This window comes from Talpa europaea (genome assembly GCF_964194135.1).
Source record: "Talpa europaea genome assembly, chromosome: 12".
NCBI lineage: Eukaryota > Metazoa > Chordata > Mammalia > Eulipotyphla > Talpidae > Talpa > Talpa europaea.
In genome coordinates this window covers 41,916,967-41,987,351 of record NC_140079.1, presented here as the reverse complement: position 1 = coordinate 41,987,351, position 70,385 = coordinate 41,916,967, and the positions used below count along the sequence as shown (strand labels likewise).

Here is a 70,385-nt window from a genome sequence, read left to right as displayed (position 1 = left end):
AAGCACCCTAGGATCCCGCAACCTGCAAACCCGAGCCCTCCCCGCCTTCGCAGTGTGTCTTAACCGCCCTTTTCAATGCGCAGCCCCTCCCCAGCCTGCTCGCCCCTGTGGGCGGAGCCCACGTTTGTCTCTACCTGCGCTGTCCAGTATGGTTAGCACATGTGAGAGGTGGCCGGTTGAAATTAAGACGACCAATTTCAAAATTTTACTTAAAAAGGAGCTCGTCGTAATCATTTCTGTTGGTTACATTGAAATCATATATTGGATTAAGACATTACAGAAGTCTCTTTTTAATTTTATAAGTTTATATTTATCTTTTTTAATATGCCTGTTGGGATATTTAAAGTCACAGATAGGGCTGGAGTTTGTGGCTTGCTTTTGCCTCCCACACACTAATCCTAATGGAGGAATCTGGTCTGGAGCCATGTCGTGCTTTTACTTCCTTGACTGTCATCAGGTTGGGGAGGTTGGGGGCCACCTCGTTCACATATGCACAGACACATGCACATACTCAAGGTTTCAGGCTAAAGGAATGGGAGCACCTGGCACACTCCCTCACCTTTATCCTGCTTTCCTCACCTTTCTCTCCTTTCTCCTGCTTCTAGACCATGGCCCTGAGTCTTCATCAACAGTTGAGCCCCTCGGAATCCAGAGGCCTGGCATCAGGAACATGGTGAGAAGTCCTCAGGGGATAAAGGGTGGGGTCAGGGTGAGTCAGTGCATAGTTAGCACTTAGTCATCCATGTTCAGTTCTGGAAACTTCTGAACCTACAGCTTTTGGGGAAAGTAAAAGTCTCAAAAGAGTCCTCAGAGACTATCTTTTTCACTGAGTCTATCAGGGGCAAAACAGATGAAACCATAAAGGTGTCTTATAACTCTGCTTCCAAAGGAACAGATGTTTCCATTTGCATTTGTGGGGTTCATAGTATCTTGAGACCCTCTGTATTCTGAGAGGTCCTCATTCTCTTTCCTCACTGAGGTTGAGTACTCAGTCAGAAGCCACCAGTTTAAATCCTCAAATTGTGAGGTGCTGAGGAAGTGGGGTTGAAGCCCTAAATTCTAGCCAAACGTTTCCACTTTGCCAGTTCTGCCAATTTCCACCTTTGATGTGGTCTAAATAGGCGTATCTTCCATATCACTTCATCCAGCTAGATGATGTATACAGTATCCAAATAGATGTTACTTTGAGAGATTCCATGCACATTCTTATAGACTTGAAACATTCTGGAATTTTCCTTTAAAGGCTGCTTTTTTGAGTCCCACATTAATTCAACAGGCACCAGAGCATTTTGTGAACCTACTATATATGCTGTATGCCAGGTGGGGCATCCAGATAATTTTCAACACCCCTCTCATCCTCATCAAAAGGCAGGATCCAGCATTGAGGAAAATTTCTCCTTGTTTTTGAGGGGTTTTGCAAGCTTGAGGACCCCCTGGTTAACCTCATCTGGTTTCTAGTAACCGGGCTATCAGCAGAAATCAAGTCCACCCTCGGAATGAAGACTGGCCTCTTTGTTCAAACTCTTCATGACTCTGTACCTGACTGTACCTGTCTATAAAGGCAGCAAGGTGTTGCTTGTGCCCTAAGTATCCCCAGTACAGTGGCTGAATTATTCAAAGTGACAAGTAGATACATTGGGTATCTGCTGAGCCTAAAATAAAACAAACTCTTTAAAGCAGTTTCCAAGGGGAAATTCCAGAAAGGTCTTTCCCGATGAGTGGGGGAGTTTCCAGAGTTAGTGAACACTAGGAAATTTGGGGAGATTGGCGTGCCTTGAGAGGGTATAGAAGTTTCAATTCCTTTCCCTGTACCTTGCCCGATGCTTCTCTTTCATCTGGCTGTTGGTTCATATCCTTTAGTAGCTGCTGTAATAAATTAATGATCTAGTGAGTGAAAAAAGGAGGGAGAGAGGAAATAAAGATTAGTGCAGGGGGCCTCTTTGGAGCTCAGATTTGGGGGGTCCCATAGTCATTTGGATATCGAATATCTGAGGTGTTTGGTTGTTTATATCTCACAAGCCCCTTTTGTATTATCCACACTCAAATAAGATAGAATCTCGATTTTTCCCAGAACCTGGCTCAGCTTGTTTTTTCATGTATAACAGAGCTGATTCAGAGCCCTGTGAGGGAGGGCAAAGCTGAGACCAGACAAGCCAGAACTGGTTAGCAACTTTTTGCTGTGCCAGGAGCCCTACAGTGAGGGTTCCCAAGTCCAGCCTCTCTTATATTTTCATTATTTTTTAAGCCATGGGATTTTTTTTTACTATAATTTACATATGGTAAAATTCACCTTTTTGTTGGTGTACAGTTCTGAATACATACAGTTGTAAACACCACCACCATCAAACTGTAGAACATTTCCAGTGAAATTCTGAAATGCCCAGTGAGTGTCCAGGTCAAAGAATCAGTCATAAGGAAACATGTTGGAGTATTTTTGGCTTTGCATGCAGCTCATGGGGCCGGGGGTGCGAGGGGGTATTTAAACAATGAAAACTTCCTAAACTATGACCCAGGCTTACTCAAGGATGAGGGAGTACCCATCCCTAACACAGGGACATACCTTGCCCGTTGTTCTTGACCCACCCATATGAAAACCTTTGCGGGGAAGGGTACCTCATTTATAAGTCTAAATTAAATTCATACTACAAAATTCTAGTATACGAGTATGAGGAGGTCCACAAGCTCTGTGCTTTTCCAGGTATGATGACTCTGCACTATTTACACAACTATTTAAGAAGTGAATTATCTGCCATTGTGATTAGTTCAGGACCTCTTCAGTGTTCTGTGCCCGTGGGTGCCCAGCCCAGATCAGTCCTCTTAGGTTGGCCTCTGTGTGTCCTACTCCAGAGTCTGAAGTAGGCTACTCTTCAGAGAATGCAGTGGTGTCAGAGAATGCAGTGAGAGCTGTGATCCCCTATCTGGACAGCTGAAGGCCATGGTCCCAGCCTGCACAAGGGACAATCACCAGAAGCTTTTTGCTGTGGTGCTACCAGGAAGGAGATGGCTCAGCAGCCGAATACTCAGTTAGTCACCTGCTGGACAGTACTTCCTCTGTGCCGGGACTGTCCTGAGCATTTTTTTTTTTTTTTTAGAAAGAATACCCATCAGTGCTTTCTTTTTCTTTTTTTCTTTTTAAGATTTATTTATTTATGCATACATACAGGGTACAGATCAGAGGTGTGGGGGGTGAGAGGACTCACCAGAGACAAAATGGGGAACAGAACGGGCAGACTGAAATACACTGCTGACGGGAGCAGTGGGTGAGTCAGGAGAGGTCTGCTGCGCCATGTGGGTAGCTCCCTGGCCAGGGATCGAACTCGTGCTGCAGTGGCTGCACATTGCTTCATAGGTTGAGTTTTAACCCTTTGCGCCACCAGGGAGGCCCCTGTCCTGAGCATTTTACAAACATTGACTCGTGTGAACTTCAAAGCTCTGTGCGGTGGAGATAACTGCTATACCCATTGTGCAGGTGAGGAAGTTGAGGTTATCTACGGCTCAGTAACCATCCAAGGTCCAGATAGGAAGTGCTGGAACTGGAAATGAAACCTGGCTATCTTGCTCCAATGCCAGCATTTCAGCAGCCTGACCCCCCAATCACTTCCTCCAGGAACCTCCCCTTCAGCAGCCTTTACTACTTCTGAACGTCCTTCCACATCAGCTCTGTCCTTGACCACAGGCACCCGACTCAGAGCCAAACGCCATCATGTCATCATCCACAAATAAGGAAATAGGGGCCCTGAAGCCCTGAGAGGTTTATGACACACCCATGCCCCCAAAATTATAGAAGTAGTAAGGAAGAGAAAAAGAATCGAGTGCATTTCAAATTTAGGGATATTGTCCCAGTCACTAGCAACCCAGCACAGACAGGACAGGATGCATGCCTGCCCTGGTGATGATCCTAACCGGCTGGGAGGTAAGTGATACTTAACTTGAAAACCAAGGAGGGACTGGGAAGCCAGCTCCAGGAAAGTGAGCTTTTCCTAGGGCCGCACCTCGCTTTACTAGGGACCTGTTGAGGACAGGGACAATCCCGGGGCTCCCGACCGCATTCTCCCCACAGCCGCGAGAACTGTAACTCAAGGAGGGCAGAGAGGAGCTGGACATCCTGCCAGAGCCAGTGCTCTGTCATATGGGTACCCGCAGGTTTATCGTCTCCAGGGGGAGAGGCGGTGCCTCCTCCGGAGGCGGGGCGGTCCTTCCCGTAGCTGCGCGTCGTGCCCGGTAGACCCACGCCGGCGGCGGGACGCGCGGCAGGGGTCATCGACTGGAGGGAAGGTCCCGATTGGCTCCCCCTTGAGGGGGCGGGGCCTCCGTTTCCGGGTGCGCGCGCCGCGGTAAGGCGTTGCCGAGGGTGGAGCGGGAAGGGGCGTGGCTGCGCGCGGACGGCCGTTGGCTGCACGGCCCGACCCCGGATGTCGCGCGTCGTAGGCTGGGCAGCGGCGATTGGCCGACGCGGTGCTGGGGGCGGGGCGGAAGGTTCTGGAGGGGGCTGGCGGGCTCTGGAAGCTTCCGCCGGACGGGTATATAGAGTCCGGGACCGGGCGGCGGCGGAGCCGGGGTACGGCGACAACTAGGCGGCGGGCCGCAAGTGGGGGCCATGGGCAAGGACTATTATCAGACGCTGGGCCTGGCCCGCGGCGCGTCGGATGAGGAGATCAAGCGCGCCTACCGCCGCCAGGCGCTGCGCTATCACCCGGACAAGAACAAGGAGCCCGGCGCCGAGGAGAAGTTCAAGGAGATCGCCGAGGCCTACGACGTGCTTAGCGACCCGCGCAAGCGCGAGATCTTCGACCGCTACGGGGAGGAAGGTGTGTGCGCGCGCGCGCGGCCGGGGTCGCGCCCCCGCCGTTTGACAGGCAGGGAAACCGAGGCTCGGCTGTCCCACTGCTGCATTTCCGGGGACGCCCCGGGCCTGGTGGGCCAGCATCCCCCACCCTCTTTCGACGCGGTCCTCCGCCCTCGGATTGGAGGCGGCTGGGTGGGAGGAGGAGCCTTGGCCGCGCCGCTGCCCGGGAAGCTTCTGGCTTGTCTGGAGCTGTCTCTCCCTGAGCGCCTCCACTCACGTTCCCGAGCGGCCCGCGGTTGCGAGTACGGACGCTGAGGGAGATGGAGGAATAACTCGGCTGATGGCGCCGCGTCCCCAGGTCCCCCGGGCGGAGGTGGGAGGCTATGCCACCCAGCGGTATGGGGTGGGGCTTCTGACTCTGAGCGCGGGGCCGGACCTGCGGGCATTGAGTCTACAATGAGAATGCCAATTAGCACCGACCTCCCTCCTGGGTCCCTGTGAGTGTGGAGTGAGGTAATCCCTGTAAAGTGCTTACCTAGCCCCGTGCCAGGCACGTAGATGGCAGCTTGCACCGACTTGGGCCGTCCAGGTGCAGGGAGTGGCACTGCCTCTGCCCATCCTCCTCGAGGTTTGCCCTGTTCAGGGAAAGAGAAAGGAGCTTTCTTGTTGTCCAGATGACGGGTGATGACTCAGACTGCCTTCTGGGCTTGGTCTTAAGAAATGAAGTGACTTTTATATAAGGATGGTGGCAGTTAGTGCCAGGGTGTGAGAATTTGAACATCTCTGTTTGTTTCGCCTCTTCCCCACACATCACTAACTCTAAAATATTTCAGAGTAAGCATGTTGTGAAAGCTGGACCAGTGTGGTACCTTTTTCACCCATCCGGTGGTAAATTTTTTGTAAGTCCTGTGACATTGTGAGTGTTTCTGTCACGTATAAGGACCTGGGTCTTAGAGATGACCATCTGAGAACTTGAGCCTCTCACCCTTCATGCCACACTGAAATGCGTGGAGGGGAATGTCTGTCTCCTAGAAAGAGAAGCCAGCTGCCTCATTTCCGGTTTTACCTTTCAGGCCTGAAGGGCAGTGGCCCTAGTGGTGGGAGCAGCGGTGGTGCTAATGGTACCTCTTTCAGCTACACATTCCATGGAGATCCTCATGCCATGTTCGCTGAGTTCTTCGGTGGTCGAAATCCCTTTGACACCTTTTTTGGACAGCGGAACGGAGAGGAAGGCATGGACATTGATGACCCGTTCTCTGGCTTCCCCATGGGTATGGGTGGCTTCACCAACATGAACTTTGGCCGCTCCCGCCCTACCCAAGAGCCCACCCGAAAGAAGCAAGACCCCCCTGTCACCCACGACCTTAGGGTCTCGCTTGAAGAGATCTATAGCGGCTGTACCAAGAAGATGAAAATCTCCCATAAGCGGCTGAACCCTGATGGAAAGAGCATTCGCAATGAAGACAAAATCTTAACCATCGAAGTGAAGCGGGGGTGGAAAGAAGGGACCAAAATCACATTCCCCAAGGAAGGAGACCAGACCTCCAACAACATTCCCGCGGATATCGTCTTTGTTTTAAAGGACAAACCACACAATATTTTTAAGAGAGATGGCTCAGACGTCATTTACCCAGCAAGGATCAGCCTTCGGGAGGTAAGACACTAGGTGGAGTGGTGATGGCTGTGGAGGGAGGTGGCTACTATTTGAATCTGTTTAGTATTTGAGTGCTTATTTTGACAGATATTTCAAAGTGCTTACTGTATGCGAGGCTGAGGGGATGCAACTGGAACAAGACTTAGACTTTTTCTGGAGCTCCTTTTGCTAGTGATCTAGTAGCAGGGTCATAGCTGCTCTTACCCTACACTAAAATCCTCTGGGCAGGAGTTGGGTGCCCTGCGCTAACTTCAACATAATACTATCCTTTTTTTTAAAGGCTTTGTGTGGCTGTACAGTGAATGTCCCCACTCTGGACGGCAGGACCATACCCGTCGTATTCAAAGATGTCATCAGGCCTGGCATGCGGCGAAAAGTACCTGGAGAAGGCCTCCCCCTCCCCAAAACACCTGAGAAACGCGGGGACCTCGTTATTGAATTCGAAGTAATTTTTCCTGAAAGGATTCCCCAGACATCAAGAACCTTACTTGAGCAGGTTCTTCCAATATAGCCACCTATGTTCCTCAAGGACTGACCAGGGACCTTTCCAGAGCGCAAGGATTTCTGGACCGTTCCACCAGTTGTGGACCTGTGAGATGGCGGGAGGGCCCAGGGAGGGCTTTCGTACTGCTGAATGTTTTCCAGAGAATATATTACAATCTTTCAAAGTCGTTCACTAGACTTAAGTGGTTTTTCGAGCGACAGGGCGGCAGGTGGTGGGGACAGCAAGATAACGAATTCCAGTTTGCCCACTGGCTCCTGATCCATCTTGAGATGGGCCCACACCCTCTCCATCCAGGCCCTGCCCAGAGGCAAGAGGCAACCCTGCAGCTGGACTTGAGACCCTTTTGCGGTCCCTTTGCTTATCATTGTTACGTGTTGTTGACCTGCCAGACCCTTTCCCTGACCCCATACATTCCTGAGTTGCTGTTGTATGAGCAGTTAATGTTCCATTCTGTATTTGTCTCCCACATCTTGCTCTTCTCCTAAAGAATCCTATCTTGTCTTTCGCCATCTCAAATTGAAAACCTAGACTATTTTTGCAGAACTGCCTGGCCAGCACCCACAAGCAATACCTCTCATTCCAGCAGGACCAAGGGAGCCAGCCTCAAATGAGTGAGTGATTTTCATGGCCTCCTCTCCCTCAAGGGCCAAAGGCCCTGGCCAGAGTAGGGAGCCCAGTCTATTACTGCCTCTGAGGCCAAAGGCCAAATGCGCACTCATTTATGAGTCGTATTTTTTCCTTCTGTAAGGCAATCTTTTAGCACACCTGGACCTTACCAGTAGCCTAGGTCTTTTTTTGTTTGTTTCATGGGCTCTGGACTCTTTCAAGGGGATCTAATCCTTTTGAATTTTGCACAGCCCTTGATATAATCCCTTTTGATAAAAGGGTCTTTGCTTCTGATTACAGGAGCACTGTGGGAACGTCTAAATATGTTTTTATAATTCCTGGTAAAATTGGTGTGCACTCAAAACCCAGCCACAGCAGCTGCTGCTCTGTGTATAGGGCCATGATGAAATTCAGAAGGGTCCTTGGGAGTGGGGATAGATAGATGGAACAAGTGTCTGTTCCCAGCAGTCCAGTCTGGTGCTCAGACTCATTGTAAGTTGCCACTGCCAACACAAGACCAAAGTGTGTGACATGTCAATGTGCAGCGTGATAGCATTAAAGACTGATGCTAAACCTCAGGGGAGCGGTCCTGCGACTCTGTTTGAGGGCTCTGCTGATTGGGGCTAGGGTGGGGAATGGGCATTCCTCCAATGGTTGGAGGAGGGAGTGGGAAGGGCGGGCAAGAAGTTGGAGTCCTCTGCAAGGAAGACACAAGTGCCGTAGCATATGGATCCTACATTCTGGATCCAAGCATCCAAAGAGCTGAGGCGATGAGAGCTTATGTTTTTGTGAAGTTTGGGGCCAAAGTTAAGCAGTTGCCTTGCCTGTTTTCCAGAGCCTGGTAGGTGTGTCTGTCCTCATAATCCCTCTCCACTGCTTTCTTGCTGGAACAGGCTGGGTGTCAGGCAAGCCCTTGCCAAACCAGACAGCCTAGGAGAATTCCAGCCCAGGACTGCCCCACCCTGGAGAAGACCCATTTTCTGCCCTTGCTTTATTTGCAGGCATCTGAAGCTGGTTTTACTTTTTAACTTTTTTAAGAAACTTTTTATTATAAGGTAAGTAATTATATAGATTATATAAATTTGAGGCGATGTATTGCTACTTTTGCTACAAAATGTTTTAAAGTAAAAAAGAACAGCTCATTTAAAGCAACAGAGGAATGGCTTTCCCTTCCCACTGAAACAATTAAACTACTAAAAGCAATCTCTGAGCAGCACTGACTAACTGGCTGCACTCATGGAAATGTTTTGTATGTAAGAGTGGTCCAGTGAATCAAGAAACACCATCTGTCAGGAGGTGACCCCTGAAATATCAAGCCCCAAAGGAACCTTATCACAAGACCTACTTACAGAACTACTTTAGGCACCAAGAGGACATTTAGTGCAGCAAAGTGCAGCTTTGACTCCAGTCTCAGTTGGAGTCATGGTTGCTATTGCCCTGCCTCCTGAATCACATCACTGCGTACTAAGCAGGTCCGGGTCCTTGTGAACTTCATATCAAAGTGCCACTGGCACTAAAGTACACAAAGCCTCAACTTCTGGAAACCTCCAGAAACAACCTACTGAGGGTAGAGCATTGTTCAATGTGAGTCTTCAGGGAAAATGTTGATGGTAAAAAAAGCAAAGACTCAACCATCTAGAAGGACTGCCCCTCAGATAGGAATTTTTTTTTTTTTTTTTGGACCATGCTGGACACTATGTGTGACAGTGGTTTTTGGTGCAGCCACAGACCTCTCCTTACTCAATTCCTTGGCTTCTGTATTGAATTTATAAAGTGAATTTATCTTCCTGTTCCCATGCCTTTCTGAACGCGTTTGAGAGCTCCATTCATGTTAGTACATGTGGACCTGCCTGCTTCTTTGACATCCCACATCCCCATAGTGTGGCATTTTTACCTGATTCAAACAAACCCAAAATGTATACTTAGCCACTATTGAACAGTTGAGCCCCTCCCTTTCTGGGCCCACAGTTCCCTTTCCCAAATGGTAGTTTAGACAAGCCATAGCACTGGCCGATGCTCCCCTTTTCTCAAAAACGTTTTTGTGCATCCTCTGAGAGTTTGCTTATATAAGCATAATTTTCAGTTCTTGGCTGTGGAATCACAGTACCAAACTGGAAATGGCATATAGTGTGAAAGTCCTCCCTCCCACCCTGCTGTTTGAGTCCACCCCCAGTGAATGTTCTCAGATTCACCAGTGCATTTCTGGAGGTGCTGCACAAGTATTGCACAAATGATTATTTCTTTTTTTAAAACAAATAGATTATATTGTATGCTCTTTCTTACCCCTTGCATAATACAGCATGGAAATTAAGTGCTTCCTTGTTCCCCTTATTTAACACATTTATTCTGCCAGTCCTGCTTGGGTGGCTGTGAAAATCCAGGTCAGTGTTTGTGCCTCTCTCTCTCCTTAGTCATTGTTCCTGTTTCCAGGTTTGAGTCCCAGCTCGACCACTTGTTAGCTGTGAGACTTTGGAAAAGTGACTTAACCTTTCTGTGTTCCAGTTTCTTTGACTGTAAGATAGGCATAACAGTAATACCTCTTCAAGGGTTATAAGAATTTCCAGATATAGACCTGGCATAGAAATATAAGCACTATGTGTGTCAGCTATAATTACGCCCTAACATGAAGGTTTCTTAGTCTACAGCTGGTAACTCCAAAGAGGTGAGGTGAATTTGGGATCTTTTAAGTCATTGCTCTCAGCTAAACTCCAGGAACCAATCCCCAGGCATGCCCCTAAGACCCTCAACTCTAGGCCTGGCCCTCACCCAGCCTTAAGGCAACAGTCCCTAAAGCAAGCTCACTACCCTGCTGTCGTGATCTGCACTCAACAGAGGCAACCTCCTTTGAAAAATGGGGGAAATGAAGGTACAGACTTCATAGAGGTGCTGTGAAAATGGCATGATAATGCATTGAGGAACACAGCATGAAGAATATGACTTTTGACCCAGCTCAGCCTCCCAGCTACACCATGGTGCCCAAAGGCAGCTCCCAGCAGCAATCTGAGGAGGACCTGCTCTTACAGACTCCCAGCCTCAAGTCCTCTGCACTCTTCGGGGTGGCCATTGCCATCTGGTTAGATTGGCAAATGTGGCATATGGCCCTTATTCAGTCTGCTGTTATATATAGTGTGATGACCCAGCACGTAGTTAGTAGCCTTTGTTCTTAAGCACAACGTAGCAGGGAAGAGGAAGTATGCCATTTCTAGAGAAGTGACGAGAAGACTTTCAGAAGCTGATAAGAGATGTTTGGAAAGGAAAAGATTAAAGGAATTTGTGGAAGAACAAAGTTGCTGATTATGAGGACACAGCATTTTCCATCTTCTGTAATACTCTATTCCTAGATGCTTCCTCCTTTACATTGAAGAACTTCAGTCACTATGAATTTTGTCTATAATTGCTTCATCAGTCCTCATTGTCCTCCTATGTACTGGCTCTGAGACAACCATTTCAGCTTCACCCCTGGCTTTGCATATATGGGTGCCCTTTAGTATATGGAAAAGTTGCAGAGTGAAAGATAGTCTGGGGCTTGAGAATTTAAAAATCTATAAAATATATAGGTTCTCCCTGGTGGCGCAGGCGATTGAGCACAGCGCTGTGAAGCTGTCCACAGTCTCTGCAGCACAGGTTTGATCCCAGCCGGCCGGCGAGAATCCCACATGGCGCAGCAGATCTCTCCTGTCTCGCCTGCTGCTCCCCTTAGCAGTGTATTTCCTCAGTCTGCCTGTTCTGGTCCCCGCTCTGTCTCTGGTGAATCCTCTAACCCTCCCGTGCATCTGGCCTGTTCCCCGGTTCTTGTATAAATAAATAAATCTTAAAAAAAAAAAAGATCTAGGCCTTCAAGTACAGACACTCATGGTCCCTCCCACAAAACTGACACTGTTTTTCACAGTCTGCTGATTCCAGGCTTGCCTCAGTTGGTTTGAAGTCTAAGTTCTTCTACCTTTCAAACATCTTAACTTCTGTCATGGGAGAGGAGAGAAAACTTTGAGGAAACTCCAGAAGCAACTTGGTTTCCTGAGGTCAACAACTATGCCCTAGTAATCTTCGTATAACCAGTGCCCAGGGCAGCATAATGCCCAAAACTGACCCTCCACATGTTTGTCAAATGAGTAATCAAATGACACAGCAATTCAGATAAGAGGACCTACCACATTTGTTCAATGATCACTCATGTTAGGGCACATGCAGAGGAAAGACAAGCCAGTCCTGGGATCTGCTGTGCTGCCCCCCGAGAAGGGGCCATATTCCCCACTTTCTCCAGCTCCCACTTGGAAAAAGTATATTCATTACCTCTGACTTCAGGAGAGTGCCTCTCTCCTGGGGATCTGTTTCATGTATTACTCACTGGGCACATTTTCTGAGGGCCAGCTCAACAGTAGGCCCATGGGATCCAGTGAGTGGCAGATAACAATGGGTAAGGAGCCCAATGAAGTCTTCCAGGAACCCCAGATCTACCTAAAAGGGAGATTTTCATTTCCTGTGGCTACTATCACAAAGAACTACAACCTGGGTGACCTAAAACAACAGGAATTTATTCTCTTCCAGTTCAGTAGGCCAGATGTCAAAAACTAGGGTGTTAACAGGGCTGACTCCTGGTGTTTCTGAGGGACAATCCATCCTTTGCATCAGCATTCTTTGGCACCCCTTACCCCGGGGCTGCATCACTCTAGTCTCTGCCTCCATCTTCACGTGGCCCTAGCCTCTGTGTATCTCTTTTTTGCCTCATATAAGAGCATTTGTCATTGGATTCATGGCCTACCCTAACGCAGGGTAATGTCTACTCAGGGATCCTTAACTACATCCACAAAGACTCTTATTCCAAATAAGATCACATCTACAGGTTCAGGGATGTAAGTTTATCTTTTGGGGGAAATAACATCCAACCTATCATACTGGGCAAGGCACTTCCCATGACCAGAGAGCTTGGAGGAAGGAGGCCTGGTGGGCCCATTCACCCAGGCCTGGGACAGGAGTTTGTCACAGAGCAGGGATGGGGCCATGGGAGGAGACTCCATGGACCAGACTTCCAGGCAGACAAGGCATGTGGACAGAGCCAGGCTGACCTGAGGACAGTGAGTGCCCATCTGTCCTCCCACCATCCACCCAGAGAGGAGAGAGTAGGAAGGGGCGTGGCCAGGGATGAGATAGGTCAGGTCAGGGTCCTGCTGAGGCAGGTCTGAGTGCCTGTGGCAGGGGAGAAACCAGCTGAAAGAGTCTGAGTCAGGAAGGACTCAGTGTGATTTGCTTTTGCCTAGAAGGTGGTTTGTCTCAACAGAGCCCAATGCTCCTTAGGGAGATTATGCTGGACACCAACATACTGATGCCAAGCCTGACTCCTGATAAAATACTTCAGGGAATGGTGTTTTGAGTCCACAACATATCAAGGTGAAGCTGTCAGCAGAGAAAGGACCTGACCTGACTCAGGCACTCATAGATGCCCTTTGGCCAACTGTGGAAGAAACAGACTTGGAGAGCTGGGAAATCAGGACGATGATGGGTCCGAACCAGGTGGGAGCCAGAGGAGGTGGTGGGAAGTGATTGGAGATGTATTTTTTTTTTCATTTTTTTTTTTTAAGATTTATTTATACAAGCACTGGGTACAGTCAGAAGCGCAGGAGGGTGAGAGTATTCACCAGAGCCAGAGCGGGGAGCAGAACAGGCAGAAGGACCGAAGTACACTGCTGAGGGGAGCCGCGGGCAGCAGGAGAGGTCTGCGCACCATGTGGGACACTCGCCCGGCGGCCAGGGATCAAACCGGCACTGCAGAGGCTGCGGGCAGCTTCGCAACCCAGCGCTCAACGGCTGAGCCACCGGGGAAGCCCTGGAGATGTATTTTGAAAGGACTGTAGATAGGATGTGCTGACAGAGCAGAAGTGGGATGTAAGAGAAGCCAGGAGACATGGCGACTCTAAATTTGGGTCTGAGCAATTGAAGGATGGCGCTTCATCATCCCTCTATTCCTGGTGGGTTCAAGTGGAAATGTTGCAAGCATCCTCATAAAGCAAGTTAGAGAAGGACCTCTGGAGCTACATGTCAACTTTTATTATCATTACTCTTGTCATTTCTTTCTCTTTGCTGCTGCTCATTCAGAAAACAGCACTGAAGTCAGGTTTTTCATGACTTGCTGAAATTCAACAGCCAAAGGCAGATGCCTGTGTTGGGGCTGAAACCTAGGGCCACAGGACATAGCCCCATCACAGCCACCAACTCTGCTTCCCCACTAGGCCCATCCTGCTGAGTTTAGTCCTACCAGACTAATAAGGGGAACTCATCCTACAGGCCACAGATTCAAGCAATCAAACACAGGAATCAGTATGGCAAAGACAGTGTCCCTCATTGGTGTCCTCCAATTCTCCAGGCCATGCCCCAAGTTGAGGAAAGTACAACCCATGAGCCTCAGTCTCTTTCTCTGTAGAATGGGCACAGTGCCACTACCATCCTCAGGATGAATCAGTGGAATTAGTCATCAAAAGCAAGCAACACAGGGCCTGGCACACAACAAAAGATTTAATAAAGGTTCTATCTTTTTAATCACTTGATTTTTTAAGGTTTTGTTTTTAGTTGCTGTAACTTTGGCTTTAAGCATCATATGATTTAGGGGTTTAGATAGGTTCACACCTCTTTAAATGTATGTTACTATACCACACCCACCAGCAAAGTACCAGTAATCCTTCACCATAGTCCTTTAGGCCCCCTCTCTCCTTTATTGCCTTTCTCCCCCTCTGGTAGCTTCAATTCTGCAGTCAAGTTTTCTAGGGTTTGTTTTAGTTTTATTTTTGCCTGTTTCTTTGTATTCCACATGTGTGGAATACATATGAGTGAAATCATATGATACTTGTCTTTCTCCCTGACTTACCTCAGTTAGTGTAATTCCCTCCAACTCTACCCATGCTGTCAAATGGCAAAAAAAATTTTTTTTTTTTACATTTTCAAAGGACAGGTTTATTAGGAAAAGGAGAAAGAAAAAAAGAGAGGCACCCATATAGTCACAGGTAGGCAGGAGAGCTGCACAAATGGCAAAATTTTATCCTTTTCAAATAGCTGAGTAATATTCCTCTGTGTGTGTGTGTGTGTGTGTGTGTGTACCACATCTTTATCCACTCATCAGTCATTGGGCACTTAGGTTGTCTCCATGCAATGAACATAGGGGTGCTATAGCCCTTCAAATTAGTGTTTTCATATTCTTTTTTTTTAAAGATTTATTTATCTATTTATACAAGCACTGTGTACAGTCAGAAGCGCGGGAGGGTGAGAGAATTCACCAGAGACAGAGCGGGGAACAGAATAGGCAGACCGACGAAGCACACTGCTGAGGGGAGCAGCAGGTGGCAGGAGAGGTCTGCGCGCCATGTGGGTCCCTCACCTGGTGGCCGGGGATAGTACTGGCGCCGCAGAGGCCGCGGGCAGCTTCACAACCCAGCGCTCAACCGCTGCGCCACCTGGAAGGCCCTGTTTTCATATTCTTTGGACAGATACTTAAAAGGGAAATATGGTAGATCTGGTTTTTTAATATTTTCAGAAAACTCCATACCATTTTCCATAGGGGCTGGACCAGCCTACATTCCCACCAACAGTATATGAGGATTCTAAAGGTTCCATCACTGGAGACTATATTTGCAATGAATGTTTTGGCTGCAGCACTCAGTACCAAAGCACAGGGCTCATTCTCCCCTTTTTCTTCACCCCTCACAGGGTCCTCAGGAGAGCTAAATTATTTAATAAATACAAAGTTCTTATAAAAGCAGCTGGCACATGGGATGCTCTATCTGAACATTTGCTATCATGACTTAAACTCATGAGGGATCAATATCCCAGTGAGATCCAGTAGATTTAAATTTTTTAGTGACCACGTTAAAACAATGGTGAAATTACTTTTATTAATTTTATTTAGCCCAATACATCCAAACTATTATCATCTTGACGTGTAATCAGTATAAAAACTAATGAATGAGATGTGTTCCTCTTTTCTTTCTACTACATCTTAGAAACCCCCTGTGTCATGAGATACCATCTCACACCAGTGAGAATGGCACATATTAAAAAAACTAGCAACAACAAATGTTGGCGAGGGTGTGGAGAAAAAGGAACTCTTCTGCACTGTTGGTGGGAGTGCAAACTGGTCCAACCACTATGGAGAGCTGTGTGGAGATTTCTGGACCTACTTAAACATAGAGCTTCCATATGATCCAGCAATTCCACTCCTAAGTATTTACCCAAAGGACACAGAAACATCAATTCCAAAGAGCACCTGCACCCCTATGTTTATAGCAGCACTGTTTACAATAGCTAAGCTTTGGAAACAACCCAAATGCCCAAAAATAGATGACTGGATCAAGAAGATGTGGTACATATATACCATGGAATATTACTCAGCATTCAAAAAAGATAAACACATGCAATTTGCAGCAACATGGATGGCGCTGGAAGGGATCATGCTCAGCGAAATAAGCCAAAAAGAAAAAGAAAAATACCGGGTGGTCTCACTCATAGCAGGAATCTAGAAAACTTAAATAAGGGACCAGGAAAATGAATATAAGAAAGTGAAAATCAAAATCAACAAAAAACTATGAACCAGAGACACTTTTTGGAGGGTGGGGGGCGGGAGGGGAAGGATTGGGGTCAGAATGGGGCGTTTGCAATTGTATGGGGGAATATAAAAATAAAATTTATTATTTAAAAAAAAAAAAAGAAAAGAAAGAAACCCCCTGTGTATTTTACACCTAATGTACATCTTGATTTGTTTTCTGGATTTATACTGAAATGTGGCTAACATTTCAAGTACTCAATAACTACATGTAAAGAGCAGAATATTCACGTTACACAAATTAAACTGGACAGTTGCAGTTCTAGACTCTGGGGAACTCATGCAAATGAACATGAGAAAGATAGCAACCTCAAGTGCAAACAGGGCAAAAGTCTGAACAGGCAATTTATGGAAGAGAGCCAAAGAGATCAAGCAAATGAGATGTTCAAAATAATTAGAAATCTTGGGGCCTCCCCGGTGGCGCAGCGGTTGAGCGCTGGGTTGCAAAGCTGCCCGCGGCCTCTGCAGCACCGGTTCGATCCCCGGCAGCTCCCTGGCCACCGGAGCAGGGTCCCACATGGCGCGCAGACCTCTCCTGCTGCCCGCTGCTCCCCTCAGCAGTGTACTTCGGTCCTTCTGCCTGCTCTGCTCCCCCGCTCTGGCTCTGGTGAATTCTCTCACCCTCCCGCGCTCCTGACTGTACCCAGTGCATGTATAAACAAAACAAACAAACAAATAAATAAATAAAACATGCCTCTATAAAAAATAAATAAATAAATGTTTAAAAAAAATTAGAAATCAGAGAACTATAAACTAAAACAATAGCAATTTGACTTGATAGTCAGAATGGCAAAAATTAGAAAACTGGATAATGCCAATAGCTGGTGGAGATAAAGGAACACAGGACTCTCTTGCACTGCCAGTGAGTGTGACTGGGGTCAGTTAGTCTGGGGGTGGGAGCACATAACTCAGATTTGCCCTGTGACTCAGCATCTCTGTATTCAGGTTTCTCTTCGGGGGAGACTCTCATCAGGTTCCTAAGGGAGCATGTCCTAGTAATGTTTGCTGTGATGTGAGGAGCTGTACAGAGGAGTATAACGTGAAGGATGAATTTTGCAGAGCACCAAACAGAAGTTGGGAGAAAACAGATTCAAGAGATTAGCAATACAGATGGATCTTCCAGGCATAGTGCTATAATTAATTAATTTGCAAGCAAATGGGAAAAAAAGTGGTGTTGAGTGGGAAAAGTAAGAAATCAAATATAATAGAATACCCATGTAAAATGACACATTTGCAAGGAAAGACAAAAAAGTTGCACAGCAAACCCACTGGAGAATGGGTTTATTTTCCTCCAATGTTTACTTTGAAATATTCCAACTTATAGAGAAAATTTGTAAGAGTAGTAACATGGGGGCCTCCCTGGTGGTGAAGGGGTTAAAGTCTTAGCGTTATCACCAGCCACTGCAACATGAGTTCAATCCCTGGCCAGGAGGTAACCCACATGGCACAGACCTCTCCTGTCTGGACTGCTGCTCCCCTCAGCAGTGTATTTCAGTAGATCAGTCTGTCTGCTCTTTGGTAAATCCTCTCACCCCCCTTACCTCTGATCTACACCCCAGTTCTTATATGCATAAGTAAATAAAAATGAATCTCAAAAAAAATAAGAACAGTAACATGAATATCCATATATCACTCTCCTGGATTTGGCAGCAATTATTACTATTTTTCCAGATTTTCTTCCCTCCACACCTCTCTCCTTGTCTATATTAACACTAATGTACGCTATATTATAATACTACATAGAATGTTGCATACATATATATTTTTCTGAATTGAATCTAGCACTAAATAATTCAGGCTGTATCTCCTAAGAACAAGAACATTCCCTTATCTAATCACAGTGCAATCAATGGTCCCACTCAGGAAATTTAACACAAATACAATATTATCTAATATTCACTCAGCATTTATATCTCCCCTATCGTCCCAAGAATATCTTTAATCATGGTTTCATCTTTTTTTGAAAGTTTTATGGAGGATCCAATCAAAGATCATACATTGATTTTAGTTGTTATCTCCTTTTGTTTCCTTAATCTAGAACTGTTCCCCAGTCTTTCATTCATTCATTTAATTGATTGATATTTCCTTGCATGACAAAGATTTGTTTGAAGAGTTCAGGCCAGTTTTTTGTTTTGTTTTGGGGGTGAGGGGGGTAGTTTCAGAAGTTCTCTCAATTGGGATGGGTCTGGTTCTTTCTTCATGATCAGATCCTAGGTAAACTTGGGGCAGGATTGAGCACTTCACAGGTGGTCTTTGTACATCACAGCAGGGGGCACATGAGGACCTGTCTCACCTCATGATGCTCACTTTGATCACTTGGTTAAGGTGGTGACTGCCAACTTTTTCCACTGTAACTTTTCCCAGTTGTAATAAAGAAGTAATCCTTGGGCTAGTCATTTGAGTACCCACTTCCCCTTTGATGAGCCTAACCTGTATCAATTATTCTCTGGTGGTTGTAAGATGGTGACTTCTTTTTATTTTTGAGATTTATTTATTTAGGGGCCTCCCTGGCAGCGCAAGGGATTAAGCACCGCACTATGAAGCAATCCGCAGCCTCTGCAGCAACAGTTCAATCCTGGCCGGCCAGGGAGCAACCTACAGGGTGAAGCAGACCTCTCCTGACTCGCCCACTGCTCCCCTCAGCAGTGTATTTCAGTCAGTCTGCCTGTTCTGTTCCCCACTCTGTCTCTGGTGAATTCTCTCATCCCCCGCATCTCTGGCCTGTACCCCAGCTCTTGTATGCATAAATAAATAAATCTTAAAAAAAAAAAAAAGATTTTTTGGGCCTCCCCTGGTGGCGCAGGCATTTGAGCAATGCGCTGTGAAGCTATCTGCAGCCTCTGCAGCGGTTCAATACCAGCCAGCCGGCGAGGGTCCCACATGGCATGGCAGACCTCTTCTGTCGTGCCCGCTGCTCCCCTCAGCAGTGTATTTCATTAGTCTGCCTATTCTGTTCCCCGCTCTGTCTCTGGTGAATCCTCTCACCCTCCTGCACATCTGGCCTGTACCCCGGTTCTTGTATAAATGAATAAATAAATCTTTAAAAATTTATTTATTTATGCATACAAGAGCTGGGGTACAGGCCGGAGGCATGGGGGTTGAGAGGATTCACCAGAGACAGAGTGGGGAACAGAACAGGCAGACTGACTGAAATACACTGCTGAGGGGAGCAGCAGACAAGACAGGACAGGTCTGCTGCGCCATGTGGGTAGCTCCCTGGCTGGCTAGGGATCAAACTCCTGTGGCAGTGGCTGTTGATAGCTTCAAAAGTACTGTGCTTAACCCCTTGCGCCACTAGGGAGGCCCATGACGGTGACTTCTAACTCAACAGAGGTAGCACTCAAGTCTGAGTTCCACCAGCTAGGCCTCCCAGACTCAGTTCTCAGGCAGGCACATTTTACAGCTGTAAAATCAGGTAGGAGGTGTCTAGCACTGCCCTGTACCATGGGCAACCCCCTGACCACTGCTTGTGTACCCCTTCATCCATCAAGAGGTGGGCTTTGTTGTTTTTTTGTTTTTTTTTTAAGATTTATTTGTATTTAGTTATTTATGGGAACTGGGTTGTAGGCCAGAGGTGTGGTTGGGGGTGGGGAGTTGGGAGGATTCACCAGAGACAGAGACAGAGCTGGGGTACAGGCCAGAGGCATGGGGGTTGAGAAGATTCACCAGAGACAGAGTAGGGAGCAGAACAAGCAGATCCACTGAAATACACTGCTGAGGCGAACAGAGGACAAGACAGGACAGGTATGCTGCGCCATGTGGGTTAGCTCCCTGGTTGGGGATCGAACTCATGCCACAGTGGCTGGTGATAGCTTGATAGTGCTAAGACTTAACCACCTGCACCATAAGAGAGGCCCAAAATGTGGATTTTGACTCAGGACTTGGCTGTACCCAAAATAACCCATCCTGCCCTTTCCAGGTGTACAGAGGGCAGCTCAGGTGCAGGCAGGGCCATGAGTACAGTCACACAGAAGGCAATGAAACAACTGAGGCATCCACCTCTGTAGGGGAGGTGGCAGAGGTCAGCAGAACAGGAAGAGAGGGACATAGCTGTGCCTGTTGCCACAGCAACCAGAGTGTTTGCCAGCTGGGTTAGGCTGATTGGACAGCCCTCTGTAACTAAACCCAGGGCCCACTCTCCCCTTTCACTTAGCCTCTAAGTGAAGGCCTTGGTCATGCTGGGTTGCTAAGCAGCTCATCTGGCAACTGCAAAGACCCAGTGTGGCTCTGGGATGGTTGCAGCAGTTAGAGGCCTCTGAGAACTACAACTCCCAGGACACAGTGAACTCAGGTTCAGCCCCAGCTGCCTTGAATGGCAACAGGGAAATCATACCTGTCTTGGGAACTGAGAATCCTGACTTGCAGGACGTGCCTTTGTTTCTTGGATTACCGGTTCCCGTTTGAGAAATCCCCTTTACAAGACAAACCTGGAGATGGTGAGATTACCTTGGTATTTTCATCCACACATGTTTGCTGAGATCCTGCTGTTTCAGTCTCTGGTAGGGCAGGAGATAGTCAGATGGAGGAAACAGACTCATGAAAGGTCAATTCCCCCAGGGCAGAGGTTTGGGTTATAATCTAGGACATTGCATGTGCTCAATAAATACTGCTCCCATTGCACAAGGCTTTTCACACAGCTTTGCTAGCTCCTACTATAATGCACTATCCTAAAATGTGCTCTTTCTCTGGCCTCCAGGTCTTTGCACTCGCTGTTTCCTCTCCCAGGAACACTTTATTCGTTGATGTGTCTATAGTCATGGTCAGAGCCTGGCACCGAGCAGGATCACGTTAAATATTTGATGAGTGAATGAACGAGTGAATGAATGCCGTTGTCCATTGTGTAAGACCCCGGGAAGCAGGAGCCTCCCTATTCATCTCGGTCCCCGCCCGCAGCCTGGAATGAATTCATCTTTTTATCTTCTCCGCTCCGAAGATGGCCGGGTTGGAGCAGGAGCAGGCAGGGCGTGGTACAGGATTGGGGGCTGCCTTGGGTCCCCTCCCATGTCTCCTATAAGGTCTCTTTTCCGGACGCTGCAACTTTACATCCTCTCCCCAAACCCAGCCTTGGTCACGTGACTCCCACGGCTACCGCTCCCCCCGCCCCGCGGCGACCACCCAGGACACCCCAAACGTACACTCCTCCAGCAACACGTGGTCCTTGGGCCCCCAGCTTCCCATTAGCCTCTCCGGATTGGCTGGGGACTACCGTAGCCCGCCCCCTCCGCGGCCCTGCGATGGTACGGCCCGCCGCGGCCTAGGCGGGGCGAGAGAGTCCACTACGCCCTGGCGCGGGGGAGGAAGGGCGTCGGGAGCCGGCGAGGCGGAGGGATCCCTCTGGAATGTGTCGGTCGCTCCAGCCCGAGACTGACGGAGCGGAGCGGATTGGCCGCGAGAGCCCGGCGGTCGCCTCTGATTGGCAGGCGGCGGGCGCCGGCCCCGCCCCTGCCGCGGCTGCGGGGAGGCCCTGGCCGGAGTTTGCGGGGGGCCGAGCCGGCGCGCGGGGTGGCGGCGGCGCAGTTGCGGGCGCAGGTGAGTTTCTGGCGCGGGTGAGGCGCAGCCGCTCGGGGGACCCCGAAACGGAGCGAACCCTCGGGGGGTCCGGAGGATCTTGCGGGGTGGGGTCGGCCCCTTGGACGCGGCTGGAGGTCTAGCCGGGGTGCGGGGATGCCCGGGGCCCCTTCCCAGCGAGGCGCCTCTCCTGCCGCTGGGGCCGGAGGCAAACACCGCTCGCCCCGGGGATGCGGTCTCCAGTCGCACCCCTCCCTTGTCTCCTGCGCGCCTCTGGGCGGTTCACTCCGGGCGGGGAGCAAGTCCTGCCCGGCCCGGCCCCAGGGTTCACCGTGTCCCCAGCGTCCGGCACCTGGGGAGGATCGGGGAAGGACGGGGGTCCCGATGATGATAATGAAAAAAATCACCCCAGCTAGTATTTATTGCATACTTCCGTGTCAGGTATAGACTATGTGTATTGTGTCATCGACTCTATAAACACCTCCTAGAAGTGCTGTTACTTCATTTAGAGGTGAGGCAGCAAACCCAGAGCGGTGGAGTGACTTACCCAAGGTCACACAGCCAGTAAGTGGCAGCAAGTGAGACTTGAACAACTGCCTCAGGGTGCAGAGCTGTAGTTTCAGCTACTAGACTAAATGCCCAGTGGCTCCATGGCACAGGTATTCCTAACCAGCTCCTCAGCCTGCTTCTGGCTCCCTCTCCCCACCCCATGTCTACCAGACATACCATCTAGGCCACACCTGCTGCTCTTGGCTTACCCTAGGCTGGTGGGGGCATCTCCACCGCCATCCACCCAGAAGTAACTCGACAACAACCACTCAGACAGGAAGCTGCCCCCATGTCCGTTCTCCCCTGAATGGAAAGGAAAGGCTAGATCCTGAATAGGGAGATAGGCAAGGGCTCAGGACACTGGGGTCCTGTACCTGCTGAACTCCCCGGGCTGCCTGGGCCAAGTCCTGGCAGTAGGCGTTTTCCCCGGAAACCACCAGGAGCCGGTTTTTCAAGACTGAATCAGAGGCCTTCCTCCCTCCACTCCAAAGCAATACCCTCTGGAAAGGGGAGCTTGGGCCTGGTTTGAGGGGAGACTGGGAACTTGGAGAGAGGGTGGTAGTTGGCAGTTCCTCTGCAGGCATATTCTAAGGATAGACACATTCATTCATATTGTGAATATTTTTTGAGTACCTAATATGTGTCAGGCACAGTTCTTAGCACAGAGGATATAACAATGAACATGATAAAAATTCCTATTTTGGAGAGCTGCTTTTCTCAGAGGGGACAGCAAAAAACTAGTTCACTAGTAAATAAAGGAGATGCCTGAGATAATGATAAGTGCTATGGATAAAATATGGGGGAGGGTGGCATGATAGAGTCTGTGGGCTGTGGGTGGGTTCTTGGATGAGGGGACTTTGGGGCAGAGACCCAAATGACAAAAAGGAGCCAACCTTGCAGACATCAAGCAGAGGCACAGCCAGGGTAAAAAATTCTGAAACAACTAGGAACAATAGCTGGAGCAGGAGGTGAAGCCAAAAAAGAGATTCTGCAGCATCTATGTATCACCTTAATTAGTGTGGAGCTTTCCCTCCATGAGATGGGAAACTGTTGTAAGATTTGAGACAGTGGACTGACATGCTCTGGTTTTCTTTTTAAAATGGAGACAAGTTAAATAACAGCCTAAGATTGGAAGACAAGAGTTCTATCAGGGCAACACATAATTAAGTTCATAGGCCTGAGTTGTCTGGACCATAGTTGTCTTTTACATTTCTAGCAGACTGGGGCAACCCAGGGAAACTGCTTGGAGGAGGTGCCCTGGAGTAGGCCCTGGCAGGCAGAGAGGACTGTGATGTTCCTGGGAGGGCAGAGGAAGAGGCAATAATAATGATGACAATAATAATAATAACAGTTTCCTCAAGTGTCAGGCAGAGTGTTTAGCAGTTACATGCATTATCTCTTTGGAGTCCCCAAAACACCGTGAGATTCAAGAATTCTGCCCATTTTTCAGATGAGGAAACTGAGGCCCATCAAGTGAAGTGATTTGTCCATGATCACACAGCCAACGGTAAGTGGCAGGGGTGGGATTTGAACCCGGGTCATTCTGTGTCTTCTGGCCTGGAAGGGCAGATTCATCAATCACCCACTTTCTTCACAACTGTTATTCCCCCTTCACAGGAAGCCATCCCGAACCAGGGCATTGAGTATGGGCAGAGAGAATAAGGATATTGGGACTTGGTCAGCAGAATGTGACCTCCTTGGAAAAGGAGGATGTTTGAATCTTCTGTATTTACTGATGGAAATCATAGTAATAATCATTGTGAGTTTATTTATGGAACCCTTATTGTACACCAGGAACTGTTCCGGGCACATGCATGATTTCCTTGGAGCTTGGATAGGTTAACCTACTTGCCCAAGGTCATATAGCTAGTATGGTGAAGTCAAGTTCCAAACTCATGTTTTCTTAGCATCTTGCCTTTGAGTACAGCAGGTTTTTTAATAACATCATTTCATTATAGTGTTGATGAGGAAAATAAGACTGGCCAACTTTGAATGGAAGGATGTGCTTTCCTTATATTACATTTTGCTTAAAGACATAGTTTCCAAGAACCTATTGATGATGTTAAGTGAGGACTTACTGAGTATGGGAGGAGTGGGGAACCAGAAGAGGTGATTATGAGAGTTTTTTTGTTTTATTTCCACATTATTGATTATAGTGAAATAACTTGAGAGGGCAGTACTGGTTTATTCAGAACTTACTTTTTGTCAGATATTCAGTGAATGCCTACTGTGTGCTAGATCCAGTGATGTTTAAGTAAGCAATAAAAAGACTGGTATCCAGAATAGAGGAAGAGTTACCACAAACCAATAAGAAGAGAGACAGGCCATGCAATTAAAACAGACTGTAATTTTCACAAATTGGCAAAGACTTAGAGAGTTCATAAAAAGGCAAACCCGTACGGTTAAAGGATGTATTAAGAGGTGTTCAGGATAATTGATTATGAGAATAGAAAACAAAATCACAGTGTAATATGAGGGAGATATGCTCCTATCTTTGTCACTCAATGGAGCACCAATCTGCATCCAGCCTTGTACTGGGAAGCAGGGGATGGGGGACCATATAGTGGGGCTTATACTTTTGCTAGGAGATAAAACCCTCTTAACAAAGAAGAGACTACAGCCATGGCCCTTCATCTCCCCAGAGGCAGGCACAGGAACTGGTGGGCTGGTGAACATTAGGATCATTCATTTATCCATTCACTCATTCAATATTTATTGAGCATCCACTATGCACCAGGCTCTGTTGTCTGCACCAAGGCAATAGAGATGAATAAGATAGGCAAATTCCCTGTCCCTTCAGAAAACAATAAGATAGATGAATTAAATGCATATTCTGCCGGAGGAGGTGAGAGAGTGAGTTATATGAATATCAGAAGACAGTGCAAAGGTTTTGAGACTGGATGATACCTAATGTGTTGGAGAAACAGGAATAAGGCTTGTGTAGCTGGAGGGAATTAACAAAAGGGAGAGTAGAGGAGATGGAGATGAAGGGGGAGAAAGTAATGCAGTCTGATCATTTGGGGCCTGGGGGCTGAAAGTGGGACTTTGACTTATACTCTGAATGAGGTGGGAGTCTGGGAGGGATAGAAGCAGAGAACGGACATGACCTTACTTATGTTTTACAGGATCACTCTGGCTGCTGTGTTGGCAAGAGACCGTGGGGGGCAAGGGCAGAGGCCAGGAAACAAGGAGGCAGCTGTACTAGTTTAGGTGAGTTATAATGGAGCTGGACTAGGTGAAAGGAGGTATAGGAGAACAAGTGAGTGAGTGAATGAATGAATGAATGAGTGAAAATAAGGATGGGTATAGCCCACTGGGTTCAACTAAATCCACAGTGGCCCCCTGGAAGAGAAAATCTGAAGGGAAGGATCAAAAAAGCAGAGGAAAATAAAATTTGACATGATTTGATTCTCATGTCAACCTGGCCAGGTGAATGGAATAGCCCCATTTGCAGACCAGGCATCTGAGGCCTAGGAAGATTGCATCCCACAGGGAACCATTTGTGGTTCTGAACTTGGACTTGGGAGTCAGGTGTAGCAGATATCTGTGACTTTGTTTAAATCATGTGATTTAAACATGAAAACTGAACTCTTTCCCTAATCTCTAAGGCCCCACACAGTCAACCCTGTCAGCTCTCTTACCTCCCCACTTCACACTCTACTATTGCTCATTCTACTCCAGCTGCTCTGTTCTCTCATTGATCCATGAGCCTAAAGCTGTGAGTCTGCTCAGAACTCTCCTTGGCTCCCATACAGAGCAAAAGCCCAAGTCTTCCCTGTGGCCCTCAAGGGGGCCCTGTCCCCCACCTCTCTCAACTCCTCCTGCTGTCCCCTTTCCTCACTCTTTTCCAACCACATAAGCCTCCTCACTCTTCCACAGACAGTGGAACAGTGCAGCCAAGTGCAACCCCACCACAGAGCCTTTGCACTGACAGTTCACTCTACCTGAAACGTTCTTGCCTCATTTCCTTATGTGACTATTTCTTCCTGTCATTAAGGTCTCAGGTTCAATTTCACCTGCTCAGAGAAGCCCTCCCTAGCCTTATGTGCAGAACTTTTCTTGTTTTATTGTCTTTTTTTTTTTTTTCTTTTTAAGATTTATTTATTTATTTATACACGCACTGGGTACAGTCAGAAGCGCGGGAGGGTGAGAGAATTCACCAGAGCCAGAGCAGGGAGCAGAGCAGGCAAAAGGACCGAAGTACACTGCTGAGGGGAGCAGCAGGTGCAGCAGGAGAGGTCTGAGCGCCGTGCAGGACCCTCCTCCGGTGGCCGGGGAGCAGCCGGGGATCGAACCGGTGCTGCAGAGGCTGCAGGCAGCTTCGCAACCCAGCGCTCAACCGCTGCGCCACCGGGGAGGCCCTGTTTTATTGTCTTCATAACAGTATTAGAAGCTCTGTTAGACTCATGCATGCTTGCTCACTGTGCATCTTTTTCTGGACTATGTGTCTGGACAGCATGCACAGAGCACCAGCTAACCTGGACAGCACCTAGGAGTGAGTTTGAAACAGGCAGCCCTTCCTCCCAGCAGATGTGTTACCTCAGTAGGGAATGTAACTTGGCAGGCAGAGTGCTTGGCCTGGTGCTTTTTGCATAGTGAATAACCTGTGTAATAGCACAAGGTGGCCATAGTCAGAGACCTTACATATCAAAGGCAATATCTAAAATGGTGCAGCAACATACTAAGTGCCCCAAACTTAATTTTTTTCATGGAGGGAGGGGGGAAGAGAGAGTGTAAGAAACCAAGAGATGTTGAGGGGAGAAGAAAGAAAAAGAGAAGAGAAAAAATAGTCTATCAGGAGAGGTTTTGCTGCAGTAAAAACCCCAAAAATCTTAGTGGCCAAATTCACTCCTGCTGCATGTTCATTGCAGCTCTCTGGGAGGTTCCCTCCATTGTAGTCAGCCAGGGACTGGCCTCAGGGAGTCACCATCTTATCAAAGGTGGCTGGTCACCTTGCCTGGGAGAAGCAGATTTAAAGGTCATGTGTCACTTCCTTTCACAACTCGTTGGCCAGAACTAATGTCATTCATGCCTGCCTGGCCTCCAGGAGGTCAGTAAATGCTATCTGCCTACCTGCTTTATTTATTTATTTATTTATTTATTTTAAAAAGATTTATTGATTTACTTATTTATACAAGCACTGGGTACAGTCAGAAGCGCAGGAGGGTGAGAGAATTCACCAGAGTCAGAGCGGGGAGCAGAGCAGGCAGAAGGACCGAAGTACACTGCTGAGGGGAGCAGCGGGCAGCAGGAGAGGTCTGAGCGCCATGTGGGACCCTCCTCCGGTGGCCGGGAGCAGCCGGGGATTGAACCGGCGCTGCGGAGGCTGCAGGCAGCTTCGCAACCCAGCGCTCAACCGCTGCGCCACCGGGGAGGCCCTCTGCCTACCTGTTTTAAAGGAGAGAGTGAGAGTTTTTTTACACACAGCACTGAAGATTGTCTGACAGAAAAATAAAGGGAAACATAATTGCTCTGAGCCTCCATTTTCTCAGTTTTTAAGTGTGCATAATCACAGCATAACCTAGTCCCACATCACCTAGTGCACACCATGCATTGTGAGGAGGGAGTAAGGTTATGGAGCAGTTAGCATAGTGGTAATAGATATTAACTGCTATTATTGTTTCTGTAAAAAGTGTGTAAGTTCCAGAACAGGGATTTGAACTGAGGCCTGTCTATTCTGTAAGTATATCCTGGGCCTTTAGTGTGCTAACATGAGGAAGAGGCTGCCTGAGGCTGCTGCCCTGGTCTTGAACCCACTTTCCTGCTCTGCAGATCTCCTGGGCACACACCCTCTTCTCACTGCTCATGCCGCTGGGACTGGGGCGGCGGAAAAAGGCGCCCCCTCTGGTGGAAAATGAGGAGGCGGAGCCAGGTCGTGGTGGGCTGGGCGTGGGGGAGGCAGGGCCCCTGGGCGGAGGTGGGGCAGGGGGGCCCCAAATGGGCCTGCCTCCCCCTCCCCCAGCCCTGCGGCCCCGCCTCGTATTCCACACCCAGCTGGCCCACGGCAGCCCCACCGGCCGCATCGAGGGCTTCACCAACGTTAAGGAGCTGTACAGCAAGATTGCTGAGGCCTTCCGGCTGCCAGCTGCAGAGGTACGGCTGGGGAGCCAGAGATGAGGCCCCTAATGGTGGGCTAGAGGTCTGGAAATGCTGGGGCACAGATGCTGAAGCTGAAAATGCTGAGGCTTGCACACCAGTGAATTACGGGAATTAGAGACCAGGGTTGGGTACTGAGTTCCCATCAGACGTTAGGAGGACTGCACCCCAATGATTGTGGGAATTGGAGGTCAGGACTAGATGCTGAGTTCCCATCACACCTTGGGTTCTGGTGGGAAGTTCATGTCCCTGTGAATTATAGGGACTGGAGACCAGATTTAGATGCTGAATTCCCGTCAGGCATTGGAAGGCCTGTGCCTCAGTAGGGTAAGGGAGGGAGGTAAGGTTTGAGTCTCCCCCACCCCTGCAGGTGATGTTCTGCACTCTCAACACCCACAAAGTGGACATGGACAAGCTCCTTGGTGGCCAGATTGGGCTGGAGGACTTCATCTTCGCTCACATCAAGGGGCAGCACAAGGAGGTGGAGGTGTACAAGTCAGAGGAGGCTCTGGGGCTCACCATCACGGACAATGGGGCCGGCTATGCCTTCATCAAGGTGCCTGGGGGTGCACAGGGCACAGAGAGTCCTGAGGGTAAGGCCAGCCATAATGCCAAAGGGCAGAGCCCTGGGAGCTGACAGTTCCTCTCCCCTCCAGCGCATTAAGGAGGGCAGCGTGATTGACCACATCCAGCTCATCAGCGTGGGTGACATGATTGAGGCCATCAATGGGCAGAGCCTGCTGGGATGCCGGCACTATGAAGTGGCCCGGCTACTTAAGGAGCTGCCCCGAGGCCGTACTTTCTCTCTGAAGCTAACAGAGCCCCGCAAGGCCTTTGGTGAGGAGCTGAGCAAGACCTCCCTTGATCTCCCTGTTCATTTGGGCTCAAGCTGCAATGTAGAGAGTTACCAGCAGGTGGTGCCCAAACCCATCCAGCTGAAGTGGAAGGGGGAGCAATTCTGCCCTGCCCTGGAGAAGGGGTGCTGGCTCTTTGCCCAGCCTGGGGGGAGGGTGGGACCAAGGAGGAAGTTGCCCCCACACCTTGTTTCCAGGAGCCATTAGGTCAACCAAGCACCCCCAATCCTGGCCAGCCAGTCCCTCAGCCCTGAGAAGCCAGGCTTGGCTGCCCTGTGCCAGGCTCCCCCACCACCACTTTTCCGTTTGGCTTCACTAACTCTCAGGAATGGAACTACGGCCCCTATGGTGGGGGTAGGGGACTTTCAAACACTTCCCCAAGCAGATAGGGCTAGTAGGCAGCCCAGCAGTTGTATCCAGCTAGAGACCTAGGCCCTACATCCTCCTTTGTCCCCCAGTCCTTGGGGGTCGAAGTGGCTTTTTCAGGTTGTCCTTCAGACCTTTTCCATCGCCAGTCCCTGACTGCTTGGCAACTATGCCGAACCTCAGTGAGGAGTCCTACCTTCTTAGGGTCACCTCCAACACCCCCCAAGCCCACAGAAGAATGGAGAAAGTAGAAGGGACTGTCAAGGCCAGCAGGCCTGGGTTTCTGCCAAGAGCCTGCCGGACTAGGCTTCCTTATTCCTTTCTGCCTCCTGCAGACATGATCAGCATGCGTTCAGGGGGTGGCCGCCCTGGCTCTGGCCCCCAGCTGGGCACTGGCCGAGGGACCCTTCGGCTTCGATCCCGGGGCCCAGCCACAGTAGAGGATCTGGTGAGTGTTCCAGCCAGACCTCAACCCCCTTCCCTGCACAGCCATAAGAGGCAGCATCACCTTCCAGCGGAAGGGGTCTGAGCGGGTTGCCTGGATTCAGATCCACCTGTGTTGCCTCCCAGCTCTGAAACCTTTCTTGGGCCTGTCAGCCTTAGTTTCCTCATCTGTGAAATGGGGATAATCATACTGACATGTTCAGCATTGTGAGCAATAACTAGGATATATACAGAAAAAGCACTCAGTGTTTAGTAAGTACAGTTACAATTATAATCATGTAATTATGATATTGCTGTTACCCTCCCCCACTCCAGCCCTCAGCCTTTGAGGAGAAGGCAATCGAGAAGGTAGATGACCTATTGGAGAGTTACATGGGCATCAGGGACACAGAGTTAGGTGAGTAAGGGGATCCTGGGTCTGGGGGCAGTGGGGAGTCTAGGAGATGGGCTTCTAGGAGCTGTTGCCTCTGTCTTTGGTATCTCCATTCTGCTCCCCACCCCCAGCGGCCACCATGGTGGAGCTGGGAAAGGACAAAAGGAACCCAGACGAGCTGGCTGAGGCCCTGGACGAGCGGCTTGGTGACTTCGCCTTCCCTGATGAATTCGTCTTTGATGTCTGGGGTGCCATTGGGGACGCCAAAGTTGGCCGCTACTAGGCTGCCCACTGGACCTTGGGATGACCTGGGCCCAGCCTAATGGGAATCCCCAGTTGGGAGGAGGGGACACCATGGCCAGGACCCTAGCATCTGGCTTGGGCCTTGCTCAGCACCTGGAGGATGATGCAGAGTGGAGCAGAGGTGGGGCTGGGCCCCCTGCCCCTCTCCAATCGGTACCACCCCTTCCCTGTTCCCAGCCCACCTGGGGGTCCCCATCCCCCCCCAACTCACCCCACCCCCCTGTGACCCTCTCCCGCCCCGCCCCCACTGTCCTGTTCCCCACCTACCTCAGCAGGGTCAGGAGGGGAGAGGGGCTGGCCAGAATGAGCCGCCAGCCCCACCCTCAACACTTTCCACATCAGCTGCCAAACTGGTCCCTCTCCCTGGGGCCTTGGGTTCTGTTGGGGCGGGGGGGAGGGAGTGACCTCCCTCATTTCCTGATGCAGGGAATGTAGAAGGGGAGCATTCCCCCCTTGGCCAATGCAATAATATCCTCCCGCTCCCACCCCTAGAGAAATCCCCACACTGTGGAGTCTGTTACCTCTGCATTTTAAACACTAGTCTGCTGTGAACCCTCCCAATCCCATGTGGCCCCCTCAGCCCAGCCCTGAATGGACAGGGTGGGACCAGGAGGGTCGAAGGCAGTGGGCTTTTGTATCTGAATTTGCTGTCTTGAACATAAAGAATCTATCTGCTGTTTGACCTGTGTGGACTTCAGCATGGGGGGGGGGGGGTGGAGGTTGGGCCGGGGCTGGGAAAGAATGCAGCAGCTGAAATCCATCCTCCTCTGGGCTCCAAATTGAATTAGGAGCTGGCTGAGCACCTCCCATCCCCTCCCACCCGTTCTGCCTGATGAGGATTCTGGCTGCTTGCCACCAGACTTCCAGGCAAGGCTGGGGCTTCTTGGCCTACTAAGGGTTCAAATCTTGCTTCCTCCTAAACAAGGCCTCCCCCGCCCAAGCCTGATGTGATAGGTGGGCAGCAGGCTGTTGGCTATGTCCCACCACAATCCAGCACAGAGCCAGGAGTGTGAGGACCTGGCTTGGAAAGAAGGTGGAAAGGCCCCAGTTAGAGCCTTACGCCTGCCTAGGCAAGTGCTCTGGGGAGGACCCCCACCCCACAAGACTGTGGGAGGGGGCAGTCTTGGTGAGATCCCTACCCCAGCTGATTGTGGACCTGAGGGGTCTGCTGGTGTCCATAGCACACCAGGCTTTGCCTTGGACATAAACCCAGCGTGCTTGTTTTGACAGCTCGCTTCATCCTCAAGGATTGAGGGGGATCAAGAAAGAGTGTGGGACCCTGGCCAGACCTGGAGGGAGGGGTTGGGATTGAAGCGAGGGGAGCCAGTCCAGAGGTCCCTGCAGGAATGTTTGGATGCAGGGAAGTCAGTCAAGCCCGCTCCTGGTTTACACCAGGCAGAAGATGGGCCCCAAGGTGAGGGGCCAGAGCAGCCTCTGTCAAAGTTACCCTGGCATCCCTGGGACCCGTGGGTGCTTCGTGTGTCTATGCTTGTAACTCAGCTGTGTGTCTCACTGTTGAGAGTAGAGCAGTGATCTGAGTGTTGGTTTGTGATTAAGGAATAGGGGCTTAACGACTGTGTTTCGAGGGTGCTGATGAGTGTGGAGTGTGGCCGTGTGATCACATTTGGTATGTCCAGGGTTGTAATCATTTGTGTCTCTGGGTGCTCCCATTTCTGGCATGGGGGTGACTGCTAGATCTTGGTATGTCCAGGGGTGCCACTCTGTATCTTGGGGGTTTGGTGTGTACCCGAGGAGCCTGTCCTAGAATGTCAGGGGTGACTCCAGGTAATATGGAGTGAAACTATTTCCCAGCACTAGTAGGTGGTGGTGGGGTGCATTTCTGGGTGTTGAGAGAAATGGCCGGTGTTAGAGATGATAACTGGTACATCTGGGGTGAGACTGTTTTGTGAGTTGAGTGATGTGATGATGGCTGATTCCAAGCCCTCTAAGGAGTGTGGTTTCCACTGCCCTGGACACTGGCTGTGATAATGGCTAGTCTCAGAGTGTTAAGGGTATCTTAACAAGATAAGAGTTAGTGTGAGCCTGTGTGTGCGTGCCCCTTTAGTGTGAGCCTGTGTGTGCGTGCCCCTCAGGGGTGTCACTCTACTTCTAAAGGCCAGAGGTGACACTGCAGTTGTTCGCCCAGGTTTAAGGGATGACTCTCAGATACTGCTCATTACATCTCACACAGAATCTAGGAGAGTTCCCTGATTGCCAGGCCTCCTTGCCCCGCCCCTCCTCAGATATGACTCTCTGCCTCTGGCCTGGGCTTTAAGCCCCTGTGTAAATAGTGGGCAAGTCTCCGAGCCATGCTGGGCCTGACCCAAGCTGGTCCATCCAAACTACTGCCCATCATTATCCACCAGATCCACAAAGGCTCTGACAGGGCATGTGGGGGTATTTTTGCCCCTCAGTAGGGCAACCCCTCAACTTCACAGCCTCCGCGGGAGCAGCACCAACCATGCAGCCACCCCAGCCAGCCCTGGGTGACACTCATATTTTCCAGTGTTTAGATTTTATCCGCTTTATTAATGAGGCAGGCGATAGGTCCAAGCCTGAGGGGAGGTGGGGAGGGGCTGCTCTTGCCCAACTGGGGGAAGGGGATCATGGGGGAAGGGGATCTTGGAGCCTCCCTCTTTGTGGGAGGAGCTGGGGACTGAATGGCCCCTGCCTCTTGCCAGGAGCACGGGGTGGAGGTGGGGTGTCTCTGCTCCCCAGCCCCCTCAGTGGTTGAGCACTGAGTGGAGCAGCCCCTGGTGGCCAGAGCTTACAGCTGAACGGATGAGTTCAGAGGCTGGAGCTGGAGCCGCCCCTGGAGGGAGGGAGGATGAGAGGAAGGAGTGGCTTTTGGAGAGCTAGGGTGTAGCAGCGGGCCGGCGCAGCTGGTAGCAGGAGCCAAGCAGCAGACGATGGGGACCCAGTGTCCCAGGCAAAGCTGGGTAAGAAGGCTGGGGGTGAGGGTGTCTGGTGGGGGAGGAAGGAGGGCATGGAAGGATAGAGCCATGGCTACCTCAGACTGTCCCGTGTTCCTTGACTCTCAACCATTTCTGTCTCACTGTTCAGCCTCCCAGTCTGACCCAGTGGGTGGCTCTGCCCTCTCAGCCAGCACCACCAGGGTATCAAAAAAATGGGTGGTCCTGAGTCAACCTTGAGGTTTCTGAGCCAGAGCTGTGGAGGCAGAAGGAGTGGCGCTGTGAGGGTGTTCATGGTGAGGCACAGTAGTGGTTGGGGGGTAGGGCCTGGGTGAAAGACAGCAATGAGCTGTAGAGGTCGTGGGGAACAGGGATAGGGAACAGGTATTGGGAATGTGGACAGAGATGTGGCTATGGGGAAGGAGAGAACATTTTGGAAAGAGATGTGCCTGTGAGGACAGAGACCTGGGACTGTGGGAGGCAGGATGTGATGGAGTAAAGGTGACACGGTGATGATCAGAGATCAGTCATAGGGGCTAGAGAGGACCAGGCATATGCTGTGGTATAAAAATGGGAAGTGGGTGTCAGTGGTGGGTCTGAGGCCCAGAGTGGGGGACTGGAGCCAGGGGAGCTATGATGGCGAGAGACAGGGGGAGTACAGTGGAGAGCAAAAGACTTGGGGAGAGGCAAGAGAGAATGAGGGAGTCAGGAATGGGACCGCCAGGATAACTGGAGTGCTTTGATCAGTGGGACCATAGAAGAAAGCCCTGGGGTCTGACGGGGCCTCATGATCTGATATGGGGGCTGCAGATTGGTGGTGCCAACTTCACCTTGCCCTCCTGTCCTCTCCCCAGCCCCACCCCTGGCACCCGACATGAGCCCTTGTGGGGCCTTCAACTTGAGCCTGCTGAGCGAGGCCACCACATGTGCAGCACTTGGGGCTCCCAACACCTCGGCCCGGCCGCCATCAGGCCTTGTGAGCAGGTCGCCAGCGCTGCCCATCTTCTCCATGACGCTGGGTGCTGTGTCCAACGTGCTGGCTCTGGCGCTGCTGTTTCAGGCCGCAGGTCGCCTGCGACGCCGTCGCTCTGCCGCCACCTTCCTGTTGTTCGTCGCCAGCCTCCTGGCTACCGACCTGGCGGGCCATGTGATCCCAGGCGCGCTGGTGCTGCGCCTGTACACGGCGGGGCGGTCCCCCACCGGCGGTGCCTGCCACTTCCTGGGCGGCTGCATGGTCTTCTTCGGCCTGTGCCCGCTGCTGCTGGGCTGCGGCATGGCGGTGGAGCGCTGCGTGGGCGTCACGCGGCCGCTGCTGCACGCAGCGCGAGTCTCGGCGGCCCGCGCGCGCCTGGCTCTGGCTGCGCTGGCCGCGCTGGCCTTGGCGGTGGCGCTGCTCCCTCTGGCCAGCGTCGGCCACTATGAGCTGCAGTACCCCGGCACGTGGTGCTTCATCGGCCTGGGTCCCGCGGGCGGCTGGCGCCAGGCGCTGCTCGCCAGCCTCTTTGCCGGCCTCGGTCTGACCGCCCTGCTCTCCGCACTCGTGTGCAACACCCTTAGCGGCCTGGCGCTGCTGCGAGCCCGCTGGCGCCGCCGCTCTATAAGACACCCCCTGCCTTCCCGCACCGACAGCCGCCGTCGCTGGGGAGCCCGTGGACCCCGCTCGGCCTCAGCTTCCTCAGCCTCGTCCGTGGTTTTGGCCTCTGCCGCCGCAGGCGGCTCACCGAGTCGTGGTTCATCGCGCAGAGCCCGCACTCACGACGTGGAGATGGTGGGCCAGCTCGTGGGCATCATGGTGGTGTCGTGCATCTGCTGGAGTCCGCTGCTGGTGAGGGGCATACAGGCCCCTCCTGCCAAGCTCCTTCCCCTCCTTCCCTGGCACTCCACCCCTTTTCCATCATAGGATACTGGATCCTCTCTCCCTTTCCAGCCACAGTCCAGTCCCCTCAATTCCCACCTGTTAGGAGAACTGCCCTTTGCCCTCTCTCGACATAACCCCGCCTCCTCCCTGCTCCCATATCTTACCACCTCCTGGGGCCATTGTGTTCAAAGTCTCCTACCCCCGCCCCACACCTCCGGGCCCTAAAGCTTCCTTCCTGCCCCCTGCCCCCTTTGTTTGCTCCCCTTCAGCCTCCTCTGCTTCGGGATACCTGAGCGTTCTCTCTTTCCCGAGCCCTCACGCAGCACAGGCCTCTGCCCTGCATGCCCTCTGGCCTCCCCCCACCCCTTCTTTGGCATTCTCACCCTGTCTGCTTCCCTGCTCCCCTTCCCTGCCAGCCCGGCTCCCCTCCATCCCTGCCCCACCAATCGCCCAATCCCCTTCGTTGACACCTGCCACACCACTGACATTGGCTTCTCCCGCAGGTGTTGGTGGTTCTCGCCATCGGGGGCTGGGGGTCCAGCTCCCTGCAGCGGCCACTGTTTCTGGCTGTGCGCCTAGCCTCTTGGAACCAGATCCTGGATCCCTGGGTGTACATCCTGCTGCGCCAGGCCGTGCTGCGCCAACTGCTTCGCCTCCTGCACCCGAGGGCCGCTGCAGGCAGCCCCGCAGGACTGCGCCTAAGCAGGAGCACCTGGGATGCCAGTTCACTGCGCAGCTCGCGGCAGTGGCCGTAGCGGCTTTTAGGCGCGCCTGGAGGTTCGATGGCTCAGCGTTCCGGCGCAGCGCGGAACCTTCGGGGGCGGGGGAACGGACTAAAACCATTTTGCCAAGGAGCCCAGCGGAGTTACGTCCCGGCGGAACTGCAGCACTCAAGAGGCCACGCGGAGGCAGCAGAGGCGCGGAGTTAGCCTCACCGGAGAGTGCAGTTTCGGGACTTGCCACGAGGAGGTGTGTGTGTGCAGGGCACACTAGAGGCTGCAAGCACCAGGTTGGCGAGGGTGGGGGGCTCAGATGGAAGCAGAGTTGTCGATGCCGCCAGGACAGTCTGCAACCATGCGCTCATTATGGTCCTGAGCTTCCCCAAACCACACCCCATCACAGGCCTTGAAGTCCAGACGTCCCTCAACACCGCCCATCACGGCCTGCCCACGCTCCACTTAATAACAGCCGGGAATCTCCATCCACTCCTTATCCTCTTCAAATAACCCCCAACCACAACCCAGGGGATCTCCCGGCCATTCCCTATCCCCTAGACCACCCACTGACTCCAATTCCAAGCACAGCACCCTCCCCATTATTGCACAGAAAGAGAGCCAGAGGATGCATGAATGGGGTAAATCCCAAAGGCCTTTTTAAAAACTACTAAGAGCTGGGTAGGGGCAGGTGAAGGGGAGAGACTAGCAACCCCCTGCCACGAAGTCGAAGTCCTGGAAGGCCGCTTGCTCGGTGGCGGTGAGGGGCCGCGCATCTCGCGGAGGGGTCAGCGTGGGGGCCTCCCCTGTGAACTCCTCATCGAAGTTGCTGACATCTGTGCGGCCTGACAGTGTGGGCACGAAGGGCGGCGGCAGGCGCCGGGCCAGCAAGACATCCCAGCCCAGGGTCTGTGAAGGCAGAGTGTGCTCAACAGACTGACCAGAACCTTATCCCACTGCCCCCTGATCTCCTGAGTTTAATGAGTCACAACATGGGGCGGGGGGGGGGATCTGGGAGCAGGTTGTGGGATCAGGAAGGACTGGTTGTATGAGGAGACCTGGACTCATACCTGGGGCAGTGCTCCCTACCTTGAAGTGGTAGAAGGGAGGGGAAGGAATGGGGATGGGTACCATGGGGAGGTGACAATGTTGGTGGGGAATATGGGGTCCTTGGGGGCATGTCAGGCAGGGGGATGGTGCTTACCCTGAAGAAAGGCTGTTTTTTCACATCCTCTGCATCCCTCTCGCTGGAACCCAACCTGCGTTCTGGATTCCTGCGCAGTAGCTGGGGGAGGTCCCATCATGTTAGTCTGCTCCATCCAGCCCAGGGGCCCTCCCTGGGCCCACCATACCTTATGGGGTCCTCACCCTGCGCATGATGCCAATAGCTTCAGCTGACAGGAAACGAGGGTAACGAACCTCGTCGTTGACAATGCTGTCAAATACCTCCTCTTCATCGTCCCCTGGGAATGGGGACTGTGGACAGGGAGAGCAGGGGTGAGTTAAGCCCTTCCTCTGGCCACTCCACACCCAGCCCTTCCAGAGCCCTCTACTCCAGCAGCCCATTCCCATGGGTGCTGGCTCACCTGGGAAGGTAAGTACACCACTTTACAGATGTGGAAACTGAGGCCAGGGAGATGAAGTCATCTGCCCATGAGGCACATCTGACCCCACTGCAGGGTACATACAGGTCCCAATGCCATCCAAGGGATGGGCAGGGTGGGGCGGCCCAGTGTCTCACCTCGCCAACCAGCATCTCATAGAGCAGCACGCCCAGCCCCCACCAGTCCACTGCCCTTGTGTAGGACGTGTCTGTCAGCACCTCTGGTGCCAGGAACTCTGGGGTCCCGCAGAACGTGCTGGTCCGATCCCCATAGCCCATTCCTGGGGAAAGCAGGGCAGTTAAGGATAGGGAGGGCAGGGAGGGGTCCCAGCTCTAGTCCAGTCTGGCATAGGGTGGTCCTAATAAGCAGTCCTGTCCCAGGATGGGGATAATTCCAGTCCCTCCCCCACCCCTAATTCTCAGACGCAGCTCCTCAGATCCCAGCCCCTCCCCCAAGCGCAGGCCCAGCCCCTCACCCTCCTTGCAGAGGCCAAAGTCAGCAATCTTGACGTAACCCTCGGTGTCCAGGAGCAAATTGTCCAATTTCAGGTCCCTGAGAGGGGTCAAAGAGATGTAAAGAGGAATGAGTGGGATCTGGGTCCTGCCTGAAAGCTGAGTTCCCCCAGGTGGGCAGAGCATGCACGCATGAGCACCAGCACACCCACACACGCACCTGTAGACAATCTTGTGTTCATGGAGAAACTGCAGCCCCAGCACCACACAGGCAGAATAAAATCTGGAGAGAAAGGCTGGTGTGAGGGTGCCAGGCCAACCAAGCCACATAAGCCTGGCTCCCCCATCCTCAAAAGCCCCTTCTCAGTGCTCTCCAAACTCTAGGAGCTTGCGAGGCAGGGGCCTGCAGGTGAAGGGGTGGGGCAGAGCAAGGGTGAGGCTCACATAGCTCGGGGCTCAGAGAATACATCGCTGTGGATGTGAAGCATCAGGTCCCCTCCGGCAGAGTATTCCATCACGAAGCATACGTGCTCCGGCGTCTGGAAACAGCCAAATAGGTTCACCAGGAAGGGATGTCCTGCACTGGTCACTGCAGCCAAAATCCGCTTCTCACACATCAGGCTGGATAGGGTGGGAAGCAGGGCTCAGAGACCACAGTAGCTTCCCCCTCCTGCTACCCTCACATACCCCAAAGTTCTCATCAGATACTTATTGAGGACCTTGCATGGGTGTGCAACCTTCACAAGTTGCTTAATGTCTCTGAACCTCCTCTGCTGGGATCCATCCCTCATTCTAGTAACAGTTCCCCAACTTCCATGGGTTGGAGAACCTCACTTCTCTAGCTAGGAGTTGGTTCAGAAATGGGGAAATCAAGCCAATGTGGCTCAATCTCAGGATTTCTGGTAGAATGATTAAGGAAGAAGGGCTGTAGCTGGTGGGCGAGCCTTAAACTGCTAGGATGGGGATATCTCTGCCCCCAGGAGGAGGACTACAACAAAACCCATATGGAGAAAACCAGAACTGAGAGACAGCATGTGGGCACCTAGATACACCCATGCCTAAAGGCACAACACCCCAGGACTATTCTAATCTAGAGCAATAAATTCCTCTATTTGCTTAAGCCTGTCTGAGTTGGGTTCCTGGTTAATAAAAGGAATTCAGGAAGATTGAGGACAATCTCAGTGCCTCCATGGGGCATTTACAGGAGGCCAGGTACTGTGCAGAATGCTTAATGCATCCTCTCATTTAATCCACCTCTCCACCTCGTCTCGGGCCACAATGTCCCCTTTCTTCAAAGCCTTGATGGCAAACAGCTCTCCACTGGACCGGAATTCTGAGAGCAGCACCTGAAACCAGAGTGGGCAGTGGCAGCCTTAGCAGCCAGGCCAGGGTCTAGAAGTCTGGACTTGCAGCCCCCAAACTCTGTGCCCCCCACCTCACCTTCCCAAAGTGACCCCGGCCCAGCACTGCCAGAAATTTGAAATCTTCGAGGGTCAGTGGTGACTTCCTCAGAGGGCTGTGGAGAGAGAACACTGCTGTGGACAAGGATGTTGAATGTGGGTAGTGGGTGGCGGGCAGGGCAGGGGTATCACCTGCACAGGGCGGGGCCTGGGATCTCCTGTGTCTCTGGAGACAGTTTTGGAGTGGTAGTTTCCTGGACGGGGGAACTCTGCAGCCAAGAGAGGAAGTCAGAGTGTGAGAAGTCAGATGCAACCATAACCACATTACCTTGTGACCTCACCCATCCCCCTACTTGCCTCCTCACTCACTCCTCCAGCCACAATGTCCCTCTCTAACTGTGCCTTGAACATACCTGGCACATTTCCATCTCAGGACCTTTATACCAGCTGTTCCCTCCACCTACAACACTTTCCTTTTCTCCAACATCTGCACAGCTCCTCCCTAACCCCCATTAGACCGTTATAATCATATGTAACTTATGCAGGGGGTCAGCTGACTATCATATTAAATAATTAACAGTACATCCCCGTCCTCCTCTCTGCTTTATTTTTCTCCCTCACACATGCTGTAGATATAGTTATGCAATGCATAACAATATTTCAAAAATATTTTTAAGGGAAAAAAATGACCTACTGGTTCATCATCCTCTACTATGAACAGTTCTAAAGATTCAATCTGTGCAGGGCCTCCCCGGTGGCGCAGCGGTTGAGCGCTGGGCTGCAAAACTGCCCGCGGCCTCTGCGGCACTGGTTCGATCCCCGGCTGCTCCCCAGCCACGGAGGAGGGTCCCACATGGTGTGCAGACCTCTCCTGCCGCCCGCTGCTCCCCTCAGCAGTGTACTTCAGTCCCTCTGCCTGCTCTGCTCCCCGCTCTGGCTCTGGTGGATTCTCTCACCCTCCCGCGCTTCTGACTGTACCCAGTGCATGTATAAATAAACAAATAAATAAATAAATAAAAATACATGCCTCTAATTTAAAAAAGAAAAAAAAGATTCAATCTGTGCAAACAGGTATACAGTGGTATACAGTGGAAACAGTATATACAGGTATACAGTGGAAACAGTCCTCTTCTGCCCCAGAGCCAGCCAATGCTAATGATATCCTGGGTATCTTTCTAGATATAGTCTATACCCACACCAGCTAGTACAGACTCCACTTTTCTTGCACTCGTGACAGTATTCCAATCTCCCATTGGGCAATCCGTCTTAGAAATGATCCTGTGCCAGCACAGGGAGAGCAGCCTCATTTTTCACAGCTGCATACCATTCCATCTTCTCAAGTACAGTCACGTATGACTTAACCATAGAGACATGTTCTGAGAAAAGTGTCATTAAGACAATTTTGTACAAATGTCATAGAGATGTATGAGGATGCTGCCAGTGTAAAATACTAACTTTAAGGTCACTAGGCAATAGTAATTTGGGGACCACCTATATCTGGTCCATAATTGACAGAAATATTATGTGGCATGTGACTGAACTTACCGCATGCCCCTGACGCCAATTTTGCTCTTTGCTCACACAAAGCTTTGACAGTGAACATGCTCTGCATGTGTTGCTGTCATGTATGTGAATGTCTGGGAGGGGACATGCAGGGTCAAGGGCAATGTCTGTTTTGAAATCAAGCAGCTATGGCCAAGACACTATCCCAAAGAGGTGCAGCAATTCACACCTCCCACCAACTGCCTGATCCCCACACCCTCCCCAGCATTCAATGTTAATTCAACACTGTATTTTTTGGGCCTCCCTGGTGGCGCAAGGGCTTAAGCACTGTACTATGAAGCAATCTGCAGCCTCTGCAGCACAAGTTCGATCCCCAGCCAGCCAGGGAGCAACCCATATGGCGAGGCAGACCTCTCCTGTCTCACGCGCTGCTCCCCTCGGCAGTGTATTTCAGTCAGTCTGCCTGTTCTGTTCCCCACTCTGTCTCTGGTGAATCCTCTCACCCCCCGCATCTCTGGCCTGTACCCCAGCTCTTGTATGCATAAATAAATACTTTAAAGAAAACTATTTTTTTGCCAAGTTCATCTATTTAATGAGGTATCTTCTTCAATTAATGAACTACATCATTGTTATTTTCATTTCTTTTAAAAAGAAGGTATAAAATACACGCAAGGTGAGCAAAAGGACCAACTCTTAAATACATGTCCATCTCTCAGACCAGGGACTGGTCAGTTCCATTTTTTATACAGTCTGTGAGCTAAGGATGGCTTTTTTTTTTTTTAAGATTTATTTTATTCATGCATAAAAGAACCGGGGTACAGGCCTGTAGGGTAAGGTAAAAGTATCAGGCTTTTTTGCCCTCCCGCCATTAGGATAGATGACAGAACCCTGCGGTCCCAAATGCATGTCTGATGGCGGGCACCTGGAGTAGGGTGTGGGCATGCGTAGATGTAATTCACTTGGGCTAAGACTGGGCTTTTAAGGGCAGCATCATGGGGACGCCAGCAGAAGAGAAGCAGGAGCAGCAGAAACAGAACCACGAGAGCAGCAGAGTTCACTGGAGTGCCCAGAAAGAGTAGAGACTTGCTGGGGGCCGGGAGGCCTCCCGGCCCACCAGCACCCCTGCCTGCCTTATGCCTGGTAAATCTAAATAAAAAGCCTGCAAAAGCCACCGAGGGCTCCAGGATTCTGACTCCTCCTTTACCCGGTCTGCTGGATCATAGAAAACTGCACTGTGTCTGTCCTGCCCCCTACAAAGCCAGATGCACGGAGGGGTGAGAGGATTCACCAGAGACAGAGTGGGGAACAGAACAAGCAGAGTGACTGAAACACACTGCTGAGGGGAGCAGCAGGTGAGACAGGAGAGGACTGCCACGCCAGGGCGATCTGCCACGCAGGGGGATCTCTGTGGCCGGCCGGGATGGAATCGAACTGCAGAGGCTGCAGACAGATTCACAGTGCTGCGCTCAACCTCCTGTGCCACCAGGGGAGGCCTAAGGATGGCTTTTACATTTTTGAAAGATTTGGCGGGGGTATCAAAAGAATATTTCATGATCCTGATAATGCCAAGGTCGTGGGGGAAAAAAAAAGAGTATGTCATGATCCATGAAAATGACAGGACATTCAAACTTCAGAGTCCATCAGCAAAGTTTTACTGGAACTCAGCCATGCCCATTCATGTCTGTATCATCTGTGGCTGCTTTCCACAACAGCTGCGTTGAGTAATTGTAATCAGACCATTTGGCCCACAAAACAGGAAATATTGACTATGTGGCCCTTTATGGAAAAAGGCACTAACCTCTGACCTAGATCAAGATGCAGAGCATCCCCATTATCGTGCAGGATCCCTTGTGCCCCCCTCCTATCCACAATACTCTCTCTGTCCCTGTGAAAATGCCCCTGGGAAAGATTTTACTGTCTATCATCCACATAGCTTTTAAATGTGTCCCTTTTACAGGGCAGTGCACTTAGCACGCAGAGGCGAAATTACTTGCCCTCAGCCACACAGCTAAGAGGGGAGAGAATCAGGATAGGAACCCAGGTAGCCTGACTCCTGAGCTCACATTCTTATCCAGTATGAAAAATTGGGCTCTGTTCTGCCAGACATGTGTGAGCCAGGGAAGTTGCTGGCAACCTCTGGGCCTGGAGCTGGGAAGGAAGACTGGAGCAGAATGCCCTGACACTACCCAGGCCAAGTCTAGGATCAGAGTGGGATACTCACTGGGCTCAATTCACTGGAAAGAGGATCCAGAGGGCTCTTCTGGGGCGAGCTATCCGAGTCAACCCCAAGGTTCAGCTTCTCCACAGATATGTCGCTGCAGCATAAGAGAGGTGGGCTTGTCTGGGACCCAGCACCCTGGGAAGTAACCAGGGACAGTTGAGAACCCAAGTCCCTCCCTCCTTACCCTGTGGACCGGGCCTCAGGTCCTGGAGAAGCCCCAGGACTGAAGGTGCCTGTGGCTGTGGTATTAGGGATGAGCCTCCGCAGCAGCCGCACCCAGGTGGCAACGTCAATGTTCATCTGTCTAGCGCGCTGAAAAGCCTTCCCTGGGAGGACAGGGACAGGTGTCATGCCCCATGACACTCCCAAGACCCCTGGGCTCTCCCCCTCCCCATTTTCCTCCTCACCTTGCTGTTTGGAGAAGATCTTTTGCCGTCTGAGCCGGGGTATCCTCTCAATGACAGGGTTATGGAAGGTGACCTAGGAAGAGGGGCCAACAGGTGAGGACCCTTACCCACACCAGGCAGCTGGAGGGCTGAGGCACATAGGTGTACACATATGTCTTGGGGGTTGCTAACACTGTCATCACTTCTAACCATAGAGTACTAGACAATTAGCAAGTGGTTTAGCAGGGCTACCTTTGAAGTGCCATCTTAGAAAAGCAAGATGCAGGTAACCAGGCCTCCTTAGGGGTGAGGAGGGGGTCTGACCTAAGCAGATGTACATGCAACTCCAGCCAACATGTCCTACATATATAGGGTCCTGATTCCCCAAGTGTGGCCCCACCCAGCAGTAGCAGCATCACCTGGCAAGTTGCTAGAAATGCAGGCTCTTGGGCCCCCACCTGAACTCACTGAATCAGAAACATAAGGGTAGGGCCCAACTGCCTATATTTCTACAAGTCCTCCAGGTGATGCTGGTGCCCACCCATCTGGGGAAACCACTGGTTGAGTTGAATTCTTCCAACTCCAACACATCTTCTAGAAGGTGCTATGGTCACAGAACTGTGACTTTCATGCGTGTTCTATAGGGTTGTACTGGCCATGTGTGGCTGAATAAATTAAGTGAAATGAAAACTTCAGTTCCCCAGTCACACTTCAGGAAGCTGGCAGTGCTTATACTGGACAGTGTGGACAGAGAACACTTCTATCTATGAAAGAACTACACTATTGCAGGCTTCTTGACAACAGAACTTCAGAGAGTTCTATAGGCTAGCACTTGGGAAAGGCAGAAAAAGAAAACAGAATGCTCTAAGGAAACCCTGCAAGCTAGCAGGGCAGCTTTAGAAATGCCTCCAGATTGCCCACCACCACCTTCTGTGGGGTTTCGAACAGTCCTCCAAACAGAAGAACCACCCACTGCCCTAACATCTGAAGTCACCCCTCTATTGGCTCCTCTCCTCCAGTGGTCCTCAATTAGGAGATCATGTAAGAATTTCCACATGGGGATATGGATACAGGCAGAGGAACCAGGGTATACATATATCGTCAGGGAAAATTTAAAGCGTTTTTTAGGATAATTTTAGTTAAATTAAGGGGCCATGCCTTTCCCTCTCTGTGCCTCAGTTTCCTCTTCTGTCACATGTGATAACAGCTCCTCTTTTATTGGGTTATCCCAAGGATTCCTGAGTTAATCCCAGCAAAGCACTTAGAATGGAGGTTGGCTCATTTAACAAGGGGCCAGTTAGCAACGTTATGAAGACCCTGGACTCTCCACCAGGGGGCGCTAGCAATGCCTGGAGACATTTTGGATTGTCACAATTGGGGGAGAAGATGCTACTGGCATTCTGAGAAAAACAGAGGTGCTGCTCAGCATCCCACAATGCACAGGATGGTGCCTGCAATGGAGAATAATCAACCCACAGGTGTCAACAGTGCTGCCGACAGACTATCCCAATCTGGACCCTAATTCTAATCCCACTACACAAATCTACTCAGCTATGATCCTGGTAGCAATTTCCAGAACATGTCACTAGGTTTGGTGGTTTTTTTTGTTTTGTTTTTTTTTCAAATTTTGTGATATTTTAAAAAATAATCTTGCCTCAGAACAAAACCAATCCCAACCTAAGTCATGTCACTGATGTGTCTAATTGTACATACCCCCCGCCCCTTTCCCCTATATGTACTTTTCTATCAAGTTTCAGAGACCAATAGAAAACATATTCTCCTAGAAAATTGAGAATAGGAGATGCAGGAAGCATTTTCTCAGGGTAGGGGTTGGGTTGTACCTCAGCTACCAGGCAGCCCTGGGGTTCCATGTCCAACTGCACCTCATGCCTCTCATTATCCAAGAAATCCTCCAACTTCAGGAATTTGAGGGCACACAGGCCCCTCTGGTCCCGCCAGAACACAGCTAACTCCAGTTCTCGTGCCTCAAGGGAAAAAAAAGAGGACCATCACTTGGGGTGCCCCAGGTCTAATACCCCTCCCTCCTCCAAGCCCAGCTTTCCTCCAACCCAACTCACCCTCTCTAGCTCCAAAGTAAAGCTCTGGTCCCAGGCATTGGGGCCACATGGCTTCCAAGATGTCTGCCCCACCACTGAGTTATCGAGCTTGAGTACAGTGCTAACCTCACCTGGAAGAGGAACAGGGGTAGATATGAGGTGTCAAGGAATGTTGGGAGGAATAGCTCTTATATCTTTTTTTAAGATTTATTTATTTATGCATACAAGAACTGGGGTGTGGGCCAGAGGTGCAGGGGGTGAGAGGATTCACCAGAGACAGAGTGAGGAGCAGAAAAGGCAGATGTTGAAATACACTGCTGAGGTCTACTGCGCCATGTGGGTCAGCTTCTTGGCCAGGAACTCATCGCAGTGAGCTGGCGACAGCTCAACAGCACTGTGCCTTTAACCCCTGCACCACAAGGGAGGCCAGCTCTTATGTTTTATAAAGAAGTCATTCCCTTCTCCCATAGCATTAAAGGTTATAAAATGTCCCCAAAGTAAAAATATCTCACTGTCCATTAACAAAAGAATTAACATATAAACTATAACATCTTTTTAGCTGAATCATGAAATTACAGATACTCAACTATTTTTATTTTTCAAAAAGACAGCAATTTGCTATGGCTCAGTCTAAGACAATGGACTACTGAACAGGAGTAAAAAATGAATAAATGAACTATAGTTTGATACAATAGTATAGATCTCCCCAAAAAAGCTAAAGGAAAGAAGCTTTTATTTACCATGGAATACATTCTGTATGATTACATGTACATGAAGTTCAAACACTAGGCACAACTAAGCTATATCATTTTGAGATGTACACATCTGCTAAAACTACAAAGAAAAACAAGGAAGTAATAATCATAAAAGGCAGGAAAGCAGCTATCTCTACAACAGAGGAAGGGGCTGGAACTGGGGAGATGGCAGGAGAGGGTTTCCAGAGAGTTCTATTTCTTGACCCAGATGGTGATAACATGGCCGTAGGCTCTACTATTATTCTCCTTTTGTATACCTACATGTTTGTTTTTAATTTGTGGTAAATTTCACATAACACAAAATTTATATGTTTACACTGATATGGAACCATCAACAACCATTCGTTTCCAAACTCTTTTCATTTTCCCAAACTGAAACAATGTCCCCATTAAAAATCCACTCCCTGTCTCCCTCCCCTCAGTCCTGACAACCAGTATTCTTTCTATCTTTACAAATTAGACTACTTTAGATACCTCATAATTTGGATTATACGGTATTTGTTCTTTTGTGTCTTGCTTATTTTCTTAGCATAATGTCTTCTCAAGTTTGCCTATATTGTATGTGTCAGAATGCCCTTCCTTTTTAAGGCTGAATAATATTCCACCGTATGAACGGAAGATTTTGTTTATCCATTCATCTGTCAATAGGCACTTGGGTTGCTTCCCTTTTTGACCATTGTGAATAATACTGCTATGAACTTATTATAAGTACAATAATTTCATGTATATCTCCTTGAGATCCTGCTTTAAACTCTTTTGTATATATATCAGAAGCAAGATTGCTAGATCATCTGGTAATTCCACATTTAATTTTGTAAGAATCTACCACACCATTTTCCACAAGTGGCTGCACCATTTAACACTGCCACCAGCAGGACACAAGGGTTCCAATTTCTCCACATCCTCACCAACTCTGGTTTTGTTTTATAGTACCCATATTATTGGGTATGATGTAATGGCTTTTTTAAAATGTTACATGTGGGGCACCAGGTCTCCCCCACCACCTCACCCCTCCAGATTCCCAAGCCCACTCACTGGTGCTCTCAGCTTCAGGTTTAAGGCTGCTCCGGCCACTCAGGCTTCCACTCCGACTGTAAAGGCCCCGGGCTGGACGGCTCAGGAAGGGGGTACGGCAGTCAGGGGTCCCTGGTCCCCCCACCAAGGGTGATGGATTCCAGGGGATGGTCTCTGGAAGATCTCTGCAGCCTACCATGCGCACCTCCAGGGTACCTGAGGGAGGGGCAGGCTAAAGGGGGCCACATCTGTGGCAAGTTGAGAGGAGGCTATGTCCAGAAGTGGTCAGCATGCAAATTTGAGTTGGTAAGGGACAAGCAGAGTGTGGCAGATGCAGGTCTTGGCCCAGATGTGAGGGATATGGGACAAGGGATGGGGGTAGAAGGCAGCCCAGATGGGGAGATGCTCTGGATGCTGAGGTTTAGGGACAGAAGAGAGGTTCAGGACCAAAGTATAGGCAAAGCGGGGAGCAGGATTCAGTGGGCTGATCTAAATTCTAGTATGGGGGCTGGTCTGGTGAAGTATGAATGAGGGGTTCAAGGAGGATGAGGCAGTCTGAAGGGGGTGGGTGGGTCCAAAGGCTTAGAGCTAAGGGTTTGCAGAGGGAGGGGCTGGAGGGAAAAGCCAGGGTCAAATGGCAGAGTAGAGAGAGTGAGGATGGTAGGGACACCAGCAAGAGCCCAGAATCAGAGGGCAAAAGCAGAGCTGGACATCCAGGGTGAAGGGTCTGTAGAAATGAAGTACAGGACTGGACGGTTGTAGTGAATGGAGAAGGGAAAACAGTGGGATGGGTTCCAGGGCTGGGGAGAGTGAAGATCTAGGGGTGCAGGGTTGGGGGATTAGGAAGAGTCAGGAGTCTAGAGCTACAGGGTTTGGGTTGAGTGGAGGAGGTCAGGACCCACCTGTAAGTGGAGCGGGCTTGCACAGAGTGCTGTAGTGCGTGGCAGGGAAGGGTCCCGCCAGGCGGGCGCTGAAGGCTGGGGAGGAGGTTGCAGCTAGCTCCTCACGTAGCAGCCGCCCCTTGGGATGGTCAGCTGGCAGCTCCCCTAGTCGCCGTTCCAGTGCCTCACGAAGGAGCCCCAGCTTCTGGTTTGACTCGGTCAGCTTCTCCTGGGCCTGTGTTAAGTGGGACCAGTCATGGGGACTGTCTGGGCACGCCCCTTCCCTAAACTAGGTCCCACAGGGGCTCCTTAGCCCTGACAGTCAAAGCCTTCCACCTATATGGGTGCTATCCTTGGGCTGCCAGAAAACTAGGCTCTGCCCCTTGCTGATGCCCCATACTTTGCAGAAGTCCCATATCACTAAGGCACCTCCCCTTCGCCGAGGAACCACCCCCATCAAGGACTGTTCTTTACGGAAGTCCCAGCCTCCACCCCTCACATGGTGAGTGGGCCCACCCTGACCAAGGCTCCGCCCCTTACCGAAGCCCACCCACTTCCTCACCTCGCTGACCGCCTTGCGGTCTGGGGCCTTGGCAGCACTGAGCAAACGCAGCACATTCTTGGCGCCCTCTGCTACCGCATGTTCCACTCGGAAGTGGTGTCGCAGCTCCTCAATTCGTAGCTCCACGGCTCCCAGGTCTGGGCTCCCTATGGGCATGGGACACTGGGCAGTGAGGCCAGCTCAGGACCCTGGTCCAACCAGCCCAGTCCCAGACACACAGTCATCCACAGGAATGGGCCACAGACATCCTGCCACCCGCATGCACCATGTTTCTCCCAAAGGGATGGAGGGTCTCCGTGATACAGTCACACCATCACCCATAGGCATGGTCTTACTTCGGTCATATTTCCACCCAGTCGTAGTCACTATTTTATCCAAACACTGTCACCAAAGCGAGGGTGTCAGAGATACAACTAGCCTGTCACCACACAGGGACAGTTCCATATACAGGCACTCTCTCAATACAGGCTTAGAGGCAGACATGTGTCCCAAGTCCCACTTCATCCCCAAGGGCTGTTACAGAGCCACCAGGGCAAACAGACAGTCACAAGGATGTAGCCACAGAGACACAGGGTTGCTTTCTTAAAAATAGCAATTTTTTATTCATTGCTGATGGAACAAAGGTTGCTTCCAGTGGAGGGAATTTGGCTAGATCTATCAAAATCACAAATGTATTTACCCTTTGATTCAGCAATTCCAGTTCAATTCCCATAGAAACACTTCTGCGCTTCACATAGGTACACAGTTATTCATTGCAGCCTTCTTTTAAAAGCAAAAGAAGATTGGAAACAATCCAGTTTCCTCAGTTAGGGGGTCTGGATAATGAATGATAACCACCCACATGATGAAAGGGAGTGTAGTTGTGGGAACAGGGACACTGTCACACAGATACTGTGTGTCACTAATAGGGTGACAGTGCATTATCATTCTGTCACCAATGCCGGCACACTGTCACCCACAAGCAGAGGAACACACTGCCACACAGGGACATTGTCAGGGGGCATAGGGATGTGGTCATAAGACACAACAACCCTTATGGACACATCACACTGTGGTCCAGGGAAAATCACAGGCATTTCACTGCACTGCCCCACGGATAAGGCATGAGGTCAGGCAAAGAAGTGCCATCACACAGTCACACAGTCAGGACAGCACCACCAATACCCAGAGGTTTGGAGAATAATGCTGTAGGACAACAGCCTGACTGTCACGCCCAGTATGAATGATCAGGGACAGAGACACAGCCAGACACCGGATGTGGCCACAGTCTCCCAATGACACAGTCACAGGCACAAAGACATCCTGTCACCGTGAAGCACACTTACATGTAGGTTCGAGAGACAGTCTCACCATCTCTGTACAATGACCCAAGCTCAAACCGTAACACTAAGTCATACCGTCACCTGCAACAGTGGGTACTAATACTGACAGGAACACAGAGTCACAGGAACCCTGACATTCATAGCTCCTTACCTTACAAACACAGTCACACTATCACTCTCAAGCCTGCTGTCACATGTAGTCAAGAATTTTATATTCCCAGGGCAAAGTCACACTATCACCCAGAGAACATGATCACACCACCACACGTGGTCACTGAAACACCCACAGTCACTAGCACCTCCCCCACAAAAACACACACTTTGTCATGTGAGTTACAAGACCCACTGATAGGTCTGAATGTTTGTGTCTGCCCAAAATCCACATGCTGAAACCCAACACCCAATGGAAGAGGTACTGTTGGGGTGATTAGGTTAGTAGAGTGGAGCCCTTATGAATACAATCAGAGTTCTTATAAAAGGACTGCCGAAAGCTACTCGCCCCTTCTGCCATATGAGGACACAGGGAGAAGACTCTGTGTAGGAACCAGGAGGCGGATCCTCATCAAATGTGAGATTGGCCAGGGCCTTGATGTACCTCCAGCCTCCAGAACTGTGAGCAATAAATGTCTGTTGTTTATAAGCTCCCTGGTCTATGTTCTGTTAAAGTAATCCGAATGGACTGACAACCACCAACAGCTGACACTCCTATAACTCTCATAATGACACACAGGCTAACACTGCTACCAGGGCCTACACACAACCCTTAGCCCCACAGTCAAAGACACATTAACACTGACATTCATCAGCAGCATAGTCACTCTCACACACAGTCATTCACTGTGTAACAACAGGGTCTCGGCAATGCAACATTAGGTGAGTTCACTGTTATGCAAAATTCACAAAGTGTACTTACATAAACCCAGGTGCTACAGCCTACTACATATAGCTATACACCTATGTTACACACAGGGACCACTGTTGGCTAAAAGGTTGATATGTAGTATATAGTTGTACATCAAGACCCTGTCACAAATTTAGGTTGATGTCGGGTTGAGATACCACCAGGCATGCACATATAGACACACATACAGAAACATACACAAGCCGTAGACACTGCTACACAATGGGAACCAATATGACAAGACAATCACCTAGTCCAGGGTCTGCAAATTTTTTCCCATAAAAAGCCAAAAGTAAATATTTTCAGCTTTGCACAAAATGCACAGGTTGTTGCCACTACCTGGCTTTACTGCTGCAGTTCAAAAGCAGCTTTAGCTGGCAGTAGATGAATGGGTGTGGCTATGTGCCAATAAAAAAAGCTGCTGCCGGGATTTGGCCCATGGGCTGTAGTTTGTCAATACCTGATCACATACAAACCCCAAGGGGGAAACCAAGGTTCAGAGATCAGCAGAAGTGAGTTCTAGTCTCACAGGGAATCACAGCACCTACCTCCCTGCTCCCAGAAAGGGCCCCTCATAGGGCTAGAAACCACACTCTGCCCAGCAGAACACAGCCTAGGCTGTCTCAGGGTGACGGGCTCACCTTGGGCTTCATCTGGGGCCGCCTGGCTCTCCAGCTGGCCTGCCTGTAATGCCCGGCGGAGCTGCATGCGGATGATGTCGATCTTGGTCTTACTGTCCTGCAGCATCTGCTGAGCCGTCAGCAGCAGCTTCCGGTCCTGGAGGTAGATACAGCCCAGAGGGGAAGGCTGGGCAGCTGGGGTCTGACCACCAGTGCTCATGTCCACACCAAGCAGGCATTGGGCAACCATATGACAGAGCATTTGTGTATGGTATGACAATGCACATGCATTACGGGTGTGAAATGATGAGGTAGCTCATGGAGCTTGAATCCTGGTGCTGTGTGATAAGCTGTGTCACATAATCAACTCCTCCTCTTTGGGCCTGTTTCCTCATCTGTAGAATGGGAGCACTAATAGCACCAACACTCACTGGGCAAAGGATTGAGGGAGCTCATCTGTATGTGAGGCTGAGAGTTATGCCTGGCAGCAGCAGGCACTCCCTGTGTCAACTGTCAGAGCAGCATGCACATGGGAGTATAGTCCCCATGGTGGTTGAAGCCCTGTAGCTGGGTGGATAGTCTCCAAGGGTGACTGGGTATGTGTGTGAGCAGGGGTGGTAAGCAGGGATACAGATATTTGTGGGTGCCAAGTTATGGTGATGAGCAGGCAGAGCCCAGGACCCTGTGTATGCAAATGCTAGAAACTTGTTGTGGGTTTTTTCCATCACTTTGTGCTATGTTCACAGATAAGACACTGAAAGATATTTGTGTTTATTCTATTCATGTTTGCCCCATGGGGCAGAAATCAGTTCTTAGGGAGTGAAAAACTTTTACTCTTTTTGTGAATAAAGTACAGGTATGTATCCACAGATAAACATGTGATCTGTTTCAAAATTTCATAGGGTAGTGTTTAAATACTTGTACACAGATGTACATAGCAGCGCAACTGCCAAAAGGTGGAAACAACCCAAATGTCCATCAATAGATGGATGTATACAGAAAATATGCTATAACCATACCACAGAATATTATCCAGTCATAAAATGAAATCCAATACTGATACATATTATAATACACCAGGGATGAACCCTGAAGACATTCTGTTATATGAAAGAAGCCTGGCAGGAAAGGGGATGTATTGTATTTATATGAAATGTCCAGAAAAGTTAAATTTATATACAGAGAAATCAGATTAGTGGTTGCCAAGGGCTGAGGGAGGGTTATGAGGAGAGATGGCTAATGGGTTCCTTTGGGGTGATAAAAAGTTCTGGAAGTAGACAGAGGTGCTGGTCACACAATACAGTGAATATACTTAATGCCACTGAATTGTTCATGTTAAAATGGTATACTTTATTGGTATTTTATCACATACACACAAAAAATCAGGGGATAAGATGATTATGAAAAAAAAAATGTCTGAAAAGCTTCCTTAGGGAAGTGATAATTAAAAAAGGGTAGAGAAACAATTGATCAGATTCAAGGGGGGATTTTTTTTCTTAAACAAGGCCTCTTGGCAGTGGCTATTCTATGGCTGGCACATACATACACTCTGCCTCTGAGAGGATGAAATCTATGAACAGTGGTTTCAGGGCTTATGGCTATTCCCCGTCATGGAGTTGAATCTTCCAACCCCAGAAATCTCAGCCCCTGACTCAGGGTCAGTCAGCAGCCACAGAAGCTGAGAACCATGGTACTGCAGGGGATCCTTAGCCCAAGGTGGGCATTTTCAGAGGGGAAAGAGGGTGAGGCGTGACTCTATCTGGACAAAGTTCAAAAGCACCAAATATGATCTTTGGTGAAAGAGCCTGGGTATTGACTGGAGGAGGCAGGAGGCAACTTTATGAATGAAATGTTCTGTACTTTGATATAGGTGGTATTTAAGCAGATAAAAATTCATCAGGTTATACATGTACGTTTTCTGCACTTTGTGTCTATACATAACACCTCAATAAAAGGTTTAAAAAATATTTACAATATTTCCATTTGTGTGCATACACAGGGCATGGGTATACTCCTGGCAGTGTGTGCACAGGTCTCAGGCTGTAGGTATGGCTGTGCCTGTCTGCAAGCATCCTTGGGTGTTGATGGAGCCCCGTGACTATGTTCCTGGTGTTGATATGATTTGGGGGTGTATGTGTGGCAACACCAATCTCTGGGTGTGATGTGTGTGTTCCAGTATTATGATGTTGGCTTGTGATGTGTGTCCTAGGTGTTATACGATGGTATATGTGTCTCTGGATCTAGAGGTTTCCATGTACCTCTTAAGTACTGTTACTGCTATTTCTGTAAGTTATAATGGGATCTTTGTGTTTCTAGATGATGTTATGATCATGGGTGTGTGTCTAGCTGTTAGGATGGTGCATGTGTGCTGTCTCACTGTGTGTACGTATGTCAGAGAGAGAACCCCAGCAGTGAGAGGCTGCATGCTGCCATGACCACGGATACCCTTGCATCTCTGGGATAAGTAAGTGAGGGGACAATCTCTGCCATGAGTCTGATACCACCCATGATCACCCTATCTTCCATAGCCCTCATGAGCTACCTGCATCCCAGTCCTGCTTCCAAGTCACCCATCAGCCCCTGGACCCCAGCCAAAAGGGTCCAGGCTGCCCACAGGGACAGATGTAGCAATGCCCTTGCCCCGCCAGGCTGTGCTCACAGGTGTGTGTACACGTGGGAGTGTGCTCACGCGCTGCCCCACCTTGGTGCTTCCATTGCTGTACGTCTGGATCATGTTTTCTGCCCCCTGCTTCACTTTCAGCTCAATGGCCAGTTGCTTCTCCAGGCCAGCCACACGGCTCAGGTTGGTGGCCGAGCAGGCTGGGCCACCTGCACCAGGGGACTGAGGAGCATCTGGAGAGGGCAGGTGGCACAGAGTCAGCATGGACCTCACCTACATCTGCCCAGGAGCCTTTGCTCCATTTGAAAGAATCCACCCTCTGCCCTGCCTGGACTCTGACCCAAGGCCCAGGAAGGAAGAGCTCAGGAACCAGAGGTAAATCACCTCCCTCCCAGGGAGACTTCCTTAGAGCTAGGGCAGGTCTAGCACAAGTGAACACAGGCAAATGGTCAGTGGTGGTGAGCCCCTGGTGTTGTGTGACCATATAGGGAAGTCCTGTGATTTACATAGCTGAGTGGGTGTCCACGGGTGTCATTAGATAGCACTGGCATAACTGAGCCAGTGTATCTCCTTTGGGGCTAGTATAACTATGTAAAATGCTATATGAGATTCTGGATGCTAGTGTGACTCTATGCCATTTCTGACTGTTGTCACAACTGTGTGTTTGGATTTCTAGGTGCTGGTATACCGGTGTTTGGGTATTTGGGTGTTGATATAGCTACACATGAGTGTCTCTGGATACTGGCAGAGCTCTGTGAATCTCTGGGGAGTGGTGTGACTATAGGGGGGACTCACGGTATAATATGATCATATGAAATTCTCTGTGTTGGCTGAATTCTCTTTTCCATCACTGAGTATTGCTGTGACTATGTCAGTACCCATCTATTGGCATAGCCATGTATATAGAAGTTTTGGCTATTGGTGTACATGTTGAATCTTCAGGCCTTGTCTTACTGTGCATTTAAGTCTGTGACAGGACTGTGAGCATCTGTAAAGGTTGAACAGTTGTATGTGTGACTCCCCGAAGATTAGTGTGATTATATGTGAATTTCTAGGTGTTATCTGTGTGCTGGTATGACAGCATTTCCTTGGGTGTTGTGTGGCAATATGGAAGTCTCTGGGTCTTCTGGGACTCTGTGTGGGTCTCTAGCTGTTTATGTAATAGTGCCTACATTGTTGAGTGTTGGCTAGGTATAAGTATGATTATGTGCGATGGTTTCTAGCCACTATGTATGATATGTGTAAGGGTATTTGGATGCCAGATGAAAAGCCCTGCAGATCCCTGTACAATAATGTGGATATTCTTAATACAACTGAACCACACACTTAAAAAATGGTATATTTTATATCTTTTTTTACAATTAAAAATGTTTAAATAAAATGTAAAGAAATTTTGAATGGGGCCTCCCTTGTGGTGCAGGGGGTAAAGTCTCAGCACCATCAAGCTATCACCAGCCACTGCTGCATGAGTTCGATGACAGGCCAGGGAGGTGACCCACATGGTGCAGCAGACCTCTCCTGTCTCGCCCACTACTCCCCTCAGCAGTGTATTTCAGTAGATCTCCCTAATCTGCTCCCCATCCTGTCTCTGGTGAATCCTCTCACCTCCCACATCTCTGGCCTACACCCCAATTCCTGTATGCATAAAAATAAATCTTTAAAAAAAGATTAAAGAGGGGCCTCCCTGGTGGCACAAGGAGTTAAGACACAGCACTATGAAGCTATCCATAGCTACTGCAGCACAAGTTCAATCCCCAGCTAGGGAGGTGACCCACATGGCGCAGCAGACCTCTCTTGTCTCACCTGCTGCTTCCCTCAGCAGTGTATTTCTGTCTATCCACCTGCTCTGCTCCCCACTCTCTCTGGTGAATCCTCTCACCCCTCCCCACATCCCTGGCCTGCATCCCAGGTCTTGTATGCATAAATAAATAAATCTTTTTTAAAAATTAGTGAATTTTTTTTAAGGTTTATTTATTTATACAAGTACTGGGTACAGTCAGAAGCACGGGAGGGTGAGAGAATTCACCAAAGCCAGAGCAGGAAGCAGAACAGGCAGACCGACAAAGTACACTGCTGAGGGGAGCAGCAGGTGGCAGGAGAGGTCTGCGCCCCATGTGGGACCCTTGCCGAGCAGCCGGGGATCGAACTGGCGCTGCAGAGGCTGTGGGCAGCCTCGCAAGCCAGCACTCAACCACTGAGCCACTGGGGAGGCCCAATTAGTGAATTTTTTTTTTTTAAAGATTTACTTACTTACTTATTTATTTATTTATACATACATACATACATACATACATACATACATACATACATACAAGCAAGCACTGGGCAGTCAGAAGTCCGGGAGGGTGAGAGAATTCACCAGAGCCAGAGCAGGGAACGGAACAGGCAGACTGACGAAACACACTGCTGAGGGGAGCAGCGGATGGCAGGAGAGGTCTGCACACCATGCGGGACCCTCGCCCGGTGGCCGGGGATCGAACTGGGCTTGCAGAGGCTGCGGGCAGCTTCGCAAGCTAGCACTCAACCACTGGCCACCAGGGAGGCCCTACAATTAGTGAAATTTTTAAGAGAGTTTTTGGGGGCCTCTCTGGTGGCACAAGGGGTTAAGCATCGCACTATGAAGCAATCCAGCCTCTGCAGCATGAGTTCCATCCAGGCTGGCCAGGGAGCTACCCACATGGCGAAGTAGACCTTTCCTGTCTCACCTGCTGCTCCCCTCAGCAGTGTATTTCAGTCAGTCTGCCTGTTCTGTTTCCCACTCTGTCTCTGGTGGGTCCACACATACCCCACACCTCTGGACTATACCCCACCTCTTGTATGCATAAATAAATCTTTTTTAAAAAAGAGAGAGGGGCCTTCCTGGTGGCACAGCGGTTGAGCGCTGGGCTGCGAAGCTGCCCACAGCCTCTGCAGCACCAGTTTGATCCCTGGCCGCCGGCGAGGGTCCCACATGGCATGCAGACCTCTCCTGCTGTGCCCACTGCTCCCCTCAGCAGTATATTTCGTCAGTCTGCCTGTTCTGCTCCCTGCTCTGTCTCTGGTGAATCCTCTCACCCTCCCGCTTCTGACTGTACCCAGTGCTTGTATAAAATAAATAATAAATCTTAAAAAAAAAGAAAGAGAGAGAGAGTTTTTGGGTATCATCTCGGGGTTGGTATGACTATCTACATTTCTAGGTATTTGTGTGACAGTGTGCATGGCTTTGAATTTGTCTGGGTATTGGTGTGATTGTGTCTTTGAGTATGCATGCAATGCTGTGTGAGTTTCCAGATGTCATCCAGGTGTGACTGCGAGCCTTTAGATATTAGTGTGACTATGTTTTTTTCTTTTTTTACATTTTAAAAGGACAGGTTTATCAGGAAAAAGAGAAAAAAAAAGAGGTAGCTGTATAGTCACAGGTAGGCAGGATTACCGATGTGACTGTTAGATAATCATGTACCACTAAGTTCCTGGGTATGATCTGGTGTTGATACAACTGTGTCTTTGGGTACTTATATGACATGTAAGTTCTCTGGTGTTGTGCAGGTGTTGATGTGAGTATACCTATCCAGGTAAAACTATGTAAGTCTTTGAGTACTTATGTAACATCATAGGTTTCTGGGTGTCATCCAGTATTGGTGTGGTTGTCTTTAGATGTTTGTGTGATACTGTGTAAGTCTCTAGGTGTGATAGTGTGTAAGTCTCTAGGTGTTGTTGCAACTGTATCTGTCTTAGGTACTCCTGTGACACTGTATAAGTCCTTTGGTATTGTTTTGGTGGTGTGCCTGTGTGAGCCTAGACAGTCACATAAAACTGTGTAAATCCTTTGATTTGTGCCTGGGTATTGGCATAACTGTATGCCTTTTTCTGGGTGTGTTGATTTTGTTGTTTCCTCTGCCTGTATTTTGAAACTCAAAGTTGTCATTATTGAGTGCTCCTTCCTGGGGTCAGTGGAGATGAGGTTAGCTTCACCTCAGAGGACTGTGGGTGAGCCTCAGGCAGCAGAACCCCTGAAGTCTCACACTGAGGGAAACCCTACTCACCGTGGGTGGCTGCAGGGTCAGGCAGCACTACGTGGGCGTGCAGCTCCTGCAGTTGCTGGTGCAGCAGGTCCAGACGGCGTGAGGAGCCACGCAGCAGCAACTCCACAGGGCCCAGGCTGCGGCCCAGGTCAGTGGTGGCCCGCCGCAGGTTCTCAGCACCCTCCTTTAGCTTTAGCTCCTTGCGGATCTCCCGCCGCAGACGCTCCCGTTCTAGTTCCAGCTGCTGCTGCACCCCAGGGGCTGCCAGGTCTGCACCCGCTAGGCCCAGCTGCTCCAACAGGGACCAGCCACGTGGTTCACTCTGCAGGGGGATGGAGTAGGGTCAGTGGGGCCAGGAGGGCTCTGGGGTGCACAGTGCACTGGGCCTCGCCTCATCCTGGTTTGGAACACCCATGACAGGGATGCTTTGTGTCCTTTGACCCCAAAAGTTGGGAGATGAGACAGGGCCCTGTCCCTGTTACCTGACCCCCAAACTGGAAAGACAGGGCACTCTTCCCTCCCTGTCCCATTAGTCTAGGGGACCCAATAGCCACATCTCCCTTCACCTTCCTTATATAGCAGGATTCAGAGCATAGGCCCATCACCCCTGCACTGTACCTCCCAAGAGCCCTAAGGCTACAAGACTTTTGTTCCTTCTGCTGTCCCCCCAAACTAGAAGGTTCCAAGGACAGGTCTTATTTCCCCTCTGTTGATACCTGTGAAAAGTCCTAAGGGTATATTCCTTTTCCCCTCTGCTGCCCCCCTAAACTAGGAGGTCCAGAATGTAGGCCCCAAACAAGGAAGTATCAAGGGCAGGCCCTTTCTCCCCTTTGCTGTACCCTCAAACTAGGAGATCCTGAGGGTAAGCCCAGTCTTTCTCCTGTTATACCTCCAAATTAGGACAGGCTTCATCTCCCATCCTCTCATCCTCTACCACTAGGACCCCAAAGAGAAGAGACCTATCTTCCTCTTCTATCTGGGAGCGCCAAAAGGCCCCAACTCGTCTCATCTTCCAAACAGAAAACTCCGAGGCCATGACCACAGCCCTATCTCCTCCCTGTAGTTCAAAACTGAGACGTCCAGAAGGCAGGGCCTCTGGCCTATGCTACTTGGGTCCTCTCCCACCCATTCCCTTAAGGGACCCCAGACTCTACCTCCAGCTCCTGGTCCAAAGGGGGATCAGACTCCGCCATCCTGGGTCCTGGCTGGGGACCCCGCCCTCTTCCTGAACCTCTGCCCCGCCAGGGCCTCTCGCTCCTCTTGCTTACCACTTCCTCTTTGCTGCTACTCCCAGCATCCCCTGCGCTGGGCCAGCCACAGGGCTGTAGGGCATCTAAGGAACCTTACTCTCAGCCCCCCTACAAGGCTGAGCCTGTTTCAGTAGAGATAACCCAGGGATAGCTCTTGATTCCCGTCCCACCCAAGGGGTACACAGTGTGCACAAATTCACTCACATGCCCACTAGTGTGGATGTGGGGAGCAGGCTCCCCCAAGTATATGCAGGCTCCAGGGGCTGGCTCAGGTATGCGCACACCTTCATATAATATAAGCATATATTGGCTGGTGATTGTGTGCACACCCCTAAGCCTATCCTGTCATACAACTATATGCAAACGCCATTAGCACTCATATGAACCACCCCCTTCCCACAGACACAGGCCATGACAATTTTCCGACTTCCTCTCAGTCTGGTGGCCCCCTGCTGCTGACCACAGCTTGCAGGCCCAGGGGACCCAGTTGGACCAGTAGCACATCATGGGGACATAGCACTACATGCTGTGGTGGTGCGAGTGCCCCCAGATCAGCAACCCATCCAAGTTTAAGCTTGATTATTAATAATAATGGCAGTTCCTCCAAGCGTCACCCAGGCCAACTAATGTACATCAACAAGGAGGGTACTATTATGACCCCACTTCCAAAGTGAGAAAACTGAGACCTTTAGCAGTAACATAACTTGCCCCAAGGTCCTACAGTCCACAGGAAGCAGGGCTGGGATTTAAAACCAGAGCATCCAGAATTTAGTGCTTACTAGGCACTGAGTACCCTGCTTGTACTATCTCCCCGCACTGTGAAAACCCACTTCACAGATGAGGAAAGTCTTCACTGGCTCCTAATCAAGCTCTAGGGCAGCGGTCCCTATGCAGGGTTTACTGCAGACCCAGAGTATCATTTAGTACCATAACTCAATCACACCCTCACACTAATACTGAGTAGCTGCCATTAACTGCCCCCCCCCAAATCTACAAGTGAGGAGACTGAGGCTCAAAGAGGTAACACCAGCAATTCTCAATGGTGGGAGGGGGAATTTTGGCCCACCTCCAACTGGCCACATCCAGAGACATTTTTAGTTGTCACAACTGGGGGTGGTGAGGGAGAGCTACTGACATCTATGGGTGCAGAACAGGGATGCTTCTCAGTATCCTACAGTGCACAGGATAACGCCACCCAAAGAATGATCCTGCCCCAAGTGTTGACAGTGCCAAGGGTGGGAGGCCCTGGGTTAAAGGACATAGACTCACCCCCTATCAGCTGCTGACCATGACCACCGGCAAAGACTTCACAGCAGTCCCACCCGTACAATGATGTCCTGGTATCTCTCTCCCCCATGAGCACCCACTTAGCCCACTTTTTCCAGTAATAGAACAAAGGCTCGGAGAGGCAAAGGCACTTGAACGCAGGACACACAGCAAGGAAATGACCTCAATGGAATTAAATCCCAGGCTCACCTAATACTACCCACACCCAACTAGATCTCATCCACCACCCATCCCACCCTGTCCCAAGCAGGCAGAGCAGGAGTACAGGCACAAGCAGAACCAGCTTAAATGGGGGAAGTCCAGACAGAGAGAAGGAGCAGGCTCTCTTGATCCCACCTCCAGCAGCTGAGGCCTGAGAATATGCAGAGCAGGGAGGAAGAGGCCCAGCCTCCAGGGTTCTCCTTCCTCAAGCTCACCTCCCTCAATAGGGGTGACTCACTCCTACCGTGGAACAGGGGTCACCCAAGGGCCAGCCAGGCAAACCCATGAACCAGGTGCTGCTGGCACCAGCCTTGGGGAATCCCTGCTCCCCCACCTTCCACCATGGAGCAGGAGATAACAGATTCAAAGGGTCCACCTCCCAGAATCCTCTTCTCAGAGCTGCCTGGGATCTAGACCCCCCAAGTCCGGATATTTCAATGCCTTAGGCGTTTCCGGAATCTGGACAGGACATCCGTTTGCCGGACACAGAACAGACAGGCACACATGGGGACAGACAGAGGGAGAGGACGGCAAGCCCAAGCACAAGAAAGGGGTGGCCAGGAAAGGGGGGAAAAAGCAGACAAGAAGTGGAAAGGGGCCCAGGACATGAGCCTTGTTCCAGGAATCACAGCCTCTGTCTGGATCATACTTGGTACACGCCAAGCACATGCATGCACCAGGGGATTCCTACACAGTCCTCCCAGGGCTGGGGGGTAGAGGCAGGGACCCAAGGTCTGACCTTGTGTGATCGGCAACACCAGATCCGCCCAGCTCCTCGGCAAGGCTGGCAGGCCATCAGCAGGACTGGGGTGGGGGACAGAGGATCATGGGGGAGACACAGAGGGAACCAGGGCAGGTGCAGAAGGAGAGGAGAACCCAGTTATACAGCAACCACAGGACAAACAGAGGGACGGTGAGGCACTAATGACAGCACCATAGGCACAGGACAGTTTCAGATTTGAGTCATTTGAACCAAAGGCCAGATTTCACCCTGGACCTGCTTGTCACAGATGGGAAAGGTGAGTGCAGGACTGTGATGTCCACAAGGTAGTACCAGGAGAACCTGGCTGGGTGACAGGTTGGTGCCTGCCAGTCACCTGTTTCTGTGGGGGTGGGGGAGTGACCTTATCCTATCACTCATGCCATGGTAGGGATTTCAGGTACCAGAAAACCTCCTGGCGTACTGACCTGGACACTCCCCACCTGGGTAAGGTTCCACCTGGCAGCCTATTTGGGTCCTCTGTCCCCGGACCTAATGAGGTGACTCGGGCACTTCCTCCAACAGGTGCCAATCCGGTAGCGTCGGGACCATCGTAAAGCTCCATCTGGAGGCAGGGGCCCTTAGAGCTTTGTTGTGAGGGGGAAGAGCACTGCCCAGGAGGCCTCCTCCTCTCCCTCGGCACAGTGCCAGGCACCTGCCCCCAGGTGGAACAGCACCTGCCGAGAACCGAACTCTGGGAGGGGGGCGAGTGGCGGGGGCGATAGGCACCTTGACACCAGGACACCCGAAGTCAAGCTTCTGCCTCTCCTCTGGTTCTAGCGAAGGGGCTGCGCCTGGGGATGCAGCGGGGGACTCCAGCACCTCCCAGCTCCCCCACCCGGTACGTCCCTGAACCTGCCGAGAAAGGGCCCGTATTGGTTCCCTGGTGCGGGCCTAGAAAAAGGGGCGCCAGGCGCTCGGGAAGCTCTCTCCCTGGCCGCCCCGCTCCCCCGAACCCCGGAGCCGTCTGGCCGCCGGGCAGCTGCGGACGCAGGTGTGCCTACCTGCACGGCGTCGCTGGCCATGTCCACGCGCCACCCGCCAGGGGTCCCCGCGGAGGGAGGGGTGGCGGGAGGAGCGCGCGTGCGCCCAGCGCCGGGCGGGGAGGGGGCGGGCGCAGCGCGACCCCCTCAGGCGTGCGGCCGGCTCCGGCCTGCTCCGCTCCGGCCCCGCCTGGCCAGGCCGCCGCGTCCGCGCGCCGCGCCCTCCGGCCCCAGCGGCCGCCGGGCCTGGTCACGTGACCGCCGAGGTCGGCGCCCGGGGAGGGGGCGGGGCCGAGGGGGCGCGGCTCCCAGAGGCCCCCGGGCCTGCGGGGACCCGCCTGGCGGCCCCCCTCCTCCGCCCGGAACACCGCGGCGGCTGCGGCGCCCGGGCCAGGTCCTGGCTTCGCGCTCCGGGCAGGGGTCCCCCATTTGAGCGCGCGGGAACCCGAGGAAAAGAATGAGCCACGTTCAAGCAGGGAGCGGCGGAGGCCTTTGGGCCTCCCGGGACGCTTCAAAGCCCGAAAACAATTCATTGTCCTCTGCCTTTGCGCGCTCGGCCTCCCGGACCTATTCCGCCTTAGAGCCCCCATTTCCATTCAAGGGCAAGGGAGCTCCCCGTCGCCGGGAGACTAGCATTGCTTAGATCCTGGTTCAAAGCCCAGTGTCTCACGCCTTGGGGGAACCCCAAAACCCTAAGAGCTCCTCATGTTAAAACTAGAAGAATATAACCGCCGGTTACCCATTAGGTGTTGACAAAATTAAATGAGATAGTGCATACCTAGTACTGAGAGCACAATAGCGATCTTTAAATGTTAGTCGCTGTCATTTTTAATGTCTTTATGGAAAGGGATTTCGATCCTAACTGTCACTAGCTCGCTGAGCACCCAGTGGATCGCGTGGCTGTTGAGCCTTAGTTTTTCCCTGTGTAAGATGGGAGCCAGCCTCTTCCTTGCAGGGGTGCTACATGCAGGTGGCGCTCCATAAATGCCGATGCGTGCCCAGGTGGAGCTGGAGGGTGGAGCCTCTCCAGGGTCTCCAGAGTCTCTGGAGCACGCAGTTTGGCTTGTGGCGTACCCCGCGTTCCCTTAGAAACCCGGTGACTGAACCAAAACAAGGTCCCTGGGGTGCCGGGCCGGGAGCGCCCCCTGGCGGCAGTGCCCGCACGTTGGCGTCCGCCCGGGACCCACCAGATTTTGGAGGGCTGCAGGTGCGTAGGTTACCCGCGGCTGTTTGCGGTTTGCATGGTCCGATTAGGGCGCCTTGGGGCGACTCTGGGGGTCAAGGGACGTTAACAGAAGGAAGAGGAAAATTACACCGATCCAGAATTTCCCTAGGCTCACCGGTCCCACGGCTCCAACCTGTCCAGGCTCCAGAGCCATTCACCTGGCTCCACCCTCAAACCTTGTAGTCTGTTTTTCCCATGACAGCCCAAGGGCGCCTGTGAACACTGAGTCAGGTCGTGTCCCTCTTCTGCCTAGATCCTTCTATGGCTCCACCTTCCCCAGAGTAAAAATACCTGTAGTGCACAGGCCCTGCAGTATCCGACCCCTTCACGTTCCCTCTCACCTCTCCTCCCAAACTCTCTCTTTGCTCACTCCCAGCTACACAAGTCTCCTTGAATATTGAGGAATTCAATTAAAGAAACTTTTAAGCTAGTCCTTTTGCCCTCCATTTACAGATGAGGCACAGAAAGAAGCTCTTCACCCCCACCCCCATTTATGCAGCCAGAATGTTTACAGCCCCTGCCCCAAGGGACTTGGTGACTTCCTCTAATTCTGCAGTCCCACACTTACAGATGAAGAGAATGTGGAGAAGCAACGCTCCCAGCCAGGCTGGGGACTGGGCTGCCTTATCCAGAGCTGAGGCCACTGTTGCCTGCCAGGCTCCAGGATGCCTCCCCGATGGAACTGGGGATCCTGGCCAAATTTTCACTCCAACCTTCTGGCATTCTTTTACGAAGTAAATATTTATTGATGACCACTGGGGACTTTGGTGGCACTGGCAGTAGAGTTGCACTTGGACCTGTGCAGTGAGGAGACCAAGGACTAATTGTACAACCTCAACAAAGTATGATGGCTGCACAGGCACCTCTCTGTAGCTGCTCTGGTCCCTCTATGATTCCCTTTAAGGCCTTGGAAATCTTAAATTGCTTACCACTTTTGCCTCCTGAAAACCCTGTCCTGAGTTTTCTGGATCTCAACCCTCCCCTGTCAGGTTAACCTGTCAAACTTCTGCCCACCTATCCAGCCATATCCCCCTCCACTCCCCTTACTCCCATCCAGTGACACTGGCTTTCCCTTTTCTTCATATATACTAACTTTACTCCAACCACAGGGCCTTTGCACTGGAATGCCTTTTCATCACATCTCTCCAAAACTGGTCTCTTTTCATCATTTAGGTCTCATTTTAAATATCATCTTCTCTGAGAGAGCTTCCCAGAGCACCTCCATGCTCTATTATTTATTTTCAATGTCACTTATTTCTGAAATTGCCCCATGTCTGCCCTATGTTCATTCATTCTTTGTGAAATGAATGTGTGGGCACAGTGTAAAGTATCAGTCACCTCCCTGTGGAGGAGACAGAAGGGCTGGTACTGAAGCTAGGTTGCAAGGGACAAACTAGGAAATTACAATGTGGACAAAGAGGAAAAGGGCATCTGGGGGAAGGGACAGCAGAGGCAAAGACCTGGAGGTAGCAGGGAGAGAATCTGCTTTGTTCTGATTCCTCTGCCCTCATCTCCCCTGGTCAACCTCCTGCCATTTTGGTCACATGGCTTCCTCGCTGTTCCACAAATATGCTGGGCCTTTGCACTGGCTATTATTACCCTGCTTGCAATGTTTCTCCTTATCTTGGTGTTATTTTTTCTCTCTGTTTCCAGCTTTGTTCAAACATCACCTTAGAGAAGTCTTCCCTGACTGCGTTCCCATCTAAAATGAGCCCCACGTGGCCCCGTTACATAGCTTGATTTTTCTTCCTTGCAAATTTAAATAAATTTTATTTTACTATTATCTTTCTTGCCTGTATGGAACAGGAGCATGTCAACTCCCTGAGGGCAGGAATTGTTTCCTGTCTTGTTCACTGCTAGGTATCTGGCTCCTAAAACAGAATTTAGCACATAGAAGCTGCTGATGAACCTAGATTCCCGTGAAGAGCCATCCACTCCTTCCCAGAATTCAGACTTTACCCTGAGGACTGTGAGAACCACTGAGGAGGAGAGGAGGAGGAAAGGAATATGGAGTCTCTCAAAAGATAAAGGCTCTTTACAAACTAAATTTCCACCATCAGGGGTCAGAGAAATCTGACATCAGAATAACTAAATGTATCTATAAGACTACAAAAAGCAAGTAAAATGCTACAGTTTGATATGATTTAGGTCAATTACTATAGAAAGTGAAACTATGTACAAAGTCTGTAGATTTTTAGGGAGTAGTGACCCTGGCATCCTAGCATCAGGCTTCCTGGGTTCAAATCCTGACACTAGAGTGAAACTCTAGACAAGTTGCTTCATTGCTCTGTGCCTCAGGGAATGATAATAGTAGCACCTTCATAGGGCTGCTGAGAAACTTAAATGAATTAATTCTTGTAAAGGAGAGTGTCGGAATGTAAAAATGTTTCAGTATTATTGTTTTTATTTAGGATATGGTTTCTATATTTGGTGGAAGGGATGGAGTTAGGGAGGTAACTATATATGTATACAGGTACACCTCAGAGATACTTTGGGTTCGGTTCCAGACCACTGCAACAAAGCAAATATATTGTAAAGGGAACATTGAAATAAAGTAAATATTGAAAAAAAAAACAGTCACATAAATTTTTTATTTCAGTGCATCTAAAATTATGTTTACCAAAACAAGAAATAAAAAATTAAATAAAATTATGTATACCCTATACTGAAATGTGCAATAGCATTAGGTCTAAAAAGACAATGTACCTACCTTAATTTAAAAATACTTTATTGCTAAAAATGAAAAATGAAGTGAGCACATGTTGGGAAAATGAGCATATAGACTTGCTCAGTGTGGAGTTCCCAGAGACCTTCAATTTGAAAACTCACAATAACTGTGAAGTACAATGAGGCAAAGTGCATGAAACGCCTCCTTACATAAGTTTCACTTGTGCGCTTTCCCAGGTAACCTCCTCCTGAGGATTCTGTCACCATCAATTAACTTTGCTTATTTTTTAATTTCATAGTTCATGGAATCATTTCATGATTTTTTAAAGTTTATGTCTGGATTCTCTCACTCAGCATATTTTGGTTTTTGTTCTATTGAAATTAAATTCACATACATAAAATTCACCCTTTTAAAGCTGGTGATTTTTAGTATATTCACAAAGAACTTGATATTTTTGAGATCTATCCATAATGTTGTGTGTACCTGTAGGGTAAGGAAAAACGTCAGGCTTTTCTGCCCTCCCGCCATCAGGATAGATGATGGATACTTGCGGTCCTGAATGCATGCCTGATGGCGGGCACCTGGAATAGGGTGTGGGCCTAGGTAGATGGGATTCACCTGGGCTAAGACTGTGCTTTTTAAGGGCAGCGTCACAGGGACACCAGGAGAAGCCGATGAAGAGGCCGAGAAGCAGCAGAACGAACAGAAGAGCAGAGAAGCAGAGAGAACACCAGAGAGCCCGGATAGAGTGAGGATTTGCTGGGGGCTGGGAGGCCTGCCAGCCTCCCGGCCCCCCAGCACCCCTGCCTGCCATATGCCTGATAAACCCCAATAAAAACCTGCAAAACCACTGAGGACTCTGACTCCTCCTTTACCCGGTCTGCTGGATCAGTAAAACTGCACTGTGGCTATTCCTGCCCATACAGTACCTTTATTCCTTTTGGGTTCTAGTGGTATTCCAAAGTATAGATGTATCACAATTCCCATATCAACTCGCTTATTGATAGATATTTGGGTTGCTTCCAGTTTAGGGCTAGTATGCATAGTGTTCCTTGCTCATATATTTTTGTGGACAAAAAAGTGTTTCATTAACTCTTAGGTCTATACCTGGGGTGATTTTGTCTCCTTCCTCAAGTGAGGAAGGGGATCATTAGCAATGTCTGGAGACAATTCCGATGGTCACAGCTAGGGGCTGAGAGTGAGTGTTACTGGCATTAGAGTACAATGCACAGGCCATGCCCCTGCCCCCTCAGGAGTGATCCAGCCCAAATGCCAGAAGTGGTGAGTTTCAGAAACCCTTATTTACTCTATTACAAACTGTCAAAATATTTTCCAAAGTGATTTCTCTTTCCATACCCACCAGCCGTGGCTGTGGTTGCTCTAAAGCCTCTTTAGCCCTCAATACTGTCAGTCTTTATCCTTTTAGCTATTTGAGTGGGTGTGTTTTAAATCCTTTATAACTTAAAATAATTCTAAGATGATTCAGCCAACATGACAAATGTCAACATTTTTTCATCTTGGTTGCTGAAGATGTACTTTAGGAAGCTCTAATCTTTTCTGGATTTAAATTTTGTGTGTGTGTGTTTTGTTTTGCTTTGCTTTGCTTTGTTTTGTTTTGTTTTGTTTTTGAACAGTAAATAGTCCCCCTGGCTGCATGGATAGTGGGTGTACACTGGGGTATTTCCTGATTTCTCAGCTGGATTCTACTGGCTTTGACCATCTCCTCCATACCTCATCTCAGATGATCTAATTACTCCAAGCTTGCCTCCCACCTGCTTTCCCTAGGCACCTCCATTCTCCCTGGGGACTGGTTTTCTCCAGGCTTCCTGTCTTCACCTTCAGAGGATGCAGCCAAATCTAATGTAGGGAGATGGCTTGAGCTTGAATCTTTGCCAAATGTATGACCTTGGAACTGGGATTAACCCTCTCTGGACCTCAAGTCACACACCTGGCAATGGATATGCTAATTCATTCACACACCTCATCTGCTCCAGGTGGAGATTCAATCTGTTGATATATTTAGGTTTCTCAGAACAAGACTGAGCACCACGTGCAACCAAATGAGGTGAGTGAAACATTTGCCTCAGGTGCAGCATTTAAGGGAGTGCCAGAAAACTCAAGATACACAATGCTTTAATGTAATAATTTTAAAAAAATCAAAATGAATGCAAAAAATCCAAACAAAACAGGATTAGTAATCTGAATCTCTTCCTTTTTTTTTATAGAGGCATGTTTTTATTTATTTTTATTTATTTGTTTTGTTTATACATGCACTGGGTACAGTCAGAAGCGCGGGAGGGTGAGAGAATTCACCAGAGCCAGAGCGGGGAGCAGAGCAGGCAGAAGGACCGAAGTACACTGCTGAGGGGAGCAGTGGGCGGCAGGAGAGGTCTGCGCGCCATGTGGGACCCTCCTCTGGTGGCCGGGGAGCAGCCGGGGATCAAACCGGCGCCACAGAGGCCGCAGGCAGCTTTGCACCCCAGTGCTCAACCGCTGCGCCACTGGGGAGGCCCTGACTCTCTTCCTTTTGCCTCAGGTACCAATATGACTTGATTGATCTCTCTTTGCTTGAAATGTTGGTATTTTGTTCATCATATGGTTTTTAAATCAATTTTGATTTTGGGCCTCCCGTGGTGGCACAGTGGTTGAGCACTGGGCTGCGAAGCTGCCCGCAGCCTCTGCAGCGCTGGTTTGATCCCCGGCCACCAATGAGGGTCCCACATGGCGTGCAAACCTCTCCTGCTGCGCCTGCAGCTCCCCTCAGCAGTGTATTTCGTCAGTCTGCCTGTTCTTTTCCCCACTCTGGTGAATTCTCTTGCTCTCCCACTCTTCTGACTATACCCAGTGCTTGTATAAATAAAATATATAAATCTTTAAAAAAAATTTTTTTTTAAAATCAATTTTGATTTTAAAATAGTGTATAAATACACAGACTCTGGGCTTGATTCCCATCATCTCCACCAAAACAAATAACAAACAGTGCATTATTTTATTATTTATATTGCTGACTGGGGTTTTTGGTGCCTACTCACATTTTGCTTGCCTCCCCCTCACCCTGACCTTGCTGGGTTTATAGTAGGGCCTATGTAAATATCATGGTATAAACATCACATAGGATACAGTATCACTCTTCCTTATATTACATAAAGGCTACCTCTGGATTGACAGGTTTTACCTCACTAGGCTTTTTACTGGAGTTCTAACTCTAGTGGCTTCAGCTTGTGTAGAACATAGATTCAAGGTAGCCTACATGAAGTGAAATTTAAAGGCTAGAACCTTCTTGAAAAGTTGCGCAGGGAGATTTAACAGTATCAGAGGTTCAGGGAGACTGGCAATTTGGAGCAAGCTTGTTTGATCTCCTTGCCTTCCCCCATCTCTCAATCCTCAAATCAATCTATAGCTAAGAAAATTGACAATACCACATATGGTTGAGAATTGGGAGTAACTGGGAACTTCAAAGGGTGCCTGTGGGAGAGTAAAGTGAACAACTGAAACCATACAAACCTGGGGGATGTCACATTTTGTGGGTCCTCACCAATGCACTCATTGCAAGACATGACTCAGGCTCAGAGTGCAAGAATAACAGTTTATTAACAAAGGG

The 70,385-nt window shown here is 50.2% G+C and overlaps 4 protein-coding genes across 8 annotated transcripts; 3 read left to right on the top strand and 1 right to left on the bottom strand.

Annotated features, from left to right (window-relative positions):
* Positions 1-4,597: 4,597 nt before the first annotated feature.
* DNAJB1 (DnaJ heat shock protein family (Hsp40) member B1) lies at positions 4,598-6,951 on the top strand (the record flags this gene model as incomplete). 3 transcript variants are annotated; one of them, XM_084251440.1, is made up of 3 exons in its annotated part: positions 4,598-4,808; positions 5,860-6,440; positions 6,721-6,951. In XM_084251440.1, 3 exons carry the CDS (start codon positions 4,598-4,600, stop codon positions 6,949-6,951), a joined length of 1,023 nt encoding a protein of 340 aa, XP_084107566.1. The 3 variants fall into 3 exon arrangements, with proteins under 3 accessions (XP_084107566.1, XP_084107568.1, XP_084107567.1); XM_084251442.1 differs by having other exon boundaries at positions 4,598-4,812; positions 5,882-6,440; XM_084251441.1 differs by having other exon boundaries at positions 4,598-4,812; positions 5,873-6,440.
* A 21,046-nt stretch (positions 6,952-27,997) lies between these two features.
* On the top strand, positions 27,998-30,608 carry GIPC1 (GIPC PDZ domain containing family member 1; the record flags this gene model as incomplete). The annotated part of the gene is made up of 6 exons (XM_084251443.1): positions 27,998-28,285; positions 28,659-28,844; positions 28,945-29,125; positions 29,844-29,956; positions 30,268-30,349; positions 30,457-30,608. 6 exons carry the CDS (start codon positions 27,998-28,000, stop codon positions 30,606-30,608), a joined length of 1,002 nt encoding a protein of 333 aa, XP_084107569.1.
* A 3,806-nt stretch (positions 30,609-34,414) lies between these two features.
* On the top strand, positions 34,415-36,153 carry PTGER1 (prostaglandin E receptor 1; the record flags this gene model as incomplete). Its single annotated transcript, XM_084249984.1, has 2 exons — positions 34,415-35,365; positions 35,902-36,153. The coding sequence occupies 2 exons, from the start codon at positions 34,415-34,417 to the stop codon at positions 36,151-36,153; spliced, it is 1,203 nt and encodes a 400-aa protein (XP_084106110.1).
* A 601-nt stretch (positions 36,154-36,754) lies between these two features.
* On the bottom strand, positions 36,755-62,933 carry PKN1 (protein kinase N1; the record flags this gene model as incomplete). Of its 3 annotated transcripts, none has more annotated exons than XM_084251437.1 (22): positions 36,755-37,020; positions 37,316-37,396; positions 37,480-37,587; positions 37,853-37,995; positions 38,191-38,267; positions 38,388-38,450; positions 38,612-38,788; positions 39,422-39,513; positions 39,608-39,683; positions 39,760-39,836; positions 43,292-43,385; positions 43,476-43,617; positions 43,699-43,771; positions 45,519-45,662; positions 45,756-45,865; positions 47,525-47,719; positions 48,406-48,619; positions 48,947-49,092; positions 51,811-51,946; positions 54,491-54,642; positions 58,432-58,732; positions 62,913-62,933. In XM_084251437.1, the coding sequence occupies 22 exons, from the start codon at positions 62,931-62,933 to the stop codon at positions 36,817-36,819; spliced, it is 2,826 nt and encodes a 941-aa protein (XP_084107563.1). In that variant the 3' UTR covers positions 36,755-36,816. The 3 variants fall into 3 exon arrangements, with proteins under 3 accessions (XP_084107563.1, XP_084107562.1, XP_084107564.1); XM_084251436.1 differs by lacking the exon at positions 62,913-62,933 and adding an exon at positions 61,888-61,944; XM_084251438.1 differs by lacking the exon at positions 62,913-62,933 and adding an exon at positions 59,565-59,618.
* Between the last annotated feature and the right edge of the window lie 7,452 nt (positions 62,934-70,385).